Source organism: Raphanus sativus, chromosome 8 (assembly GCF_000801105.2).
Source record: "Raphanus sativus cultivar WK10039 chromosome 8, ASM80110v3, whole genome shotgun sequence".
Classification (NCBI taxonomy): domain Eukaryota; kingdom Viridiplantae; phylum Streptophyta; class Magnoliopsida; order Brassicales; family Brassicaceae; genus Raphanus; species Raphanus sativus.
Window position 1 is genome coordinate 5,611,350 of NC_079518.1, and position 67,633 is coordinate 5,678,982.

Consider the following 67,633-nt stretch of genomic DNA (forward strand, 5'->3'; position numbering starts at 1 on the left):
AAGAACCAGTTCGATGGCCTAGAAGGTACTGAGAGTTTTTGATGGTCCCACAAGTATCATGAAGTTGTTCAAAGAGTTTTTCACTCAAGCAGGGGGAGATGATACTTAATTCAGGGGGAGTTTAAGTTAGTACTTTGGTGGTATGTATGATGCATATTGTTCTTAGGCTTGAGTTGTAAAACTCAGTGAAAAAGGGGGAGAATGTAAGCTCAAGAACTTGGAGCTTGAGAAGCTGTTGCAGTGGTGGAGTTTTGCTTCGTGTACTTGTGTTACACACACAGGATGGTGTGTGACACACGATTCGAAGAATAAAAAGGAAACATCAAGATGTGATGATATGGGATATTTCCATATGCTTTGGATGACGAAATAAGCATTAAAAGAATATTATTAGATCACAAATTGGAAGATTTGGTGATGCTAAAATATAGGAAATATTATATTAGATAATAGGAAAAGGTTATTTAATATATATTGGGGTTTTGACCTAGTTTTAGGGTTAGAACTTTCACGTTGTAATTCTCAGAGAGAAACACAAAGGATTTTGGGGTTTCATAGCTGAGTGAATTGGTAGACTTGATCAACAGGTGTTGAGTCAAGGAAGTTGGGTGTGTTAGAAATCGATCCGTGTCGAGTCGTGTAATTCGGATCAAACAAGTCTGTAAGAGATTGTGTAAAAGATTTCTAATAAAAGAGATTTGTGTTCTGGAATTATTTTGTGCCTTGTGTTTTCGCTGTATCTCGAACTTACATGTTGTATCTAAATAAATAATACATTTTTGTTACCAATAATTTTTTTACATTTGATTAGGAATGGCATGTGGATATGTATCATTTGGTTTGATTAGGTTCGGTTTGGATCTTTACAAATTTGGTTCGTATTTTTATATGTTCGGTTTGGGCTTAGATTCAGATAATCCATTTAATATTTTAAAAACTTAAAGTTCATATATATTTTAAATTTCTCAAAACATAAAAATAAAATAATATGTTACATATAAATTTGAATAATGTATACCAAAATACTTAAACTTAACATAAAAATTGGTTTAACTTAAATATTTGGACAGAAAATGAATAGATATTTTCAGTATTTTGATATTTTGAGTAATGTTTAGTTATTTTAAATATATAATTTTTACTATTTTATATATTTCTAAGTATTTTGGACAATTTAAAATCATCTTAAGTATTTTGTATATTTCTTTTAGATATTAATTTTTTTAAAATAATATATTTAAGTATATAAATTTGGTTCGAATATACTTGGATACTCAATATATTTTGGTCCGGATCGGGCGGTTCTGGTTTTTTAGATACCAAAATTTTAAACATGTTCATATATCTAACCAATTTGATTAAAGTTCTATACTATTTTCTGGATTGGATTTGGTTCGGTTATTTGGATTCGGATTTTTTTTCCAACCATATATTTTTTATTGTAACCAAATTTCAAATGAACGTGACGATGGTTCATACTGATTTTGGGTATGCAACAATTTTTAAACCAAAACACTTTCTATTATTTACGTGATTTATTTAGTTAATCATTAAAAAAATTCAAAGACAATTAAAAACAATGGGCTGAACTGAAATTTTTTTATCATTGATCACAAATTTTCAATGTGAGGCTTGTACCACTTTTAGTAATTTATATTCGTTTTAAAAAATTCGAAATACAACATATAAGAAAAAATATAAATTTTTTTATTATATGCTTAATGTGATTGTTTAATTTATTTTAAAAAATAAAATTAAACGAAAAGTATAGAGGATAAAAAATTATTATCAAATCTTTATTATTCATAATCATTAATGGTGATATATATGTCAATCATATTAGGAAGTTCCGTAGCTTTTATTTAAGGAAAGAATAGAGAATATTCTTTTGTATATTAATAATTAATTTAATAGTTATTTAATAAAAACTCTAATATATGTGTAGATGGACCAACCTATTTCTCTAATAATTCTGAGAATAATTCTCATGATGACACGTGGCTACTAAACAATGTTGCAATGCTTCAGGATTAATATATAGGGGATTCATGTTTTTTCTTTTTGTAACTAAAGACTAATAACTTACAAAAAAAGAATATGCAGTTGCGGGAGTATTTATTAATGCGTTCGTTTATTTTAATAATTCTACTTAAAAGATAAAATGTTAATTTCTTTACCAAAAAGTTATAAAATGCAAAAAAATTTCCAATGTGGTTGCTTTTATAATTTTGAAAATAACAGTTATAAGAAAACAAAATATTATGCTTTATAAATAAAATAATGTAAAAATAAATCAGGAAAAAAGTGAAAGTGAGGAAAATAAAAATGTGAGAACAAGAACTAAGTAGTGGTAGTATCCTACTACATTACAGTGCCGGGTTCTCGCTGCTTTTCTGGTGCAGTGACTGACACTGTGAGTTAAGAGAGTTTATGTTTCAGCGTTGGTTGGTCCCTAATCTGAGTTTAGAGTTAAGGGCCTTAAAGGCAAACCAAAAAAATAAACGTGGAAAGAAATTTAGCGCTATGTCAATATCAAATGTTGGCCTTATCATACTATCGGGCTGGGCCTTGCTCTATTTGCTACGTTCGAAAGAATCCAATTAGAGTTGAACTAATTAGTAACCAATGTGATTTCGTTTCCAAGTGTATAAACAACAAAGTACATGCAAACCCCATGATCTTTTTCATTCATATGACGTGATAACCAAAAACAGCTATTGAATCCTCAAAAGCTCTCTCTTCATTACACCTTTAATGTAAAAAAAATAAAAATTTCATAATTATACAAATATAATTAAATATTAAAACAGGAGATGGGCTGTAATCCTCTATCTAATCTGGTTTTAAATAGCTTAGAAAAGGTAGGGACATCATGCACATCCTAAGTGTTTTGATGATGTTTCCTCATGTTTCTAGCATGTCTATGTTTCTCATAACTATCCTTGCTATTATCATCATCTCGACCGTAATGGCAAGACCCTCTTTCTTTACTTCCAAATCTTCATCATCTCAAGATTTAGATTCTTCCTATAAGGTGAAATTCAAGAGCCTTCGACCAAAGTTGTATGGAGATTACGGGTTTTGGAACCCTAGCCCGGTTTATGGAGGCGGTTTTCCGTATCCTGGGCCAGTTCCTCATGGCAGTGTAGATTCGAAACAGAGACATAAGAAGCCACAATGAACCCAGAAGTTATGTTTTATATGTTCTTCAACTTTGTTACTTGTGGGTAAAGCGTTTGGTATATTGGTGGATGGTGGTCTATGAAAAAGTTAGTGCTAAGGCATGTATACTTACGGCATATGAACAATGTATTCGCTTGTGTTTGGTCATAGACATATACAGAGTATTAGTCATACACACATTTTGTTTCACTCTCTTGGTAAACCATGTATCTATAAATGTAATACTTCCTCCGTTTCGAATTACTTATCGTTCTAAGCTTAATTTTTTGTCAAAAATTAAATATCGTTTTCGCTTTCCAATATGATTTATAAAGTTTTTGCACATAAATTTTAAAAATGATTAAATTTACTGTTTTACCCATATTTAATACTTTATATTGCTTGATTTTAAGAATTAATTAAATAAATATAAAGGTAAAAGTTAGAAAAAATATTAATATGTGTCTTGAAAATGTAAAACTAAATTTACAATTAAACAAAATTAAAATTTAAAACAACACTTAATATGAAATGGATGGAGCACCTATTATAAACTTAACATAAATAACAAAACATTTTAAATTAAATTAATTATAGTTCAAAAAAACTTCCTTTAACATCATCCGAGAAGCCATTTTCTTCAATTAAATATTCCTTATCTTTTCCAATGAGGTCAACATACTAATGTTAAAACTGACATAAACTCTTTAGATTCTAAAGGTAACAAGCCTATTTAGATTCTGTTCAGTAATTATTATTGACAGAAAATGGCAAATCCATTTGCAACACATTTAGTGTCGAGAAAGTAACTCAAAGTTCAAAGATTGGAAAGGAAATTCATGATCCTAATGTAAAAGTTTTGCATGCTTTCTCGATGGAGTTTTGAATTGTTTACTTGCCTCCACTATTTTTTGTTTGGGTGTATAAAGACACGTAAATTTTTTAATCTCCCTCTGAATGTATTGAAGTTAACAAGAATACATAGTCAATGTAATTAATCTCTTTCTTATACATTATTTACCAAGTGATTTATATATGTGTTGTTACTACAATCATTTTCGATAAAAGCAGATGGTATAACACTACAAAAAGATGACATGTTTTTAGAAATGATATGACATTATATTAACTATAACTTATAAAATTTTCTTATAAAATTTTATATTTTCTTTTAAATATGGCAATGACTACTAACTCATATATCAATATTAATGTCAATTTTCCATATAAATATTTACTTTTAGTAAAACTATTAAAATGTATTAGTAACTCATATGTCACTATTAAAATAATATATATATATATATATGTGTATATCTCACATTAATAAAATAAGCTAAATAAGATTACAAATATAATTTTTTACATCAACTAATATAAATATATATCATATTTGTTTAAATATAATTGTAAATGTGCATAAAAAATACAAAACTAAAGTAACACTAATCCAAAAAAATTATATTAAAGTTTAAAAATTTATTTAAATTTATTCCGTTTTCTTCATCATGTTAATTAACCAATTCATTTCTCAGTTTAACATATTTTAGATAAGATATATATTTAAAATAAAAATCATTAAATATAATATAATATAATTAAAAACTAATATTTAAAATATAATTTATATTTATTAAAATTTAAATAAAAGCTAATTGAAATAGTTATAACAAATCACAATAAATAGGATTACAAAATACGTTTATGATTTTTAAAACCTATTGAAATTAAAAATATAAAAATATTATAATAATATTGAAATATAAAAAAATTGAATTACAATTATTATATTTAAAATTATTATTTTTGCGCATGTCATATGAAAACCACCTAGTTCAACTAATAATCAAAGATAATTTGATGAAGAATGCTAAGAGACAAATATTATACACATAAATTGTTTTTTACTACTAATTTAAAATACTAAAACATACAATTAAATTTGTAAATAAATATGATTGATAAGAATATAATAGACAAATTATTACTTTTTTTTAATTTTGCGTGAAATGTCTATAGCGATTAGTAAGTTCCGAACGGAGAGAATATATTTTTTTTTTACGGAGAAAATATTTATTAAGAAGTCTCATTACTCAAAATAATGAGTAATAGTTGTGTTCAAGATACGTTCGTGTAAAAATATGGAGAGCAATAACAAACTAACACAACATGAAATATTCGAAGCCCAACATGTGACGCCCCAGTTCGACTCCATCCGACGGCAGGTATATTAATTTTTAGAGCAGAAGATTTATTTACTACATCTATACTATTAAAGTACAAGCACATTTGGATTTTTTACTAAACATGCCCTTTTTTTAACTCACATTGCTTATTTCATTAAGGGCAATCAAGTAATATTAATAACACATTTTTATTGGGTCATTTTTTTGGATCCAGCCCACTGCCCACATCATCTATTTTGGACCATTTGGGATGATTAAGAAATCAGATCCAATTCTTATTTTTTTCCCTAATTCAAATAATTTATTTTCAACCATTTTTAATATTTTGTGTAGTGAACAAAAATTAATAACTTAATTATTATGTTTTTTATTTTAATATAATTTAAGCATTCATAAAAAAATTTGAATTTTTTCATTGAAAAGTATAAATCTTTATTAAAAGTATATATTTTTTTATTAAAAATTAACCACATAATAAAATTAATATATCAGAGTTATACCAACTTAATTCATTAAAAATGAAGTTTAATTTTCTAATCTATACTATTAAAGTACAAGCACACATATCATAAATAACTACTATAGTTAACTTATAAAATTAATTTTAAAATTAAAATAATTATAAATATAATTATAACATATATTTTTAGATATATTTCAGATATCTTCGGGTACTCATTTGGTTCTCGGTTCGGGTCGGATTCGGGACCGGTTCTTCGGATATAGCAATTTAGAACTCATTCGGATATTTACCCCGGGTCTGATCGGAATCGGGACCCTGATTTCCGGGTCGGTTTCGGGTTGGTTCTTCGGGTCCGAATATTGTGTTCTGACCTATACTCTTTTAAAATGAAACACGATAAAGAAAAATAAAAAAACTTAATTCTTTTATAAAAAAAATAAATATATAAAAATATGACATTTACTAAATATTTGTCAATTTAAAAAAAAATAAAGGAAAATAAATCCGCGCTTTGAAAGCGCGGATCAAAATCTAGTGGGCATTTATTACATAATCATTTTGTGTGTGTTTACCTCATTCATACTAAATCGGAAACCAATGTTTGTAGGTTATGACCCAATGATTGTAGTCAGGTGGTAAAGGGACGGGCCCGGAACACTAACATATTTTAGGTTTGATCCATCTACTACATAAAACTAAGTCATAATTATTTTGGTCACCTAACACGGATATAAATCTTTATTTTAGGGTTTACTTGAATATCCGGAAAGAGAGTCTATTCATGGATTACATCTCCTTTTAAAAATTAGTCTAGACATCTCCGTGAACCTGAGATACTCCCAAATTAAACCAAAAAAATAATATTAGTAGGTTATTTATTCTTCCACAACTCCAATTCAATCATTTTTAACTAACAAAAATATCTGTATGTTGATGATATAGATAACCAAACTAATTTTTTAAAATTCTTCAACATACAATATTTTGTACCACAAACCAGATATTGCACAAAGTCTAGAATTTTAATCCTATTACCACGAACGACTTCAAACAAACGGATGGAAGAGACAGATTTGCTTGTCTTACTAAATTATTCAAATAATCTTATAAAGAATTCAAAATATCACTTGGACTGGTGATTTTTCGTGGTGTTTTAGAGTGATTTTTCTTGTCAAAAATATAATCATCTAAATTTCATATTTTGTATTAATTATGAATATTTAAATAAAAAGAACAAATAACAATCTGAACAAATTCACTCAGAATTATTGTCATTCAAATGTCATCAAAAAGATTAATCTTTCTAACAGATGTTTGATTGAATACACACATTAACAATAAGTTATGAGTTTCATAAGTTATTGTAGAATGATATACACAAATTATTGAATTCTGAAGCCATATAAATCAGATCACTATTGATCCGACGACCGAACAGCAGGAAGTAGATATAAGTCATTACACTGAAAATAAAACACTGCAAATCTTGTATGCTTTTTTAGTTTGAAAAAGAACATCGGATTTGGAATCCAAACTTTAGAAAAATATGTCAAGCCTATATCTGGTCTAACGTCCTTACTGTGTTCCATACATGTGACTAGTAACGTGTGAAAAATGCAATTTCCGTCTTTGTTGATTTTTTGGGAAGTTGCAATTTTCTATGTATATATATCAAGTTACCAACTACGGTGTGTTGACACCCAATGACCCAAGTATACAAAACAAAATGAATGTACCTATGACAAAATCTTAAATAGAAATAAAGTATTTAATCAATGATGAAAGGCCTCTCTCTCTGCCTCACAGCCTTGCACTTTGGAAAAGTCTTGCAAAGAAAGTGTCGTGTTACAGTTATAACATCAAATATGTCACAACATTTGTTCTATCTGTAAATGTGTCCACAGAAGCTAGGGATACGGTCCGACTTGGTATCAATCTTTCTAGTATGCCCCAAATTTTAGCATAAATGTAGCTAGGAGTACGCCTTGGCTCATATTCACATTCACGGCCACTCATGGTATTTGATTCTGATGTTTCGTTGTGGACACCTTACACAATTTCATTCATCAACGGATGCTTTTTTTTTTTGCTAACAATTAGGAACTTGTAAGGTGTAACTTAACTGTTTTACCAAAAAGAAAGATGTAACTTAACTTTTTCAAAAAAAAAACTTAACTATACATGCACCAAATGTTTAGCAAAGAAAAAAAAAAACTTAACTACAAATCTATATGTTGCTAAAATTATATTTGCGACATCTACAGTTTTAAATTATACTGGCTTCATTCCACTATAAATATAATTTTTATGTATTTTCAAAAGAATTCTAAAATAAAATATATTTTAGTTCTCTAATCAGGAACCTGAATAAAGAATTAGGAACCACCTAAAAATCTGATTTAAGGATATAAATCGATATTGTGAATTAGAATATAAAAATGTAACTACTATTAGGTAGAGGAAGTGGTATTTGAATGGTTGATTTCCTAAGAAAAATAGTTTTAATCCAAATAGAAGTTGACCAGTTTATGTTTTATACTAAGTCTCTAAGATGATGATTTTTGAGTTGTAGATGTAAATTATTTGTTTGTAGAATTTGGGACAGAGCCAACGGAATATATAAAATTTCTCGGAGATTAAGCTGGCAGAAACACACTTCCCGGAAACTGAGCCCTATAAAAAGAGAAGCTTGAAAGATGTAAAACATGGTTCAGAAATAATATAAAACATGGTTAATAATTTTGACATCATAAACAAAACTTAAAGCAGTAAGTAATCCTACACCCAAATCAACCATCTAAATATTATTTTACCAAAAAAACCATCTAAAAATTTATCATAATGATCAATTTAAAAAAAAAAAACATTTTCAATCTATTTCAATCATGATAACAATTAACAACCGTATATACTTTTTAGATGACATGAATGTCTACCTCACTTGCAGTATCTAACAATCATTCTAGATTCTGGCACAAAAGAATTAGGTTGTATATAGACATATTTTAAATTCTGAATTGAAGCTCTCTCTCATAATTAATCAAATCAACTAACACAATACTATGAAGTTGAAAAACTAACATGGGTTTCTAGTTCTAATGGTAAAGGGTTCACAACTGTGAGTTCCGCCATCTGGGTTCGAATCCCGGCTACTGGAGAATTAACATTTCGGCATCGTCAGAAACAAAAGACCGACACGTAGCAACACATGACTAGTCTGGACCACTTCTGTGGGGTCAGGATATTCTGTATAATTCAAAAAAAAACTTTGAAAAAGTAAACACATTAGCCCTTTCTCATAAAAAAAAAAAGTAAACACATTAGTTACCAAACAGTTAAACTAACTAAACGAGTGACATATGCTGATAACAACCATCAATTACGTTGGGTTAGGGAAAAAAACGTATAAAGCTAGTCAAATACCATCTGCCTTATTAAAAAATGGGCATAGCTGCTAATTCCCTATTAAACAACGGTCAAAAAATCTCAAAAATCAAAGTAAAAATAAAAATTCCCTGTCAACAAAATATAAATTATTCCGATTTCACACTGTATTTTTATAAGATTCAAACATTTAACCCCCAAAAGTCAAAGTAATGGCGTGTTGACTAATATTACAAAACACTGAAACAGCTTAAAACCGTTGACCACTTCAATGCCTTTGGCTCCTCTTCTTCTTCTTCTTCTCCACTCGCCACAATCTTTTGAAACTTTCTTCCTCCTCTCTCTCTCCTCTCTCTCTCTCCTCTATGGCTTTCAACATCTCACGTCTCGACGCTCAATCCGCCGCTGAGAAAGCAGTATCGGTGATCGGATCAGGCTACGATCTCTGCTCCGACGTCCGTCTCTCAGCTTGTAAACCCACACCCGACGGGTCAAGACTCGTCGAAATCGACCCGAACAGGAACAGAGACCTCGTTTTCCCGGGTGGGGTCGTCGTCAGTAACGTCTCGAGCTCGATCAAGTGCGATAAAGGCGAACGTACTCGTTTCCGCTCCGACATACTCTCTTTTAACCAGGTAGGAGGATACCTTCTCTTTCCTTCTCAAGTTTTTTTTATTGATTTCATCTTTAATATTAGGAGGTTTGGACATATAATATTAGTTTCATATAATATTAGTTTTGTCGTAGCAGCGAGCAGTAAACTTTTCAGTTGAGCTAAGGACCTTATTTTGATTTTGGCGATTGTGTAGATGTCGGAGAAGTTCAATCAGAACATGTCTCTTTCGGGCAAGATCCCGTCTGGGATGTTCAACACGATGTTTGAGTTGAAAGAAGGTTGGCAGAAAGATGCTAGCTCGGTGAAGACGCTTTCTTATGATGGTTGGTTTATTAGTTTGTACAGTATAGAGCTTGATAGGTCGCAGGTGACTCTACGTGATGAAGTGAAGCGTGAAGTTCCTTCTTCTTGGGACTCTGTTGCGCTTGCCGGGTATGTGTTCTTTTTTTACTTTAAGAGGTTTTTTTTTTGATAACCGTGGGGATCCAGCGACCGAAGTCATAAGGACTAAAACCACGAAGCCACGGCTTTCCATATATTTTTATGATTTAACGCTAGCCCGGGTGGAGTATGATTTTTTTTTGGGTGTTTTAACAGGTTTATTGAGAAGTATGGTACTCATATTGTTGTTGGTGTGACGATGGGAGGTAAAGATGTGGTTCATATGAAGCAGCTGCGTAATTCGAATCATGAGCCTGATGAGGTTCAGAAGCTGTTGAAGCAGTTGGGTGATAAGAGATTTGCTGTTGATCCAGTTGAAAGTGTCTCTCCTAATGCTGCTTACACCAGAACCCCAAAGGTAAAAAAAGAAACAATCTTGATCGAGTTGTAGGTCGTTAGCTTATAATATTATATACTATAGTTTCGGACCTAGGGGATTATGGGCTTCCGTCTTAAACCAAAAAAAAAATAATTCGAAAAATAAAAAGTCATGTAATGATATAATGGTTTTGTAGGAGGAGAATCCTATCCAGTGGGGGTTTCCTGGACAGTTTGGTTCCTCTGTTAGTCGTCCTGTTATAACACACTCCAAGAACGAGGTACCCTTCTTCTCACCATTACTTCTTTTATCAGCTTAAAGCTGGAAAGTTTTACAAAAAAAGACGTGTACTGTTGCATCTCGCAGGATTTAGTGAGCATTTGTATAAGAAGAGGAGGTGTTGATATGGGACAAAGTCATGATCGTTGGCTTTCAACGATATCACAATCACCCAACGCTATATCTATGTGCTTTGTTCCCATAACTTCACTCTTGAGTGGTCTTCCAGGAACAGGGTTTCTTAGTCATGCTGTGAACTTATACCTTAGATGTGAGCATTTTGGTGTTTTTTTGCTACTTTATCTTAGTTACTCAACGGCTCATTTTTAGGTAACGAGTTTGTATAAAAATGTTGTAGATAAGCCACCAATAGAAGAGTTGCAACAGTTTCTTGAGTTTCAACTTCCACGCCAATGGGCTCCGGTCTACGGAGACCTCCCTCTTGGACTACGCCGCAGAAAACAAAGCTCTCCGTCCTTACAGTTCTCTTTGATGGGTCCAAAACTTTATGTCAACACTTCAAAGGTACATATCAATAAACTTGTACTCATTTTTAAACTACTCAATCTTACAAAAAACTGTTTTATAGGTTGATTCAGGTGAGCGACCAGTAACAGGACTACGTTTGTTCCTAGAGGGGAAGAAAGGAGATCATCTAGCAATCCACTTGCAGCACCTCTCGACGTGTCCTCCGAGTCTCCACCTCTCACAAGACGACACCTACGAACCCGTCGATGAACCATCTGAAAAAGGATATTATGAAGCTGTGAAATGGGGAATCTTCTCACACGTTTGCACCTTCCCGGTTCAGTACAATGGAGCACGCTCTGAAGACGCGGCTTCTATTGTAACCAAAGCCTGGTTAGAAGTCAAAGGAATAGGGATGAGGAAAGTTCTGTTCCTGAGGCTTGGTTTCTCGCTGGTTGCTTCGGCCACTACACGTAAATCAACATGGGATAATCTCTCATCGATCTCAAGAAAATCTGGTGTTTTCTCCATGATTAGTACGAGACTAAGCGCAGGGTTAGGTCCAAACCAGCCAACGGCTAAGCCAGTGTCTAGGATCGATATAAACTCGGCTGTTTATCCTAAAGGGCCATCACCTCCTGTGAAACCGAAGCTGCTGAGTCTTGTGGATATGAAGGAGGTGGTGAGAGGTCCGGAAGTACCGCCTGGGTATTGGGTTGTGACTGGTGCTAAGCTTTGTGTTGAGGCAGGGAAGATCTCAATCAAAGCTAAGTATTCGCTGCTCACTGTTATATCTGAAGATTCACTGGTCTGAGATATTCATTGTCAGTTCCATGGACATGGAACACAAAGTTAGTGTGTCGTGTTGGATTTTTGCAGGTTTTTTCAGTTTGTGATTAGGCTTTGTGGTTATCTCATCAGGTGTTGTTTGGATTGTTGAAAAGATTTATTCAATCTGTTGATGTAAATGTATATCATTGTTTATGTATATTGTTGAATTCACTATTTTACATAATATATATTTGTTTTGTGATTCTCAATCAGGTGTTGTATGTGTTTATGTTCTATTGATGTTTTAGGCTACAGCTTATGGATTTAGGATTACTAGCAAACCCAACTGGTTCACATCCCTGAAATTGGAAGCTTATACTAAAGAGTCATGTGAGTTTGATTTTGGCTCCTTTAGTTCCTAAGCGTTTCAAATTCACCCCCTCTTAACTTTAGATATGTTGGTATCATGTATTTCTTCTTGTCTTCGGGATGTTCGATCTGTGAACTCGCCGGCTTTAGTCTCCGAAAGGATTGCGATCCTTGTTGGCTTGGCGTTGTAGGACTTGTTGGCTTGGCGTTGTAAGACTCGGTTCAAGTGTTTTAATAAAATAACAGATGACAAAAAAAAATACTAAAGAGTTATGTGTATTAAAAGTTGTGACATTTCTTAAGTTTTGGCATTAGGATGCCAAATTTGGATACAAAATAAATTGTAATAGCCTTATGAAAAATATAAATATATTTTTTTGAGAGAAAAAATATAAATGTTGTTGTGTTTGTATAATCTCTTAGCTTTTTGGTCTAGGGCCTGAGGTTGCTTTGAAGAATTTGCTTTAAACGCACGCAACTATGAAGGTCATACACTGTTTCTCTTCTTTTTTTCATCTTCAGATAATTACAAGTCACTGGCTCTGAGATGTTTTGTTATTTGAATTTGTAGTCGTTATCAATTGACTCATCGTTTAATGGTTGACCTTAAGAAGGTTACAGCTTTGATTACTTCATGTCTACACTCTCTCTCATTGATTTATCAATACAGTTTGTGAGCTTCATGCCTTCTTTGTTAGGCGTTTTAGCTCTGCTCTGTTTTGCCATGGCGGGTCATGGGCAAAAAGCGATGAAACATTACGTTTTAAAATGCTAGTTATACATAGATTGCATGGTCACTATAGAAATAAATTCATTATAAAATATTTATGGTCCTCCAATTTTCAGGAAGGCCATTGCATTTGCAAACCATAAAAACACTTTTATCGTTTGGTCCATTTGCTCTTTATTGATAGGCGCTTTAGCTCTGCTCTGCTTTTTCAACCGATGCACTTAAACAGAACCTGGATCTTTTACTGATACTTTTTGAGAAAAGGCATTCAAAATCTTTTACTGATACTTCTTTCCATTACTACAAACAATCTTTTCTGACCTGATCCTCATATTGAATTATGGTGTCGTAGATCCCTTTGCTCTGCTTGTCATATTTTGTTATCTGGTACTATCTTTTGAATTACACATGACAATTGTATTTAGCTAATAAGTCTTTTGCTTCTTTTTTGTGTGGTTTCAGTGGATCTGATGAAGCCAGGGACACTGTAATCCTGCGGAATGCAAAGATTGATATGTTCAACACAAGTCACCCCTACTTCAGCTACAGCTACTACTCTGCTTGGAACTTGAATTTCTCTCTTTTAACTTTGTTTCTTAACCGTGTGGACTTTTTTGGTTGTCCACGCTTGTAATTTCTTTGAAGCTAATCTGTTATGTTTGTTCGTACTACTGACCCTTTTGATTTGGGCTTTTAGTGTTCACGACATGAAATTAATTTTTAAAATAATATTATAGAGGGTTTTGACGTAACTGAGTTTTATAGGAAAACTACGTATCCAGTGGGAATATTAAACATTTCAACTTATTTTTCTGTTCAACTTATATCGTTCAAGTCTATACCATACTCCTTTTTTGACTTTACTAGGATTAAACCCGCCCTACGGGCGGGACAATAATTTACAAATAGTTTAAATATATTTAAAATATTTTCATTTCTATCTAAAAAATAAATAATTTTTTTCAAGTCAAATTTGTCTATTTATTTTACAAATTATACTTATATAAAGAGAATCTAATCATTTTACAGATCAAGTTACAAATTATAAAATATATATTTTCAAAGCTTATTCTAATTTAGCTGCTAACGATATGTCACATCGACTATTTTTGACAAATAAGACACATCTAACTAATAATTGTGGTGTGCTTATGACGGATGTGTTTGTTTATGATAGATTTGATTGTGTTACCGGCTCCTTGTGTTGCAGTTGTTTATGATAGATTTAGTTGTGTCTTACCGTTACTTACGTTGGGATAGCGATTTTAGGACTTGACTTGATTCCTTAATTATTGTTCATTACTTCTTACCATTATTCCAAAAAGTTGTAACTCGATATGTTTTCTTTGCTTTTTGTTCTTAGGGAAGAATTATTCATACTCATTTTTGTGATAAGTTGAAAGGACTGAAAACAATCATGCGCATGGTAATATTCTTATATATTTTTTCTAGCCAATCTCTTCGTCTTACTGGTTTGGAAAACATATATTTTAATCCAAAATGCAGTCTTTGTTCTATATTTCCATTGCACTTGCAAACGCTATAATTCTAGGATTAAATAATGGTATTTTTTTGCATTTTTATCTTTCTTTTGTTTATGATCATTGTATTGCATACTCTTATTAAAAATTATCTTCTATTAAGTATGAATTAGTGGTCTAAGACTATTGGAGATAAAATGATTTTTGGGAGTGATATTCTTTCACCAACATGTGATATGTGACTATTTCACCTTCGATAGCTCGTTTTGTCATATGAGTCAGCATGAGTCTTGTTTCATTGCAAAAACATTTATAATTATGTGTTTGAGAGCGAGATAAGCAGTTTTTCATCTAAAATATTTGAAAATAATAAAAATGTAAAACTATACTTTTTCAGATTAATTTAATTTAGTATTTTTATATTTTATATTGTATAGTTACTTAAAAATGTAAACCTGTACATTTTTTAGAGATGTTTAATGTAGTATTTCTTTTTTCTTATATTTTATATTTAATTATTATTTTTTTTGCTTTTGTATTGAATGTATTATAATAGATATTTAATGTAATATTTTTGTTTCTTCTATTGCATATTTACCTATTATTATTTTATAATGTAATGCCATATGGCTTTTACCGAATTGGGATTTGTATTAAGACGTGGACACTATTTGATGATTTCTTCTATTTATATTTTATGCATTTTGATTTTCAAATGTTAACTATATATCTATTCTTTTTCATGTTGTATTTTTGAATGTTTGTATGAATACATGAATGCTTTGTATTTATGGTTTGCATAATAAAGAGTTTTCATATTTTTACGTTAAAATTATTGTACATATAATTAATATTTATTTTTAATAGAAATAGAAAACAATAGCACAAGGAGTAATTTTTGAAAATAATAAAATGTAAAACTATAAATTTTCAGATAGATGTTTAATGTAATTTTCCATTTTCTTATATTGTATATTTACTTATTATTTATTTTTTTTTTATATTGTATGTTTATTTATTCTAATTTTTTGATTTTATATCAAATGGTAATATCACGATAGATGTTTATTGTAATATTTCTATTTTTTATATTGTATATTTACTTAGTATTTGTTTTACTATACATTTTTTCATATAGATGTTTAATGTAGTTTTCTATTTATTGTATTGTATATTTATTTATTATTTGTTTTTATTCTTATATTATAATAGATGTTTAAACATTTTTATTTCTTATTTTATATATTTAATTATTATTTATTTTACTATATATTTTCAGATAGATATTTAATTTATATTTACTTATTTTAGTTTCTTTTGCTTTTATATCAAATCATAATATTACGTTAGATGTTTAATGCAATTTTTTATTTCTTATATTATAGATGTTTTACTGTTTAGTTTTTTTTTACTTATTCTAATAATACAATAGATTCTAATATTACAATAGATGTTTAATATAATATTTTTATTTCTCATATTGTATATTTTATTGTTTATTTTACTTTATTTTTTATATAGATGTTTAATTTAGTTTTTTCATTTTAATTGCATATTTACTTATTTTTATTTTTTATATTGTATATTTACTTATTCTAATTTTTTTGCTTTTATATTAACTGATAATATTACGATAGATGTTTAATGTTATATTTTCTTTTCTTTTATTATAAATTTATTTATTTATTTTCTTAATGTCATGTGGCATCTCGGAGATTTTTTTTCCGATGATGTGGACACCCTATAGAACCTCAAAAGTTTTCTTTAGTAGTAGGGATTACTAATATATTTTGAGATAAATGTTTAATTTAGCTTTTCTATTCATTATATTGTATATTACTTATTTTTATTTTTCTTATATTGTATATTTACTTATTTTAATTTTTTCTTTTATATATCAAATGATAATATTATATTAGATGTTTAATGTAATATTTCTATTTCTTATATTTTATATTTATCTTTTTCTTATTATATATATTTACTTATTCTAATATTACGATAAATGTATATTGCACATTTACTTCTTATTATTATTATTTTATTTTGTATAATTAGTTATTCTAATATTACGATAAATGTATAATATAATATTTATACTTCTTATATTGTATATTTTTATTATTATTTATTTTAATGTATATTTTTAGTTAGATGTTTAATTTAGTTTTTAATTACTTAGTTTTATATTTATTTAATGTATAATTTTTCCTATATTGTATATTTACTTATTCTAATTTTTTTTTTGTTTTTATATCAAACGATAATATTATAATAGATCTTTAATGTAATATTTCTATTTCTTATATTGTATATTTACTTATTATTTAATTTTACTTGTATTGTATATTTATTTATTTTTTAATAATAATGTCATGTAATAATGTCATGTAATTTATTTCATTGTCGAAAGAGAAGTGTTTCTCGAAGTTGTATTCAAAATTTTTTTACCTACAATCTGATATGAGGAAATTAAGGAAAATGATATGATGATGGTGTATTATATGCATGGCAGTAATAAATATACGGTTGTACGTACTCAAGGACACTAACTAAGAACAAAAAAAAACGAAAACACTATAATGTATAACATAAGCGTTAAGCTAACCTATTTGTCAACTCAGATTGTAATCATAACACGTTGTATTCCTTGAGTTTCATTGTTAAAGGTGATCTTTATGCCACAAACAACACCAAAAACGTCTGCAGAAACATGTGTAAATGGAAGACACAACTAACCTCTAAATTTCAGCTTAAAAGGTAGAGCTTGAGAAAAGCATGAGTAGCTAAACATATCTTGCAAATCCACGTTTGTATTAGTAGTAGATTCTCTCTTCCTCAGTAGGAGTTTGAAAGTGTTGAGTCTTGATCCCCAATAGACCTTGGACCAAAGTTGACTGAAATATTAATGTTATACTCAGATGGCATACCTCGAATAGATGAATCAGAAATTTAAAACTGAATAAAAAAAGAATTTTGTTTTAGTAATGTTGCCTTCTCATCGTGAAACCATGTCCAAACCCATAAACTATTTCTTCATAAAAAATTGGAGTTTAGTACTCACCATAGGTTGAAGCGGTGGTTCTAGGTTTTGTTAAATTTTTGATTATAAGAAGGTTTTAAAATTTGCTAGACATCGATACATCACATATAGAATTTTGTTTTAGTAATGTTGCCTTCTCATCGTGAAACCATGTCCAAACCCATAAACTATTTCTTCATAAAAAATTGGAGTTTAGTACTCACCATAGGTTGAAGCGGTGGTTCTAGGTTTTGTTAAATTTTTGATTATAAGAAGGTTTTAAAATTTGCTAGAAATCGATACATCACATATATAGTCTCTGAATTTTCTTTTACTATATTTATTTTACTGTATATTTTTAAGATATTTTTAATGTAATTTTTCTATTTTTTCTATTTATTTACTTATTCTAATTTTCTTTTTTTTATATCAAATGGTAATACTATGATAGATGTTATTATATATGTTATATTATATATTTACTTTTTATCGTATATTTACTTTTTATATTTTTTGCCACGTGGCATCGTTGTAGAGAATTTTTTTCGCTGATGTGGACGCTTCCTGGAGCCTCGAAACTGTTCTTATATTAGATGTTTAATGTAATATTTCTATTTCTTATATTTTATATTTATCTTTTTCTTATTATATATATTTACTTATTCTAATATTACGATAAATGTATATTGCACATTTACTTCTTATTATTATTATTTTATTTTGTATAATTAGTTATTCTAATATTACGATAAATGTATAATATAATATTTATACTTCTTATATTGTATATTTTTATTATTTATTTTAATGTATATTTTTAGTTAGATGTTTAATTTAGTTTTTAATTACTTAGTTTTATATTTATTTAATGTATAATTTTTTCCTATATTGTATATTTACTTATTCTAATTTTTTTTTTTTTTTATATCAAACGATAATATTATAATAGATCTTTAATGTAATATTTCTATTTCTTATATTGTATATTTACTTATTATTTAATTTTACTTGTATTGTATATTTATTTATTTTTTAATAATAATGTCATGTAATAATGTCATGTAATTTATTTCATTGTCGAAAGAGAAGTGTTTCTCGAAGTTGTATTCAAAATTTTTTTACCTACAATCTGATATGAGGAAATTAAGGAAAATGATATGATGATGGTGTATTATATGCATGGCAGTAATAAATATACGGTTGTACGTACTCAAGGACACTAACTAAGAACAAAAAAAAAAACGAAAACACTATAATGTATAACATAAGCGTTAAGCTAACCTATTTGTCAACTCAGATTGTAATCATAACACGTTGTATTCCTTGAGTTTCATTGTTAAAGGTGATCTTTATGCCACAAACAACACCAAAAACGTCTGCAGAAACATGTGTAAATGGAAGACACAACTAACCTCTAAATTTCAGCTTAAAAGGTAGAGCTTGAGAAAAGCATGAGTAGCTAAACATATCTTGCAAATCCACGTTTGTATTAGTAGTAGATTCTCTCTTCCTCAGTAGGAGTTTGAAAGTGTTGAGTCTTGATCCCCAATAGACCTTGGACCAAAGTTGACTGAAATATTAATGTTATACTCAGATGGCATACCTCGAATAGATGAATCAGAAATTTAAAACTGAATAAAAAAAGAATTTTGTTTTAGTAATGTTGCCTTCTCATCGTGAAACCATGTCCAAACCCATAAACTATTTCTTCATAAAAAATTGGAGTTTAGTACTCACCATAGGTTGAAGCGGTGGTTCTAGGTTTTGTTAAATTTTTGATTATAAGAAGGTTTTAAAATTTGCTAGACATCGATACATCACATATAGAATTTTGTTTTAGTAATGTTGCCTTCTCATCGTGAAACCATGTCCAAACCCATAAACTATTTCTTCATAAAAAAATGGAGTTTAGTACTCACCATAGGTTGAAGCGGTGGTTCTAGGTTTTGTTAAATTTTTGATTATAAGAAGGTTTTAAAATTTGCTAGAAATCGATACATCACATATATAGTCTCTGAATTTTCTTTTACTATATTTATTTTACTGTATATTTTTAAGATATTTTTAATGTAATTTTTCTATTTTTTCTATTTATTTACTTATTCTAATTTTCTTTTTTTTTTATATCAAATGGTAATACTATGATAGATGTTATTATATATGTTATATTATATATTTACTTTTTATCGTATATTTACTTTTTATATTTTTTGCCACGTGGCATCATTGTAGAGAATTTTTTTCGCTGATGTGGACGCTTCCTGGAGCCTCGAAACTGTTCACGTATATAGTCTTTGAATTTTCTTTTACTATATTTATTTTACTGTATATTTTAAAGATATTTTTAATGTAATTTTTCTATTTTTTCCTATTTATTTACTTATTCTAATTTTCTTTCTTTTATATCAAATGGTAATACTATGATAGATGTTATTATATATGTTATATTATATATTTACTTTTTATCGTATATTTACTTTTTATATTTTTTGCCACGTGGCATCGTTGTAGAGAATTTTTTTCGCTGATGTGGACGCTCCCTGGAGCCTCAAAACTGTACTTTTAATAGTATAGATGTTCAGTTATCTCTTGAAAATTCGAAGCAAGCACTTGGTATTTTTTTATTGAGAATCAAATACAATAAAAACAAAATAGTAGAAGGAAAACATGGAAAACAAATCTGACAACAGTCAAACAGATTGCCTGGCAAATTGCTGACTTTCGTTAACAATTCAATAAAGCTTCAACGACACCGTTTTATGACTACGTACAATCCCCACCGACCTCGACTTGCTCAGCTTCATCATCGCCGTCGTCTTCACCGTTCGTTCCCTCTCCACAAGAGCCCTTATCGTCGTAACCTCCCTATTAATATTATCCTCAACGACGTCGTTTGGATCAGGTCCAACTCTCGCTCCCCCCATCGCACCAACTGATCTCGATCTCATCACACGGTTCCGACGACGAATCGGTGCCTGCTCAGGCACTGTATCATCCTCAGTGATCACGCTCGATACCTTGTTCATCTTCTTCTTGCTCCCTCCTCTCACATTGATCTCATCCTTTTCTTCACTAACGAAAACGTTTTCCGGTTTGTTTTCTGTTCTCCGCCGTAACCGACTCCAAACCGGAGACTCCTGAGACATCTTCCTTACCGTTTTCAAACACTCCACAACCTCCGACATATCCGGACGCTTCTCCGCCGTCGACCGCACGCATCTCGCCGCCATAACGACCAATCTCCGGATCACGGCGGAGCTCGGACGGTTCCCGATCCTCGAATCGCAAACCGCTCCGTACTCGCCGCGTTTGACGAGAGGCACCGCCCAGTCTACGACGCACGGCGGACTGTAGTTCAGATCAATGGCGTCTCTACCGCTGACAATCTCGAACAACAGTATCCCGAAGCTGAACACGTCGCTCTTGGCCGTTAGATCCGCCGGCGCCAAGTACGACGGATCTAAATATCCCATCGTTCCCGCCGGCGGCGTGGCTTTCAGATGCTCATCGTCCACGTGTCCTATCAACGCCAATCCGAAATCCGCCAGCCTCGCGTTTCCTTCTCCGTCGATTAGAATGTTGGACGATTTAATGTCGCGGTGGATAACGGGAGTCTCGGCCGAGTGAAGAGCGTGGACTGCAGTCGCTATCTGAAGAGCGTGTTTGATTCTCTGGTTCCAACTAAAAGGTGACGAGCTACGAGAATGCAAGTGATCATGAAGCGTACCGTTAGGCATGTACTCAACGACCAGAAGCTTAGTCTTCCTCCGCTGGTCAACGCAGTAACCGATTAAGTTGACCATGTAACGGTGACGCACACGCGAGAGAATCTCGATCTCATTGTCCACCTGGCTCGCGCTGGCGATCGCGGTTCGTTTCACGGCGGCGAGAAGCTTCCCGCCGTCGAGAACCGCTTTGTAAACTCTTCCGTGGCTGCCTTTCCCGAGGAAGTTACCGGCGGAGAAGCCGTTCGTAGCGGCGGCGAGTTCGTCGTATTTGAAAACACGGAGGAGCGCTGGACGACGTTTCTTTGATCGGCGAGGATTGTATTTGTAGTTGTGTGGATCGCAGATGGAAACTGCGGATTCACCGTTGCAAGAGAGGTAACCCATGAGGAGAGGTGGAGAGAGAATGAGAAGAGCGAGAGAGGAGCATGTCTGAGATTTTGAAGAAGGTGAAGAGGGAGTTGAGATCACTGTTGAATAATTGCCTTTGATGCAAGAAAGCAAGAGAAAGATAGTGTGAAAACAATCAAAAGTGTTTTTTTCAACTTTCTTTTAACTTTTTATTGTCTCTTTATTTCAAAGTTGCTCGATTATGTTTGATTTTTTAATTGCATTTAACGTGTGTGTATCTGTGCATGAGTGCGCGTAATCATTTCCATAATTTCATGATTTACCAAATTATTTGGGTATTGATATGATGATACACTTTTAGAAGTAAAGATTCTGCATGCACTATTTATTGATAGTGTGAATATACACCGGATATATTGGTAGATTAATTGATGGCAATAAACTCGATACTAAATTAATTTCAGTTTTGTCTGCAAAGGAATGAGGATGTACAATTATGTAAACACGGAAATATTTAACCTGGTTAATTTCTGGTACGGTGCAATAATCGAATTTATCTCCTACAAGAAAATGTACTTGGACTAGTCTGTAGAATCTAGAGCCCTTTGGCTTTGGGAATGAGACAAAGCGGCAATTATTATGAGGGATGTATGTGAGTTCAAAGATTTGTTTGTATTCCGAAAAAGAAGGTGACTATGGTAACTCTCATGTAACGTACGTAGATCATGATTTCCCAAATTTACGTCTCTTGTTCGTTCCCAAGTCCACTCACTGAAATCAAGGAGATAGATTGGTTACTATCTAATTGACCTTCTAGACTCTACGCTAGGAGATAGATTGGTTACTATCTAATTGGCTTTCTAGACTCTACGCTCGTCACATGTGATGTTTCGGTTTTGCAACTTCCGGCTCGTTATGGTCGGCAAGGTTTTAGTTAATACTCCCTCCGTTTCAATATAGTTGATGTTTTAGAAGGATAATTTTGTTTCAAATTAGATGAAGTTTTGAAATTTTAAGGTTAACTTTAACTTTATTGGAAACTGTTCAACCAATTAGATTTCACTGTCTTTTTTATTATTGGTTAATTGATTCTAAAATAATTTTTTAAAAATAATTTTTTTAGAAAAATCTAGTTTTCTTAATCTTTGTGCACTAAGGCAAAACATCAAGTATTATGAAACAGAGGGAATATGAATGAGACTGACACTGTTTGTTTTATTCGACTTTATAAACCTTATCTCTATTCAGTTTAAAGAATCACAAGATTAGCCTAAACAGCAAATTAACACATACCGTAAAACATTATGAGCTTTCAAGAAAAATGCTAATTCAAATTTTTATTAATTAATACTCCTCGTTTCAAAAATGCATATTTTAGAATAAAATTTGTTTTAAAAAGATATATTTTTTTTATATTTCTCATGCAACTTTTGTTAACAAATAATAAAAAACATTAATTTTATTGGTTTAAAAATATAGAGAACAATATATTTATTGCTAAATTTTATTAAAAGTGTGAATATGTATTATTATTCTTCAAACGGAGAGAGTATTTATCTCAAAATGTTTGTAAGCATTGTTGGGAAATGAATTATTACGATTGAAGCTATATATACCAAGAGACGTTGAATTATTCATCAATGATAAGTGTAACTTCAGATGACAAAACACTAAAACGACCTACAATACAAGGCGATGGGATGAAGGAGACTGATTCAACAATCCACTTGGATCTTTTATAAAGTAATAACAAAAAAAAAACATTTGCAGAAACATTTGTTGTTATGGTTTAAGAATCAACACAAGTGGTTTTAGAACTCTTAAAACAAATCTTCCTGTTTACTGCAATGGTGAGAAGGAGAGTCATCCATCTACAACACAACAGAAACAAACGATATATGAACCCATTAGCATGTAAAACAAAAGATAAGGAGTATATCTTGTGACCTAAGAGACGCGACTCGATTAATTATCACGTCTTAAAGGTTTTTCTTTCTATAAACTGTCCTAAGATCATGTTCAAGAAACCAAGAAAACAAAGTTTTATTTCAGCACCACCTTTGCTTAAGAACTGCATGCATCGCTGACCACTCCTCAGTAAATTCATCATACATCATCATTGCAATCTGAGTGAATACAATTGCATCAGTGTGATTCTTACACTGATTCCGAGTTCGAGAGGTTCAGAGAAAAATATCAATGTTTTTTCCAAGCATATGCAAACAAATAACACAATCACACAGAATCAACCAATTTTGCTAGGAGACAGAACTGCCTAAGGTTCCGTTATCTATAACTATGATGGCAAATCAAGTAAAAACACCTAACTCTGAAACACTAGAGGATAAACAGACTCACATCATTTTTTTTGTTGAAAGATCTTCATCTAGTCTCGTCTAGACCTACAAAGGAAAGAAAAAAAAATGATTTGTTCTCAATGTATGCAAGAAATTTGGATAACTGGGTAACGATATGTAAAAGAGAACTATGTTATCCTCGACTTCAAAAGTGGAGTATTCTACAGAAACATTAGATGCCAAGAAAATCTGTATGAAAATTGACCTCCTATCATTAAATAACAAAATCTTAGAGGAATAGACCTAAGAAACTAAGGTTCCACGAACATGTGTTGAAGAAAGAAACGCCTTTAAAGCTAGCAACAAATCAACAATGAACACATCAAAAAGAAGTCAGATGTTCCAGAACCAGAATCCATGAACATATAAAGAGCCACTCCACACTACACATAGTTCTAAACAATTAACTGCAATGTAAAACATAACTCTAAAGTTAGCTCAGAACAACAACATATAACATTGCATCAATAATTCCATACTATTATGCAAAAAAAAAGAATGATCAAAGCTTAGTTCGTGCATTTCAATTATCAGTCAACTAAGTATGTAAACTAATATCATCAAAAAAAGTAACAGTAGAGAGTGAGTGAGGAGTGAGGTACCTTCGACGATCCAACCACGGCGAGAAGCAGAGAGCATCGAATTGAGCAGAGCGGAAGCAGTGGCCGTGTGGTAAGGGAGCATCGTCTCCACGCAGCAGCTCAATTCAACCGGAGATCTTTCCAATTTTACAAATAAATAAAAAAATACAATCAGAATGCATCAAAAAAATCGATAGAATCAGTGTTTCTCTGGACTACCTGAAAATGCGGTTCGAGAGAGGGCTCTGTTTAGGCATCCGAAACGCAGGCCGAGAAGATGCCGATGGCATAGGCTTGGGTCCGGTTGAGAATCTTGACGCGGCGGCGGATGCTCGGCTCGCGGCGGAGCGGAAGACTGATCTGGCGGCTGACATTGGACGTTTGAGATCTTTCGATAAGCCTCTCTCTCTCTCTCTCTCTTTTTCTCTTTTTTTTTTCTTCTTCGAGAGAGTTTAGGGCTTATGCGTAGGGTTTTGTGAAGAGGGGAGGATCTGGTGCAGCTGCGCTTACAGTGAGCTTGATGAATGTTACTAGCTCGATTAGAGACACGTGTCAGTTAAGTATGTTATTTATGAGTTATTGAATTGTGATGTTTTTAATATACTTGATTTTGCAGAATATTTAATTTTGTTATGATATTTATTTTATAAATTTTAGTTTGTTTTTAATATGCGTAGTTACTTTAATTGTTTATATATTTATTTCAATTTTAATTTTATTTTTATCATCAAAAATCACTTATACAGTCTATAAAAATGAAAACTGAAAATTATTGTTTAAAATCAGTTTAAAACTGCATTAATTAAAATATAAATTTACATTTCAATTAAAGCTATCTAATGTTTTAGAAAACTTTTTTGTAAATAATATATTTGGTTTTCTTTAGTGAAGACAACACTAAGTAAAAATTGTATGCACCACCTTCTAAACTGAAATATTGATCTAGGCGGAATAACAAACATTACAAATACTAAAATTTTAGCTGGCTCTATGACTTGCTATAAATGTTGTCTCGATAAATTGTTTAGTTAAATAACTTATTTGAAGTCTTCTTTCAATATCCAATTTACTTTATGATATTCATTTTGATCTTCATGTATATAAAAATAAATGAATTTCTATACCAAAACTAATGAAAGTGTGTTTTTACAGAGAATAACATAAAATTATGAATAAAATAGACAATTTATGGTTCCAACTTAAAAATTTAACTGTTTATTAATATATAAAGATATGAACATCCATATATTACTATGTTGAAATTTTTTAATTATAGAAAAATTGACTTAGAAATAAAAAAATGATTAAAATAAAAGTAAATAGTAATTATGATGTATAAGTAACGTGAAAATATAAATTAGAACTTTTAATATTATATCCTTAAAAATATTTTATAATTAACGTGACCATATTTCTAAATAAGAAAAAATGTTTTAATATATTAAAACATATTTCTTTCTAATTTGATGTATTTATTTTATTAATGAAATATTATAAATTATAATGTCATAAAAAATAATTTAACAAACGCGATTTAGGAATATAATTTATATTTTTTGTGAATTTGAGATTTTAAAGGAGTACATTTTTAATTATAACATTTTATAAAATATAAAAGAAACTGTTATATATTTATAAATTAAATATTTTTAGTTTTTGATATTACATTCTTTTGATATATCTATATAATATTTATTTTTATTTAATTATAGTATATATATATATAAATATATGATATATATTAATAGATTTATATTACATATATTTTCTTTTATATTAAATTCCTTTTTGAGTTATATAAAAGAAAATTCGTTTTTATTTAAATTAAATGTTTAAAAGTGTTATATATTAATTGAATATATTTCCGTTTTGATAAACCGGTGATTTGGAAAGAAAATATTAAAAAGTTAATTAAAATATTAATAATGGTATTTTAATAATAAATTTTATTCATTAAAGTTATCACTGTAATTAATTATTTTAAAAAACAAGGTGAATGAGATACGTAAAAAATTGACTTCTAAAATAATATATAGAGATAGAGGTTATATATTTTTTGTTCATAAAACAACAAAAATATATAATCCATTATATTTTTATCAAAAAAAACAATTAATATAAAACTATGTTGTTGTAACAATAAATATTTAGTTAGAATGAAAAAATATATTAACAAATAAAATTCACAAAAACGCCTCTTATGATATCATCGGATATTGTATAACCTAACACACATGTGCATTTGGGACATTTCGATATGCTAATAAATTAACTATTACAAAATAAAAATTTGTTTTGGATTATTCAAAATGGTTAACACTTTGGTATTATTACAAAACTCCATGACTAAAAGCATGTTCATAAGTCCATTACCAACCTCTTAATGGGTATAAGAGGATTTTCAAGTCATTACTATTTTAACTCTATAATACTCCCACTATTTTGTAATTGATTAAAAAATTTAAGTGACATTAAATTTTATCTAGAAAAATGAGAACATCACTTATTTTGAAATGAAATTAAAATTCTTAAAAACCACTTAAAATGATATGGAGGGAATAGTATTTAGAGATAAAATTACTCTAAATTATTTATATTTTTTTATAAAAAGTTATTTTAATTCTTTCGAGACTATTATTTTTCAAAAATGCATTGTAAGTTGATAAGATGAATAACTCATTTGATTTTTTTTGGAGAAACTCATAAGATATTTTTAACACATATTTTCATATGAGTGGTTTAATATTCCTTTATACGTTAAATTTGATAAAACATCTAAATAGATAAAAGTATTAATATTTAAATGAAATAACTCAATAAGTTATTAAAAATTTCCGACCAAACATTAGTCGGGTCTCTAGTTATAAAAAGGTGTAGAATCTATAATTAATCAGGAAAAAGGGAAATTAACTGTCCTTTATGTTGGCCGTGATTAACGGAACTGGAAGTCTTCTTTTTCTCGTCAAGAGATGGGATTCTCATTGCTGGCCTATGAAGTATCCTTGTCTTTTACTTGTCACGGCGTTTATGTTGTCTTTTCCACCCATATATCAATGTTGGCCTAAATCGTATTATAAAATATAAACAATACATTTTCACTCCTATACATATGCTACGAAGGCCATAAACACGAATAGTGGCAACCAAACGTATAGGTCGACAACCTAGCTAAAAATTAATGTTGTGATACTCTGGTGTTTCTGTGTGTTTGATTGTTTGTTAGCTATCTGTGAAGTTATGTTTCTTATTTGTATACAGTCTCCAATTAAAGCGGAGCTATGTAGTAAAAAGGCCGTTATAGTTGGGATTACACCCCTTATGGCCATTAACTGAGTACAAGCTTTGTAACTATTCATGTATCCATCTCAACTAATATTCAGAGGCACAGTCGATTTTTGTGGCACTTACAATATGTCGATCTAAAGACCGTATACTATATGTTTTTTGGTTATGATATGTGTTTTCTAGACTCAAAACCAAAATGTTGGTTGTGCAGCAGTGCAGGTAATTATTAGTGTCTCTTTGGCACCTCTGCAAGGAGGAATGGGCATCTTCATGTCCCCCATTATAAATCATTAAAAGCAGTCACGTTTGGTCCCTTCAAAATATGGATCCATTGTCTGATAGTCCTTAATCATATATTTGTTACAAAGTAACCAAAAGTGATTAAATTAAGTAAGAAAATAAGATAAAGAAGCACCATAATAGTATATATATATATAATCTTTCTTTCCTCCGAATATTATATGCAAAAGCAAACACATTTCAACTGAAAACACACACACAAACCCATTTCTCCTTTTTCACTTTTAATTTGTTGTAGTGATAACACTGATTTAGTTTGACTAATCAACCATACGTAACATAACTTAGCTGAAATAAAAGAAAAATACTTTCAAGAGTGTAGTATTCATCAAGGCTTGAACTGGTCTCCTTGCTCCTCATCGAACTCCTCAGGCTGTTCATTCATCATGTTCTTCTCCCACTTAGAGTTGTAAGGATCCTTGAAGCTCTTCTCCTCCTCGTTGTTGTAGTTGTTGTACGACTGGTCGTAGTTATTCTCGGTCGCCTGAGAAGAATAATAACCGGCAGGGCTTTTCTGATGAGGCTTCCGGTAGAAATGGCCGTGGTTTCTATCGTTGTAAAGGTCGTAATAGTAGTTACCTTTCTCCATGAATCTTGTGTCACTCATGCCTTGTCTCTCCATATTGTGGCTGTAACCTTTGTACGGCGTTTCACGTTCTAACTCGGTTCCGTAAGCGTTTGAGTTGTAGAAGCTTCTCTTGTCTTCATTGTTCTCAGAGAAAGACTCTTCCTTGACGTTTTCATCGTACTTTTGGTTGAACTCTTCCTTGTTGTCGTAGCTCTCCGTCTTCTTGGGGTACTTCTCGTCGTAGTTGTTGTAAGACTCTTCGGTCTCGCTCAGTCTTGGAGTTGAGAAAGTCTCACCGTTGAACTTTTCATCGTACTTGTTGTTGTTGAACTCTTCTTTGTTGTTGTTGTAGGTGGTCTCGTGACCATATAAGCCATAGCCGTTTTCGGACTCGGGGACAAAGGTAGGGTCTTGTTCTTGGTCTTTCTTGTTTGGGAAGGACTCTTCTACTGTGGTTTTTTGGCTGGTCTTGAGAGGGAGGACATTGTTAGGGCTTTGGTCTTTGGAGGATTCTCGGTGGAATTTTCCAAAGAAGTTGCTATCTCTTGCATTGATTTGAGTGGAAAGAAGAACAAGTGTTGTGAAGAAGAAGAAGAAGAAGAAGAAGAAGAAGAGGGAGCTGGTTCTAGTGGAGAAAGCCATGATGTGTTGTGTAGTGTGATAGGGAGAAGAGAAAGACAATGTGATATTGTGGATGTACTGAGAAGTAGTGTGTTCTTATATAGGATTAAGCTCTTTAAGTTTTTTATTTTTCTTTAGAAATTGTTGACATTTCTTTGTGTTTTTAGTTTAAAGTCGTTACTCGTTAGGTGCAAATGGGGACTGAATAGGTGATAATGGTTGATTGTGGGTCCACTAGGATGAGATGATTTCAAAGAGGTTGATCAGCTTTTTTGCCTATACGACTACTTTATAATAAAAAAGGTAATTAACCACTTTTTATTTTATTTTTAACTTCGACTAATTTCGTTGAGATGAAAACATGGATCGTAATTTGAGTAGTTCTATACTTCTGTTGATGCTTTATTTAAATCAATGGACCTCTTGAATTTTTTCCCCCCATCTATTTCGTCTTGTCATCGTTTCTTAGTAGCTGAGGAGTTGTAACCAAATTCAAGCCCCTTATACTAGTTTCGATTGTTAGTATTGATTAGTTAAAAGCTGCATTTTGTGTTCTTTATAAACATTTTTCTTTCTAATTCAGCCTCCTAAAATAATCGACATTTACAGTTTCCTATTAATCATTAGATAGCCTCGAGATGCTTTCTTATGTAAAATCACTTTATGTTGTTTTCTATAGTTCTCAACTTTCCCGATCTTCAAGCAAACCCAAAATGTACATTATTTCAGATGGCCAGATAAAACCACACTTACATAAAGCTGATTTAAAATGCACCAGTAATTTTATCATCACGTAGTCATAATCATTCTTGCTTTGTACTATAAGAAAACCAGAAAGTTTGGTTTTCTCCGGTTAGCATTTACATGATTCATTTGATTTGTATTTCATTTTTTTCCTATTAAAGTCGTACAAAATAAATGTGGTCTTAGTGATAAATTAATAAAAATAAATATGTACTTTTTGGCGAAAGATAAAATAAGATAAAATACAATTATTATTACTAGGAATTTTTTTGTTGTTGTAATTGCTGTACCACCGGAGCGAGATAATGTTGTTTCAACTTAGTTGTATATGAATGTTGTCCATAAAGTGTCATGAGATGAAAAGAAAACATATATTTCCGTTAGCCAACTGCAAATATCTCCAACGACGTTCCATAATTCAATTTAAAATAGAATTATAATTAAAAATACAATTATACTTCATTTTTATTTTCACTCTATAATGAAATAAACAGTAGATTTACTCCATAAATGTAATAATAATTTTTTTTGCTCATGATTATATATTTTACTCTGAAATAGAATAAAGTTGAAACAAAACTCAAATTTTTATAGAATTATTTTGTTTTTAAAAGAATTTTTTTTTTTTGGAAATGTTCTTAGACGATTTACATCCGCCTGATAGCAAGACGATATTCTGTATGTAGTTTTATATTTTTGGTTAGAAAAGAAAATAGTTTGCAGTTTTTAATTTAGATGCTTAGGGCTTTAATTTTACAATTTAATCATATATATTGTTTTCCATTCAATCCCTTTGTAGTCATGAGACAACCTAATAATGTACCATATTCAAAGGTCCAAGTACGTTCTTTTTCCTACTGCCATAAATATTTTTACCGAGTAACAAATGAAACATCAAAATGATGAATTTAGGGGTTTCTAAATTTTGGGATGTTCATCGAAATACTGAGTTATTATTGTGTAACTTTGCAAATAGTTTATTTTTTATATATCAAAACTCTTTACAATTATATCAATCAAAACAAAAGCTTGAATATTTTGTGGTGATTTAACTTTATGAAAAAGAAGAAAGAAACAATAGGAAAAGATAAAAGCAGAGAAGGAGAAAGTGAGAGGCCGAGTAACATAATGTGAGGATTGAGGGAGTGTGAAGGGACTGGGGCATCTCATTGATCGCTATGGAGACACCAATACACACATCATGGGACAGCATTTCCAATCCCACTTACTTTTCACTTTAAAATGGAGTTTAGAATAAAAATGTTTCCGTAAATCCGTGATACTCTATTTTTTATTTTATTATAAAGTAAAAATAGGTTTACTTTATATATAGTGTAAGTTTTTTTTGTTTATCAATCTATTTTCTATTTTAAAGTAGAGTACAATTGGAGCATATCATAGTTATATTATAGAGTTACTATATTTTAAAATAGTATATTTGAGTAAGAAATAGTTTTAACCACTGGAGATGATCTTAATGGTAGGATGCTTCTTAACAATAAAATATTAGTAGTATCTTTTGTATTTGTCATTATTGTATTTAAGCTTTAATTTTAATAACATAATCAATCATCAAAAACGTGATATGTCTCTTTGCAGTATCTAATCAGAGGTTTTTAAAATATTCTGTTTAAGATATAAGTTCTCAAATATTTGTTTCTTTCTTCTACTTTCTGATTTTTAGTATTATTTTGTGGAAATATTTTGGATAAGAAACTTATGGAAGTGGTCTAAGTAACTAAACATCGTCCGTAGTCTCTCTATTGACTATTGTGTGTGACTGAACTTCTTGGGTATACAATAATTTCTATATTGCCATCATACATCTATATATATAAAGAAAGGTTGGATCCCTCCTGCTGACACGTCAGATGCCACGTCATAAATTAGAAAGCTGAGAATGCGACACGTGTCAAACTCTGCGTTTCATTTATTTTCACCCTGTTGGGCTTTTTTGTTTTTTGTGTGCGCGTTATTTTCACCCTGTTGGGCTTTTTTGTTTTTTGTGTGCGCGTTATTATTATCAAACCCTATCAACATAGAGGTATTCGAAACGCTGCGTTCCTTATTTTCTCTTTTATCGCCCTTTCTTTTCTGCTATTGGCGATTTTTGGGTTCTCATTGAAACTGAGTCTTCTTCCTCATGATCCAGCAATCAATCGGATTTAGAGTTTCCAGGGATCTATTCATCTTCATCCTACTGGCCTAGCAATCGGTCGGTTACAGATTCGTTTCTATTAAATTGGATCTCTTATCTGGCTTGAATAAGAGCTCCAGTGTTTGTTAATACCTTCATCAAACTCTATCATGCAGTTCTAATTATTCTGTAAACTTAATTCTGAATTGCAATGATTTTTATCACAGAACAAAGCAGTAGAGATGATTTGGAGTCATTTGGATTTGTTCTCATGTACTTCTTAAAAGGAAGGTGTGTACCTCTCTTACCTTCCATGTTGAGATGTTGCTATTGGTTGTTAATAGTGCGGCCTTTTGCTTACTTTCCCAATTACCATGTTACACACAGAGTATACTTCGATATTGATGTCGAGGGCCAGAGCTTAGGTAAAAGGGACTCATATATAAATTGTTTCTTCAAGTCAAACAGTCTTTAGTTTTTTGGGTTCTCTTCTTTACCATTTGCTCCCTTTTAACTTTTTTTTTTGTTTTGTTTTCTCTGTTGCTAATACTTGCAGGCAGGATCGTTATTGGATTTTACGGCACTGTTGTACCCAAAACCGTAGGTGTGTCTTTGTTTATCTTGATTTCAAATTCGGTTAAATTGTTTAAAAATAATTTCTTATGGTAAGCCTGTGTTGGTGATACATGTGGTCTAATACTTGATTTAATATTCTTTTCTTTTTATTTAGTCTCTATGTCGAGGTTTTAGTCTCTTATTTTATAATCTTAGCTTCATTTTTATTTTAGTGTGTATAAATGTTTGGAGACATAAAAAAGAGTTTTGGTACGTGTTCTCTCAGTTGGAATAAGAAGGTCTTGCTCCCATTTTAGTAGCTGTATAGCCTCTTTATCTGATTATCCCAGTTTGTGTGAAGCTGGATTAGTATATGAGAAAATAGTTTTGATGAATTGCTAGGACTATAAACAATTTCGATGATTGCAGTATATGATGCATTAGCTTAGCAACTATAATCCTAATATTTTCTGTATCTCAGGGAAAACAAAAACTTGACTGGAACCGCTAGATACGCCAGTTCATTTAGTTTCTAACATTCTAATTATTCTATAAACTTTATTCTGAAGTGCAACGGTTCCTTTTATCACAGAACAAAGCCGTAGGGATGATTTGGAGTCACTTGAATTTGTTCTCATGTACTTCTTAAAAGGAAGGTGTGTACCTCTCTTACCTTCCATGTTGAGATGTTGCTATTGGTTATTAATAGTTCGGTCTTTTGCTTACCTTCCCAATTGAATGCAGTCTTCCTTGACAAAGACTGAAAGCTGGTAATAAGAAGCAGAAGTATGAGAATACTTAGTGAAAAGAAAGTACGGACATCTATTGAGGTATAAATTATCACCCAAGCCTGTGTTGGTGATAAATGTGGTCTAATACTGATTTAATATTCTTTTCTTATTTTAGTCTCTATGTCGAGGATATCCATATGAATTTGCTTCTTACTTCCATTATTGCCGTTCCTGAAAACGGATGCGACGGGAACTTGGCCCTGAGGATACTCAGATGGATATCCTCGACATAGAGACCACATGGGGATTCAGGGTAAGAGACTTTCGGATGCCTCCGTTTTTTTTACAGGCATGTAAAGGAAGACATCACTTTCCATGTCAAGTTGACTACATATAATTTCACAGCAAGCCGTCAAAGCTTCACTATCACGCATTCTTAACGTGGACGTCTGCCACTCCCCGATTTCGTTGAAAATGTAAGTCTAATGTTATTATGTTGTTGCATTACTTGACTACGTTTTGTTTGTTCATACCATCCGTCTCTATCAGGGGGAGGTGATAACGATGGTGGCGACATGGGAGGTGACAAACCAATTCCTGCTAAGGTCGAATCTGGAGGGAGAAGTGGTGGAGCATCTTTGATTGCTGCTAGAGAACCAATTAGTAGTGTGCCGAGCAAGATGGACGACCCAACTTCGCAAGTCGTCAAGAAGCCGCAAATGGATTGGGTTGAAAATGAAAGGATAAACGTTTGAAGTACTATGTATTTAAATAATGCTTATGCTTTTCCGTTATAGGTAGTCGTCTACGTTTGAGTCAAACAACCTATCTATTTTTTCTATTATAAAGAAATATTTTATTTTTGACCAAAAAAACAAAACTTTTATCGTTATTCTTAGGGTAATATAATGCTAATTTCGCTTCGTACATAGTTTAAGTACAAAACATTATTGCAATTGTGAATTCTGAAGACAAAATCTTGCGAGTAAATTAGTAAAACTTTTTGTGGCTGGTAGTGTGTCCCACTGAAGAAAATTATCATATATACTATAAACCCAAAAAAAAACTTAAGCCATGGTCATTGCTTTTAATTACACTCAGTAATGTTTTTGGATCATAGTGTTGGACCAACAATATATTGTAAATTCCCTTAAACCAAATAAATTATTTTAAATTATTTTATACTTATTTAACTACTTAAATATTTATAATATTTATATGTTAAAATAAATATATAATTAAAGTTAAAATTCAAACAAAAAAATTAAGATAATTTCGGTTGGATTTCCCGTAAAATTAAAAATCCATAATTGTATATGCATATGTAACATATACATACACATATATATATATATATATATATAGAACTTCAAAGCAATAACCACCAATAATGTTGTTCTTATGCTCCGGGTTTAAAACTAACCGAAAATAGCGTGTGACTGTTGGAATTATGTGAAAGAAAATATTTTTCATTTCTTTTTTTTCTCTTACAATCATGACTATTTATTATGCGTTATGAAATAGACTACTTCATCTTCTGCTCTTTCCGTTCTTTTTGGTCTTTCTTTTTTTAGTCCTGAAAATTGAAGTTTGTCAATAATAGTTATAATGAAAAATCTTACGGTAAGAAGTACTCTACACAATATAACAACAAAGAAAAACCATACACCGTTGATGTCTAACCATCATCATATAAACATTACCTTATAACACAAGTAAATTGACATATTCTATGAAACGTTGGTTAAATTAATAGCATCTAATTGTTTGACGTTACAACTTAAATTTATATTTCTACGTAGCAATTTCTTACTAAAAACACAACCATCAAGATCATGAATACTAAATCTTATCATATAATCTCTCAACACCTAATCATTCTTAAACAACCACAAACATTATTATACATTTCTTTTACAAATCCAACGTAAAACACATGCAATGAGAAAGAATACTCTTTCATTAATTTATAAAATAATATTTTAAAATAGCATGAAAATAATTCCTAACACATAATTTTGTTACTAAACATAGTTCAACAAAAGCTAGAATAAGTTACAAAACATAACCAGTACAACACTAAAGTTTCATTAATATTTCATTCTAGATATAATTATGATCCGACACAAATATATTCGAAAACATCTTTTCCTGTTAAACTTTTTTATTTATGATATTATTAAACTATATATAATGTTTTAAAATTGAGATTTAACAGTAAAACACTAAAGTTTCACTAATATTTCATTCCAAATATAAGTATGATCCGACACAAATATATTCGAAAACATCTTTTCCTGTTAATTTTATTTATTTATGATATTATTAAACTATATAGTGTTTTATAATTGAGATTTAATTATTTTAACTATTATATTTTAAATTATTAGCTTGGAGGTAAACTAATTTGTTATCATGAAGGAAATAACTTGTGTAAAAGTGTTTTAAAAACTTAGATCTTCTTGAAATAAATTTAGTATTCTTTATTTAAACTTTATGTTTTTATTATGTAAAACTGAAATATAAATAATAATACTTTATATATTATTACATTTTCTGAATTATTTTTGCTAATTTTGCATTTTAATTCAAACAAAAAAATATTTATTAAAAATAACAATATGATCGCAGAATTAGTTTCATTATTTGTTTGTATATATTATCATCTTTTATAATGATTTTAAATGCTTCATAAATTAGTATTAAATAGTTTTTATTTTAATTTCCCGCCCGTAGGGCGGGCCGACCCTAGTAGATATACTAATAAGAAATGCAACTTAATTGAAGAGACTGTAAAAATTCAAATTTCTTTACCTGGACAGGATAGCTAGGCTTTTCTGTAGTAGACATTTAGACAATACATCATTATCTGAGACTGTAATCTAACATTGAAATTAGATTCTAGGATTTTTTAGAAACGAACAAATAAATTGTCAACAGAAAATGAGATTAAACAACTTCCAGCAACATTGACTAATTTGGGGAGATGACTATGAGTCTATGACAGAGTAGGCACTTCTCGTTTTTGAGACATATCAACCATCCAAAAAAGTTACAGAATATATGAATGGGAAGAATAAAGTGCCCGTGACCTTTAACCAAAAAAGGAGGAGGTAATGTGAGAAGAAAACAAGAGAAGATATGCAATAAAATAGTAATCAATTCGGTGCAAAAAAGATGAACAAATATATTAAAAAAAGAGGTAAGACTAATGCAATTAATCAATCAAAGACCAAACTTATTAGGATGGAGATTATGTGGCGTGACTAACGGAATGGGATAGACAAAAGAGAATCGTGTGGTGGGAGTAGGACTCGACAATATATTTTGTAAATTTTGATTTAATTTACTATTCATTTTGATTTGAACAAAAAAAATTATATCCAAATTCTATAAACAAAATATATTTGTAATGCTATGAAGTAAAACAAATAATAATATATAACATCATAAGAAACAAAACAAATCACAAATATTAATATTTTTAGTGACGAATATCTGATCCAATACTATATGCATATATACACTTATCTTTAAGGAATTATGTATATGAATTATACGATTATTAAATTTTATGTAAGTTTTACAAACTTTTTATTTATTAAATGAGTTTTTAAAATTATATCACTTTTGTAATAAAATATTATTGTTTTATATTATGTTGGATTTTTGTTTTTTTTTAAAAAAAATATTTGTATGGATTTAAACAGGTATCTGATTAAAAATAAAAATATTTCTGGATATCTAGTCACTGAATATCCAGATAAGTATAGATCGAATCGTTCTAGTGATTAATTATTTGTAAGAAACAAAACAAATCATTTAAATATCTTTAGAAATCTGGATATTAAATTTGTGTCCACTTATAGGTAGGACCATGCATGCAAGTAATTAAGGGTGGACATTTCTAAGAGCACTTTCAATGGTGATACTCCGTTGAAGTCCTTACAAATAGTGTTATATAAATTTTTAACTATTATTTTTTTCAGACTAAAAAATTGAAAATATCAACCAATCGCGGACCGCCACATATAGTGGGGTCCGCAAATAGTGCAAGAGATTCAGTAAGAATGAGTACTTATTTAAGGATTTTAAATATTAAATTTTTAACTTTTAGTGGATCCACTGATTATTTAATTATTTTTCTCCAAAGACTACTTCTTAAGGATCTCTATTGAGGGTGTTGTAATACATTAAGTCGCTAGCTAGCAACTATAATATATGCAACCGTTCTAACAAAAAGAGAAATATATATAGTACATTAAATGAGGAATGATCAAAGAAGAATCACAACAAAAATCAAAAGACATTAACAAAATTACATAGTTTCATAAAAACATTAAATGTCATTGGAAGGGGAAACGAAAACAAAAACATTGAAGAGCATTTAGCAAATGGAGGCGCTGCATTACCACTTTATAATAATTTACGTAAACACTCATAGAGCCTGTTCGGTCGTTAAGAACTCCATGACCACTGCGTCTAAATTCATCATCCATAAATCCTTCAAAGAAGGCTTCTCGAGTACTGTTTCTTCTTGGATCGAAATATAGAATATAACGATTCAACAAAACTTTTTGGTGCAAAAACAAGCTCACCAGCATCAGTAATACCTTTGAATTGCATATATGATTCCTCCATTTGCTCTTAAAACGTACATGAGACAAGCACTGACGCGTCCATTCGTGTACATGTGTATCTTTCAAAATATATAATTCACCATCACCACATGGAAAGTCACGAGTAACCAAGGCTAGCCTTCCCTCATAAGTTACGAGAGCAGTCTGGATATTTTATAAGACTGAAGCTTTCAGATTTGACATCGAATCTCATTATTATACGATGACCATCAGTATCAAGCGCTTCATAATATATACAGAATCCCATTGACGCATAGGGCAGCTTCCTCCCAATGTAAGGATAAGAGGCTTTACAGAATTACTTCCATAATATAAGGACAGTACTTTGTGTTTACCCTCAAATGGATCGTAACCTAAAAAAGACTTACGACGATCAAGCGAGGTGGGAATGTGCTCTTTGGGATGTGGTTAAGGTTGAAACCCGACGCAAGCTTGGGTTCCAGATCCGGGATCCATATAATAAAATCAGGCCCTGGACGCTATCATAATAAGTGTTTTGCCGGAGAATAAGACCCATCAGGGTTCTGGTTTTGAGGAAAAAGAAAAAATTAATTGCTTTTTGTGAAATTCAAAGGTTAGCAGAAGACGTGGTGGCCGTGCAGAGGACCGACGTGAATGAGTTGATAAAACTGGGAAGCGTGATAAAAGAAGACCAGAGCTTTGACACACATTGGTATCTCACGATTGGTTTTGCAGGAAGTCTTTAGAGTATCTCCAAGGTTAGATCAAGAGGAATATGGTTTGGTTGTGATCTATCATCATCTCTGGATCTCTCTCGTCTTCTTCTCTTCTTGTTCTTCCATGGCTGATTCCTCAACAATACTTTCTTCTTAGAAACCCTCATTCTTTCTATTAAAAAGACAGATAATTATTTATAAAAAACTTAGATTACTGTTACAATTTTATTGATTCTATGTTTTTTACTTATTTTATAATTAGTTTTTTTATTTAATATTTTTCATTAAAATATTTCTTATATTTATAGGATTCTATCATTCATTTTAGTTTAAGTTTTTTCAACAACTAATTTCTTTTTAGTAGAAAATTTTCTTTTTATTAAATTATATAGTTTGTCTTATATGCAAAAACACATATTCATCACAATAACACATACTCTTGTATGATAACAACATCATAATTTACAGAAAATTATGACAGCATCATACGATGTAGTAAGTATATTGAAAATATTGAATTCTATCAAGAAATTAAACGCATGTCACAATAATAAAATATATATTGTCATGACTCATATTTCATGATCATCTTTGTAAAAAATTTTAAGCGTTTATGTGATAATAATTTTCTTTTTCTAAAATTCTAATAAAATAGATTTGTGAAATAAATTTTTATTTATTAAATTCTAACATAAAGTGAATTTATTTTCTTTTCTTTGTAAATTCTGATAAAGAAAAATTATAAAATTTTATTTAATAGTGATTTTTTTTTCCTTTTGAGAATTTGATGATAAACATTATACTAAAACCTATTTAATTAACAAATGCAATTTTTAAAATAGTAGTGATATTAAAAAACGAATTGTAAAAATACCAATTTAAAAAAGTTATTTAATCTTAACTGAAAATAATTATTTGATAATAATTTGTTTTCTAAAGTCCAAATATATATATTATGTTATATAATTTTTCTTTTCTAAATTTGACGAACCAAATTTTATATAATAATTTTTTTTGACATGTGTCATAATCTTAAAATTTTGATTGACATATGTCACGATCATTTTAATTAGTAATAAGATATATCGACAAATACATTACAAATAATTATTATAGAAAACTATCTTTTTTTAACACCAGAGAAAACTATCTATATAATTATTTTACATATCATTTTCACCTTTACAAATACTTTTTTTCTTCTTCTGTAAATCTTACAAATAATATTTTTCTTTTTGATAATGTTTGATTAAATTTACAGATATTGATCATATCAAAGTAAAAAAAATTATCATACATATTTTCCTTACAAACATCCATGAAGCACGGTTTGATGTGCCATTCGTATCCATAAATACTATAACTAAAGGAAGCAATAGCTGAAGCTAGCCCTCCCTAGTAAGGTATCATCTGACTATGATACGATAAAGAGCGATCCTCGGGAATTTTTGTGTGTATTGAAATTTTCAGATCATTTGATATCAAAGCTTATTATTATATCATATGATCACACCAAGAAGACGAGCTATATTATCGAGAATCCCATTGAAGCATCGTCCATATCCTCCGGTTGGGCGATGCATAGGGAAACGTTCTTTCGTTATTCTATATTCTCCATGATTTTTGAGCTCCCAATGTAATAAGAATCAGAGGCTACATCCTTAAATCATTTTTGCGTTTATATTTGAGAAGTGGTCTTAGAGGCTAAAACATATTTTTTTTTTCAAACTAGCACATAAGGGTATAAATGATCAAATTATGTTTCATTAAAAATTTAAATAAAATTATAAATCAATAAATTCAAATCAATAAATATATTAAATCAATAAATATTTAAATAGAAAATTCAGATTTAAAACAAAAAATTCAAAATTTCCTTTTTGAAACTTTTTCGGGAAACATTTTAAAAAGAGCTTAGTAAGGTTTTATTCAATTTGAGCTATATGCATGTATGCATTTGGGAAATCATTACTAAATAAATATATTATTTTCTATAAATTGGGAAGATATCGATAAATATGTGTAATATCGTCATAGTTTTAGAATTTTATTTTAAAAGTGTATTTAAAAATACCTTCTTAAATGTGTATTTAAAAATACATTCTTAGATGTGTATTTAGAAAATACCTCATGAATACATATATATATATATGTATATAATACCTTACTGATTTTAATTATGCGTATATGTAGTAAGATATTCTTAAATAAATATATATTTTCTATTGTTTTAGAAATAACTTTATGAATTTAATACCTAAGTTCTATAAAGATATTACACATATTTAAAAATATATTTGTGAATTCTAGAAAGATGTTACATATTTAGTAATGTTTTCTTAAATATAAGCCAAAGTTATATATAACTATAGAGATCGGAAAGGTTCAATAGGCATAAAAACCTTATTCACGAGGTTGTGCATCTGGATACGCATAAACAATTAAATCCATTTAAAACATAGATAGATGACCAATACTACCGAACCCAGAATGGAAGCTCTAGCTGAACCATTTTACTATCAGGCCAAATTGATTTAATTAAGAAATATGTCATACACAATTAGAAAAACCTTTCTAAATATACATACAAATTACATTCAACAAGTTTAGTTACACGTTTATAAAAAAAAATCATGAATTCAATATTTTTTTTTTTGCAAATTCAGAAAGATGCTATACATATTTATTAATGTCATTATAAGCTTCTTTAAAAAAACAACTTCTGGGGATTATTAAGGAACGAAAACTTAAAAAAACTATTTAAGATATATATATATATATATATATAATATTTAAATATATTTACTATTTAGGATATTTTGTTAACACAAAATATATTTCCCTATTCGTAATGCAAGTATTAATGTTCCTAAAATAGAAAAACAATCTAATAGTAGTTCATCTTAATTTGTAAGAAATGTATTGATATTTAATAATTTTCCTTTGTTTTTTTGCGGATCACGTTTTAATTTGAGTAAATCTAAAAATAGCCCACAAACGAACACTACAAAACAACATGAATCCTCCCATGATCAAATCACTTTTAAATTTGTCAACACATTTTTAAAAGAACAAAAAAATAAAAAAAACAAAAAAATAAAAAATAAAAAGTCACCATGGCTAGCGCAAGAAGTTTGGTTGCCAAGGCAAATAACACTAATGTAGGCTCATTAATCTTAATGGCCTTGGTGTTAGGTTCTTGCATAGCGAATGGTGAATATCTCGGTGGCCGCCGTAACCTTGCCGCTGTTGCCGGCAGCGCTACGGTCTTTGATATTACTAAGAATGGAGCAGTGGGAACTGGTGCCACCGATTCTTCCAAGGTGAGATTTCTTTAATTTTAGGGAATTAGCGTGAGTTTCGCTTCTTAATGTAAGTTACTGTTATTATTAGTAAAATACACATGACAAGAAACATTTATCCAATAATAGATGGTTTCTTTCTTCTAAAAAATTTGTGCGACAGGCGTTTCTAAACACATGGATCCAAGTGTGTGCCAGTCCCACACCAGCAACGCTACTAGTTCCTAAAGGAGAGTTCTTGGCTGGTCCAGTAATTTTTGCTGGTCCATGCAAGAGCAAAGTGACCGTCGAAGTTCAAGGTACAATCACCGCTCCACCAAGCGGATACCCGACTCCTGAATGGTTCTTATTCGAACATGTCGATAATGTCGTCCTCACCGGACCCGGCACATTCCACGGCAAAGGTGAAGCCGTTTGGAAAGCAGATGGCTGTGGTCAAAAGGCCAATTGTAATCTTCCTCCAACGGTAAGATTTAAGTTAATAATAATATCAATAACTAATATTTTTGTACTGATCATACTTACACCTTCATGCAGTCTCTAAAATTCAGAAACATCTTAAATCTTGACATTTCCGGCATTAGCTCGGTCAACGCAAAGGCCTTCCACATGTTCTTGGTAAAAACTAAAAATGTCAATGTCCAAAACATCAAGCTTACTGCCCCGGCTGAAAGTCCCAACACCGATGGTATCCATTTGAGCAATGCGGTCAACGTTCACATCGCTGACAGTTTAATAGCGACAGGAGACGATTGTATCTCAGTCGGTCGTGGTTCCACCAATGTAACCGTCGAACGCGTGACTTGTGGCCCCGGACACGGCCTAAGTGTCGGTAGTCTTGGTAAGTACCCGAACGAGGAGAATGTTGCCGGCATTCACTTTAAGAACTGCACCTTAAAAAATACCGACAATGGTCTTAGAATCAAGAGTTGGGGTGGTTCGTCTCCAAGCACAGCTGTGGACATCACCTATGAAGATATTATGATGACAAACGTCAAGAACCCTATCATCATTGACCAGAACTACGGCACAAGAGGCGGAGTAAGTATATATACCCCAGAAAATCTCAAACCAAAACTTCACTTGATTTACGAAAATATAACCTTTGTGTGTGTTTGTAGGATTCAAAAGTTGCGATAAGCAATGTGCTGTTCAAGAACGTAAGAGGAACAACAATTTCAAAAGATGAAGTTCAGATCATGTGCAGCAAATCAGTACCGTGCAAAGGAGTCAGCGTCGTTGATGTGGAGTTGAACTTGGTAGGTGACAAAGGAGGTTTGGGCGGAGCTCTTTGTACTAACGCCAATGTTATCTTCGGTGGAAAACTTAGCTTCCCTATGTGTCCCAAATAAGCTTTTTGGTATAAGTAATTTGATTTTGAAAAACAAATCAAAAGTTTCCACAAACATTTTTGGTTTTTGTTTGTGAGTTAGTTTGTGAGTTTATCAACTATAATTGGAATATATATGACTTTTTGATAATTTTTTCTATGGCTACAATTTTTCTATTTTTTTTTGGTAATAATATAATAATCAGACTGTTCAATTGATTGCTTGAAAAATTTCTGGTCATAACTTTGGTCTATGAGTTTAATGTATACAACCATTTCACATTTAAAACATCAGCTATCTGAATACAGTCATCTACATCCCACAACCCACGTTGCAACATCCAATCCCTACTAAACTTACCAGAGAATATGGAAGAGATAAGAAGACTCACTAAGTTTACGGGTGAATATTTTACACTTCCTACCCCACATTTGATTTTTCACAGCACGAAAGAGACCTCCTGAAGGCGCATTGCACCGGAAGAACTGCCCTATGATATACTCCTTTTGATTCTCAAGCCCCTTCATCAAGACGTGATCTGGAGTAATGACTTTCGGAGTTTCGTCTTCCATGAGAGACGTAGTAGTTAACCAACGCGTGTTGGCCTAGTGGTAAAGGAATTCCGGCTGGAGTGTCCGGCTGGAGTGTCCGCCTGATATGGGAATATGGTTAGATAGATTAATGATATTTTACATTAAGAGTTTTGATAGTTTTCTATTTAATAATTGATTTATTTTTTATATTAGTTTAAGGGTTTTCTATATTCTACAAAGTTGTATCCCTATATAAGGGTTTTTTATTATTAATAATAGACAAGCTTCCAAGAATTAACTTAATCTCTAAGAGAGATTAGATTAAGAGGAAGTAAGCTTTTTGGTTCATATCAATTTGGTATCAGAGCCGAACGATTCGATGGGAGACAAGAATTACTGGAAATTGTTATCTGTGAGTTATAACAGCATGAAAGCACAACTTGGTGAGATAATGGAGATTACAAAGAGCATTCAAGCAACGTTGAAAGAGCTAGAGAGGAAGAAAAAAGAAGAAGCCATGTTAGAGATGGAAACTTTCGCTGCTGTGCATGAGGAAGCACCCGTGCAAACCAACGCAACAGTAGAGAAAGTTCATGAGAAGAATATGGAGGAACCTCGAAATGATTATGTGACGATCACTCTGAAATCAGACATGCCGTTGAAGGTAATTTCAGAACAAGAAAACCCTAACCATAAGGAAAATAACGACATGGTTGGGAGAGGCATACATGAAGTTACGAAGTTCTACAAAGAAAAGGAGATTAGTATAACTTGTGAGAAGATGCATGAAAGCTGTCATATGCATATGAAGAGTTGGAGCTTGAGGACAAGCTCCGATTGGAAGGAGGGGAGAATGATATGGGAATATGGTTAGATAGATTAATGATATTTTACATTAAGAGTTTTGGTAGTTTTCTATTTAATAATTGATTTATTTTTTATATTAGTTTAAGGATTTTCTATATTCTACAAAGTTGTATCCCTATATAAGGGTTTCTTATTATTAATAATAGACAAGCTTCCAAGAATTAACTTAATCTCTAAGAGAGATTAGGTTAAGAGGAAGTAAGCTTTTTGGTTCATATCACCGCCCCGGGTTCGATCCGCGTTGGCCACGAGAGAATTTACATGGGCTTCTCTCGCCCTCCAGACCACTTCGCGTAATCAGGGGCCCTTAAGTGGACGCTTAAAAATCTTGTAATGGCATGAGTATAAACCCGGTGGGCTAGTCGATCACGCTTAGTGGTCGGATACTAGATTATCAAAAAAATGAGAGACGGAGTTGTGGTTCTGTAAAAATAGCGGATGGAAGGGCCCGTCTTTGCAGCCAAGGGAACATCGAAGGCCCATCAGCCTTAACCTCGGTGGCTTTCTTTTTCTTAGAGGTGTCAACTGAGCGGACCGCCCACTAGATCAGTCCAATTTGGTTTGGGTGGCTATGAACATGTCTAATTAATAAATAGCTTAATTGGACAAAAGACCAATTGATTTATGTTTTAAATGGACAAAAATCAAATGGATAATGGATGTCCATAGGCTTCGTAAAATATAGTTTTACAATTTTTTGAAAAATACGATTTGATGAAATCTCAATACCTTACAATTCGATGAAAAAGCGTAATTTTAAAGTTTTGGCGGAAAACATAATTTTAGCGAAAAATATAATTTTACGATTTTGGTGGGAAAACATAATTATACGGTTTTGACGGGAAAACATAATTTACGGTTTTGACATTAAAACCATAATTTTTGTTTTGGCGAGAAACACACAATTTTTCGGTTTTGGCGAGAAAACACAATTTTCGGTTTTGGCGAGAAAACACAATTTTCGGTTTTGGCGGGAAAACATGATATCTCGGTTTTGGCAGAAAACATGATTTCTCGGTTTTGGCGGGTAAACGTGATTTTTCAGTTTTGGCGGATAAACATGATTTTTTATTTTTATGGGAAAATGTGACTTTTTTTGTTTTGGCGGAAAAATGTGATTTTTCAGTGTTGGCGTAAACGTGATATCTCGGTTTTGTCAGAAAACATGATTTCTTGGTTTAGTTTCGGTTTTGGCGGGTAAACGTGATTTCTAAGTTTTGGTGGAAAACATAACTTCTTGGTTTAGTTTCAGTTTTGGCCGAAAATATAGTTTTATAGTTTTAGAGAGAAAACAATAGTTTTGTAATTTTGGAGAAAAAAATGTATTTTCAAAATTTTAGAGAAATAAAATAATTAATAAATACTAATGAATGCCTATGGATATACCCATTTAGATATGATCTCTATTGATCTTGGACATTTTTCTGGACCATTGTCCAATATAAACCACCCAATATTTAACAGCTCTAGCTTTCCCGAAACTGATTTGGTGTTAACCTCGTCTACATGAGCCACCACTGACAGAGGGAATCCGCTTGTGACCACATCAGGGACAAGCTTCAGGGGTTTTGACCAAGCTCCACAGGTCTGGAGAGTTAGAGGAACTGATTGGAGTTTATGGGTCTGTGTACTCAAAGGATCCTGGTTTGATTCCAGATGAGAGAGACGACGAATTCGGGTGGTGAGACAAGATTGGTAATCAGTTGGATACAACAAGCTTCCTCCAACGGTAAGATTTAAGTTAATAATAATAGGGAAGTTTACTAGAATAACTCAAATTAGTTATCTAATTACTAGAATGACTCATATTTTTTGAAAATTATTAGAATATTTTTATGGTCAAAATTGCCCTTGAACATAGTTATAACAAAAAAAATCATATTACCAAAATATCCTTATTATTTATCGACGGCAGATTTGTTTTAAAAAAAATAAATCTGTCGAGTAATAAATCTGTTTATAAAATCTGTGTAGAAAAAAAAATCTACCGTTAAAGTGGTGACATACTTTCTTAAAAACGTCAGATTTGTTCACACGGCAGAGTTAATTGTCCGATTTGATTAGAAAACAGTTTTTTTTAAAATATGTCTGTCGAATGAGGTAACAGATTTGTTATAAATGGTAGATTTATATGGTCAACTTATTTTCTTAAGGGCCGATTTATTTTTTTATGTTAGATTTTTTTTTTATGGCAGATTTCTATATCCGATTTAAAATTATTGGCAGACTTTTTGTTTATGTGGTGACAGACTTTTTGATTTATGTTGTGGCAGATTTATTGATAAAAATCTGGATTTATGTAAACCAAACTTAATCAATTTCGACCTGGTTTACATTAGTTCCGAATCTGATTTATTTTTAGGTTAATTAAGATCAGAATTAAGTAACTTTTTGGTAACTGTCATCATTTCTTCCATCCCTCTTTTCTTGAACGTATGTTCATGGCTGGTGGAGATAAACATTTGTTCCCACATTTATTGTTTCTTGAACAATCTGTTGTCATCGAAAAAAAAGAAAGAACAATCTATCGTCAAAGCCACAAATAAATACAGTGAGGTTTTGCAGAAATGAGTTTCTTACCATATGCCATTAAAAAAATCTTGCTCTTCTGGCAATCCTTATATGTAAGAATAGGTTCTTGAATTTGACATGTTCTTGAGTTTGTATCAGATACTGCTCTCTTCCATTCATATTACATATGTATAAAGTTCAGAAGTACTATTAGTTATCACTATTGATGAATTGATTCACAATATCATGATCAAAGAGCAACTACTAGTATTACTTCGCTGCTGACAAGGAATATGGACAGCAACCAGTTTACTACTTTTTTAAAAATAATTCTGAGAAAAAGAAACATAACAGTGGAGGTGTTTCAAGCAAGAAACTGAACTATCCATGAAAAATCTTTATAACCTACAAAAATTTGTCTGAAATCACAAAACATAGTTTTTTCAGAAGTAAAATGTTCAGTCAATGACCAAATCTTCAAGCCTGCATGTTCCTCTTCTTGAGATGAGACATTGCGACTCTAAGGCCTTTCCTGATCGTGCTGCGCCTAGCAAGTGCTATCTTCTTTAAATCAGGTTTGTAGTAGTTGTCCACTGCTTAAATAGATAAGACAACAAATTGATTGATACTGAGAGACAAAGAGTAAAGCATAACAAATATATTTCATATAAGATCATAAGTGAGTGTTCAGTTAATGCTAGTGGGAAGATCATAAGATAGCTTGAGTGTTCAGATTACATTGAGAAAGGCATCAAGTCGAGAAGAAGAGAAAACTGAATCTCAATACATATCAACCAAACTCTGGATTCTTTAATGGTCTAATCCCTTATATAAAGGGAAACAGAGTTATCTTTCTCATAAGACATATCAACCAAACTCAACAACAACACTGAGAGTAGACAACTCACAAAATGTCTACCAAAAGAATGTTGAAATTGAGATATAGAATTTTTAAAATTAAACATCTCAATTAAACAATATATGTTAAAAAGTGTAATAACTACTTGGGAATTTGATAGATTTATCAATTACAGTTGAAATTGGGATTTAGGGTTTACTTGAAAGAGACGATGGCGACTTGAGGAGGAAATATCCAAACCAACAGCGGATGTGACAGAGGAGATGTTCACGGAGTGGGATTGGGACGACGGCAACTCTTGATTGGAGATTGCTCCACCTGAGTTTTCTGTCGATGCCTGCGGTGAGCGAGAGACCCAACAAAGCTTTCTGTTTTTTTCTGTCGATGTCTTCTTTTGATATCAACTTACAGATGGGCAATTGAGTAAATTTACTTATATCTAATTTTAGTCTAGTAATTAAATTTTAATATGAGTCATTCTAGTAATTTTTAGATGAATTAGAGTCATTTCAAGTAATTTCTCATAATAATATCAATAACAAATTTAGTTGAAGATATGGCGTTAACTAATTTATACCCAAAATTCACTTCTGCTGTAGGAGATAACATATTTAGTTGTACATATCCATGGCATCGATATCCTTTTGTTTTGAAACCCATAACGCCATATCTTCAATTTATTGTAGTGTGGAAAAGCATTTTCTGCCTCTTTTATTGCTTCGAAATCTTCACTTCCTTATAGTAATCCTTTACATGGTGGAACCGAAGAGATTATAACACATCCATTGATTATCAAGATAACCTCCCGAAATATTTGAGCGAATGGTTGAAACCAATCACACATAATTACCACCATACAAAGCATTATTATCATTCCACACCAACCCGTACATGATGAAAGATTTCCATACCGTTCACTCAAGAAGATGAAATCTGGTGGTGGCCATGGTTGTTTCAGTGCTCGCCACAGACCATTAAACCGTAAGGCTAACAGACAAACATCGAAGGGTTGAATATAAGATGACCAAATCTCTACCACCGGAAAGACACTATCAAACCCAGAATTTGATGGACAAATGCCGCCACTGAATCAAAGATCAATGGCCAGAAAATACCACTCAAGTAAAGGTAAAACCATCACGTCGAAACCGACGATCGTCGATAACCGAAGCAGGAAGTATTGGAGAATCTGTCACCGTCAGAGTTAGTGACACCCCATGATTTCCACAGGAAATCAGAAAGTATAGATGAAATCATGAAACATCTGATTCATCCAAAACAATATCGAAACAGAGATCACACACTAATCTAACAGAAAATAGATAGGAATAAACGAAAAAGAAAAGATCCGGCGGCGTTTGGGTGAAGAAGATGTACGGAATGGTTTGTGTAAAGGGTTGTCTTTTTACCGCACTCAGAACGTTTTTTTAATAAAAAAACAGAAGCAAGTTTGTTTTTTTTTCAAATTTTAGAAAAAAAAAAAATTGCTAAAAACACACCTAAGTTTGTTCAAAGTACTTTTCCTTAATATAATACTAGAATGAGACCCGCCTTAAAACTCGGATTATTTTCTTTTCCCTTTGATTTCGATAATTTATAAAATTTTAGATGTTTTGTTATTTTGGAGTAAACTTATTATTTATTAGCAATATAGGATTTGACTCAGATCATTACCATTTATATACGACCCATTAGGCTAACTACTGGGTTTACTGATACATTTTTTTAATTATTACGCGGATAAACTATTTTAGAAGTGACAAATCTTTGTAAAGAGTGATTTTCACAAATGCGATGAAACATATGATCATTTACTTGCATATTCTTTTTATGCAGTAAAAACATGATTAATGGATCGTCTCCGTAAAAAAATATAGTATATTTTACTTATTGTTTATATTTAGAGAATAAAAATTAAATAAATACTACTTTATATTCTTGAGAAAAAAGTTCCAATTTCTTCTTTCTTTTCCCAAGCATTTGAATCATTTGTAAGTCACAAGACTAATAACATCTACAGACAGAAAATTTCCAAAAAATGTGTTAAGTTGTTCGCAATTTGGTTTATAAAATGAACTTCAGGTTTTAACTATGTTACTATATATTAAGAGATTGTGTTTACCAACTAAAATAAGTAAAACAGTGTCCAAAGTCAACGCTGGTATCATATCTACATTGGAGTTTATTTTATAAACCCATCACCACCTTGTCCAAACCCATAAGTTTACAGCCCTCAGCAATACATATCTATATTGTTTAGTTTAGGTTATGATTATTATAATTTTGAACCACATAAAATTTCGTTAGTTAAGAAGTAGATTTACAGAATATTTTGTGTATTATTGTAACAGAATAATCTGATATATATTTGGGTAAATATATTAATGAAAAAATGAATCCAAAATTTAATGGCAACCTTTTAACTGTAGATAAAAATAGGATTCTATTTTAATAGATTAGATTTACATATATATTTACTATTTAGGATATTTTGTTAACAAAATATATTTCCCTATTCGTAATGCAAGTATTGATGTTTTTAAAATAGAAAAACAATTTAATAGTAGTTCCACTTAATTTGTAAGAAATGTGATGGCATTTAAGAAATTTTCTTTGTTTTTTTTGCGGATCACGCTTTAATTTGAGTAAAATCTAAAAATAGCCCACAAACGAACACTATAAAACAACATGAATCCTCCCATGATCAAATCACTTTTAAATTTGTCAACACATTTTTAAAAGAACAAAAAGCAAAAATAAAAAGATATTATCACCATGGCTAGCGCAGGAATTTTTGTTGCCAAGGCATATAGTACTAATGTAGGCTCATTAATCTTGATGGCCTTGGTGTTAGGTTCTTGCGTAGCGAATGGTGAATATCTAGGTGGCCGCCGTGGCCTTGCCGCTGTTGCCGGCAACCCTACGGTCTTCGATATTACTAAGAATGGAGCAGTGGGAACTGGTGCCACCGATTCTTCCAAGGTGAGATTTCTTTAATTGTAGGGAATTAGCTTGAGTTTCGCTTCGTAATTTAAGTTACTGTTATTATTAGTAAAATACACACGAGAAGAAACATTTATCCAATAATAAATGGTTTCTTTCTTCTAAAAAAATTGTACCACAGGCGTTTCTAAACACATGGATCCAAGTGTGTGCCAGTCCTGTACCGGCAACGCTACTAGTTCCTAAAGGAGAGTTCCTGGCTGGTCCAGTAATTTTTGCTGGTCCATGCAAGAGCAAAGTGACCGTCGAAGTTCAAGGCACAATCACCGCTCCACCAAGCGGATACCCGACTCCTGAATGGTTCTTATTCGAACATGTCGATAATGTCGTCCTCACCGGACCCGGCACATTCCACGGCAAAGGTGAAGCCGTTTGGAAAGCAGATGGCTGTGGTCAAAAGGCCGTATGCAATCTTCCTCCAACGGTAAGATTTAAGTTAATAACTAGAGTATTAACCGCCCTTTTTTTTGTAAAGGGCAGGTATAGTTCTATTTATTTATTTTTGTGAAAATTTTAAATTTTATATTTAGATTTTATGTAATCATATTTTGAATTTAATATTAATTTAATTTGATATAATAATTTTTAAAATAAATAGAATATATTATTGGATCAAATATTTATCAATTGAACATGTTCCTATTTAATAGAATAAATAATATCGTTAACTAATATTTTTGTACTGATCATACTTACACCTCCATGCAGTCTCTAAAATTCAGAAACATCTTAAATCTTGACATTTCCGGCATTAGCTCGGTCAACGCAAAGGCCTTCCACATGTTCTTGGTAAAAACTAAAAATGTCAACGTCCAAAACATCAAGCTTATTGCCCCTGCTGAAAGTCCCAACACCGATGGTATCCATTTGAGCAATGCGGTCAACGTTTACATCTCTGACAGTTTAGTAGCGACAGGAGACGATTGTATCTCAGTCGGTCGTGGTTCCACCAATGTAACCGTCGAACGCGTGACTTGTGGCCCAGGACACGGCCTAAGTGTCGGTAGTCTTGGTAAGTACCCGAACGAGGAGAATGTTGCCGATATTCACTTTAGGAACTGCACCATGAAAGATACCGACAATGGTCTTAGAATCAAGAGTTGGGGTGGTTCGTCTCCAAGCACAGCTGTGGACATCACCTATGAAGATATTATTATGACAAACGTCAAGAACCCAATCATCATTGACCAAAACTACGGCACAAGAGGCGGAGTAAGAATATATACCCCAGAAAATCTCAAACCAAAACTTCACTTGATCATTCAGCAGCTTACGAAAATATAACTTTTTGTGTGTGTAGGATTCAAGAGTTGCGATAAGCAATGTGCTGTTCAAGAACGTAAGAGGAACAACAATTTCAAAAGATGAAGTTCAGATCATGTGCAGCAAAGCAGTACCGTGCAAAGGAGTCAGCGTCGTTGATGTGGAGTTGAACTTCGTAGGTGACAAAGGAGGACATCCCTCGTCGTCAGGAGGTTTGGTCGGAGCTCTTTGTACCAACGCCAATGTTATCTTCGGTGGAAAACTTAGCTTCCCTATGTGTCCCAAATAAGCTTTTTGGTATAAGTAATTTGATGTTGAAAAACAAATCAAAAATTTCCACAAACATTTTTTTGTTTATGTTTGTGAGTTAGTTTGTGTGTTTATCAACAATAATTGCAATATATGATTTTTTATAACTTTTTCTATGACTATAACTTTTCTATTTTTTGTGGTGATATTATAATAAACAGATCCGTCAATTAATTGCTTGAATTTTTTTTCCGGTCATAACTTTGGTCTGTGAGTTTAGTGTATACAACCATTTCACATTAAAACTATACTCTATTTAAAACCTCGGACCAAAGGAACAAAATAAAATTAAAACATCAGCTATCTCTAGCCTGAAAGCTTTGCTTTGTTTCTTAAATTTAGCTTAACTTAATTAGTAACAAGCACATAAATGGTCAAGCTAACTGAGAGTATCGATGTCTCCAGTGTCCACCATCTCAAGAACTTCCCCAATGATATTAATACAAGCCAGAGAACAAAAACTTTCCACCCTCTTAAATTCATTTGAAAACTTATAGGAATCCTTCATTCCCGTTTACAAAGTACACCTAGAAAGCGTTGATGTGTCCAGTCGTGTCCATGTGCATCTTTCAGAATATAGCTTTGAACTCCATCACCATATAATTACCCATGCTAAATCGATCGAAAGTTCAAGTTGAACTGTTCAACATCACCGCCTAAAGTAACGTTTTGACAAATTTAGAAACAACACATAATAACCCATGCTATCGAAACTTCAACACCACGCCTAAAGTGAAGTTTTGAGGAACTTCGAGTCACCAGAAAATAACCAGCTGTTTTTCCTTTAGTGTGTCAACTTTTCAATCGATATATATATATATATATATATATTTACCAAAGATTCATTCACATGAATCAATATGAGTTTGGTGTACAGAATCAATATGAGTCTGTATGTTTGATGACAAAAAAAAAATAAAAAAAAATATTTACCAAAGATTCAGGAAACTCATGCTTTGTGTTTGGCATTGTTGGAATGAAACGTGTTCTTGGCTATATTATAAGAGAATAATATTATAAGAAACTCATGCTTTGTCTTTCTCAATTGTTGGAGAAGGTAATTAACTCATTTAGTGGTGATTCCCATTATTATAGAATCATTGAAGCAATTATGGAGTATCCCCTTTATCCTTGAATCAGTAATCATATGCAAAATCTTAGTAAAGAAATAGCTCAAGAGCAAATTTAAGTAATGCATAGACATGATCACTCGGTGAATCGTAAAGAAACACTTAAGAAAATCAAAAGTACATAAAACATAAGAGAATCACTGGAGAGCGTTGAGCACCGAAGGTGGTGGTGCTCTATAAAGAAAAGAGACTCTCGATGTGATTTGGGAAAACTTCAATGGTGAACTTGCTGTTGGTATCAAGTCCACAACGGCGTCTAAGGTCACCCATATTTCTTTCAAAAATGACTTTTCTAGTGCCTTTTCTCCTCGGATCCAAATATAGAATATAAAACGTTTCATGGAAACCAAATGGAGCAAAAACAAGCTCACCAGCATCTGTAGTACCCCTGAAATCTATAGAATACTTCTGAACGCTCTCGTATGGTAAATGAAGAACATAGCGTTCACCTGTCCATTTGTGTCCCTGTGCATCTTCCAAAATATAGAGGTAAACAGTACCATACAGACGGTCATAATCAACTAAAGCTAGCCTTCCCTCATAGGGTATCATATGAAACGAGGAAAACGAGGACCAATAGAGACCCTCCGGATAGTTTATAACATTGAAGTACTCAGATTTGACATCAAACTTCATTATGGTCTCATGACTATCACCATGATGACTAGCTCTGTAATACAGAATCCCGTCGAAGCATCGCCCATATCCACATGGACGATGCCTAGGGCAACGTCCTTTGGGTATTATTCTCCATGATTCTTGCGCTCCCAATGTAAGAACCCGTGGCTGATCAGTACATTTTATTGTCGACATGAACAATACTTTGTGTTTACCTTCCAAAGGATCGTAGCCCAAATAAGACCCCCAACCTTTTTGATTCGAGCTGCATTTATCTGGATATGGTAAGGCTAAAAACTGTTTCAAGGTTGGGTTCCAAATCTTGAATACATGTGATAAAATCAATCCATGAATGCTCTCGGATCGCGAGCCTTTCCCATCTAAGTCTGTAATTTGGTAACTGTAGAATGGAGAACAAGTCGACCTGTCAGGAATATGGTGTTGAGGAAACGAGAAAACATATCTTGCCGAACCAGATGCGAAGGTGACCAGAAGAGTCGGTGATCGTGAAGTGGACCGAGACTCGAAGGAGTTGATAAAACTCGGAAGTGTGATAAAAGAAGACCACAGCTTCGAGACACATCGATATCTCATGATTGATTTCCAAGGAAGCCTTGAGAGTATCTCCAAGGTTAGATCAAGAGGAATATGGTTTGGTTGTGATCTATTATCATCTATGGATCTCTCTCGTCTTCTTCTCTTCTTGTTCTTCCATGGCTGATTGCTCAACATTGCTTTCTTCTTCAAAACCCTCATATTACTTCTTCCAGTTATGTTCCCCCTTTTTACTAGTATTGTTTAATTATATTTAGGGTTCCATATATAATACAACATAAAATTTCCATTTTTTTTGTAGAGTTTAGTAAAAAAAAAACGAGGAAAATATGGAAAAGGGCATAAACTTTCCAGTTTCCGATAGGGAAATTAATTGTTGTGTGAAGAATGAAGTGAGGAGATGGTAGCGAGGAATAAGAGGAAAGACAAAGAGGAAGAGAAGGCAATCAAGAAAGCTAGGTTATGTCGTGCCGACGTTCTGCTTCTACTGCATGGAAAAGTTCTATAGTCAAATATTTGAAGTTGTTATATGCAAGCTCAAGACCTGGATCTTGTCAGATGAAATTTTGTCAGCTTCCAGGACAGGAACCCACAGAGACAGCTGCTGCAGTGGCACAGAAACCGACCAAAGCCCCTGTTCTGCGTGTGGATGCACTTGGAAGAGAGATCGATAGATGAACACGGCTGACGTGTGATTAGTGTGACTAAACCAAGTGATCTTATTAGTATATTGAAGGTTAATATAAAAGAAAAACAAGAAAGATGATTTTGATCAGTTCCTTAAACCGGACTAGTAAACTCACCACCCCATTCTTAGACCTAAACGTATGAGTTTTCAGTTTGTTGAGCAAGGTAAATAAATGGACAAGAAATGCTGAGAATTTGAAGCTAAATTGTCGCTTTGGTGAAGCAAGAGCAAGAGAGCTCAAGGTAAATGAAGCAAGCGCATATCTGACAAAGGCAAAGGATGATGTAAATCCAAATTTAATAGAGTTATTATCTGAGGGTGTCCCAAGAAAAGAGAAGCCCAAGGAAGATGATCATCATGTTGAGTGGTGGGATGCAAGTATATATCCTTATGGTGAATGGCACCATTACTGAGAGCCATCTGAGGATAGAAAAAATTACTCATTACGTTGGGCATCTCCACCTCCACAACCTCTTAAACTGAAAAAGAAGGAACACAAGAAACTTCGAACTCAGAGGCGTGTGGAAAAGAAAAGGAGAAACAAGAGATGATCAGGCACGGGTTGCTTGAACCACATAAAAAAAAGGTGAAAATGAGCAACCTTAAGAAAAAGACTCTTGCGTCCGAAGCAAGCCAAGGACATTATCTCAAGGACATTACATCAGTGATGGTGATTCCTAACCATATTTTAATTGATGCATTGGCTTCAGAATCAAAATGAGTGTGTGATGGAACAGTTCTGTTGATGCCCAGGTCTCATCCATGTTGAGCAACCGAACTTTGAAGGAAGATATGTTAGATTTTCACTCATAAAATAAGATGAGGTTACTTGAACTTTGTTAATTACAGAGAGGTTATGGTTGATGATTGTCTTATGTTTGTTTCTCTTTAAACACATGTTTCTTCCTTAACCACATAACTTTGAATCCAGTGTGGATCATCCTCAAAATATTTTAAGTTGCTTTAACTCAGATTGGAGAGTTAGTTTAATATCATCAACAAACAAGTCATGCCATTGTCTCTAAGAGCTTTAGTCGGTAGCATCTATTACATGCAACAGTTCTAAAGGCACATCAACTGAGGAATAAACAAATAAAAACAACAACAAAAGTTAAAAAGACACAACCGAACGTAATTACCCATGTTAAATCTATCTAAAGTTCAACATCACCACCTAACGTAACGTCTTGAGAAATTAACCCATGCTCTTGAAACTTCGACACCACCTCCTAAAGTGAATTTTTGAGGAACATCGAATCACCACAAAATAACCAGGCTGTTGTTTCCTTTTGTGCTTCAACTTTTCAATCAATATACTATATTTAATTACTGTGGATTCAGGAAACTCAAGCTGTGTGTTTAGAAGATAATAATTAATTCAGATCTCAATTGCTGGAGAAGATAATTAAGAATCATTAATCTATAGGTGATTCCCATTGTTATAGAATCATTGAAGCAATTAGTATCCCCTTTAATCGTTGAATAAGTATTCTAATGCAAAATCCTAGTAAGAAATAGCATAAGAGAAAATCTAAGTAACGCATAGACATGAACTCAGTGAATCAAAAGGAACAAAGTAACATTGACGAACATCAAGGTACATAAGAAAATCACTGGAGAGCGTTAAGCACCGAAGGTGGTACTCTATAAAGAAAACAGACTCTCGATGTGATTTGGGTAAACTTCCATGCTGAAGTAGTCGTTGCTATCAAATCCACAACGGCGTCTAAACTCATCCGAATTTCTTCCAAAAAGTACTTTTCTAGTACTGTTTCTCCTCGGATCGAAATATATAATATAAAAGGCTTCATTGATAACATACGGAGCAAAAACAAACTCACCAACATCTGTCGTACCCACGAAACGTATCAAGTCCCTCCGTATGCTCTCATATGGTAAATGAAGAACATAGCGTTCACGTCTCCATATGTGTCCATTCGCATCTTTCAAAATATCGAGTTCAACATAATCATACGGATGATCATAAGTAACTAAAGCTAGCCTTCCTTCATAGGATATCATATGAAACGGGGAACAAAAGCGACCCTCCGGATAGTTTATAATATTGAAGTATTCAGATTTGACATCAAAGCTCATTATGATACAATGACTATCATCAAGAAGGCAAGCTATATAATACAGAATACCATTGAAGCATCGCCCATCTCCACATGGGCGATGCATAGGGCAACGTCCTTTGGTTATTATTCTCCATGATTCTTGAGCTCCCAATGTAAGAACCCGTGGCTGATCAGTACATTCTATTGTCGACATGAACAATACTTTGTGTTTACCTTCCAAAGGATCGTAGCCCAAATAAGATGACAAATCTGAATTATAAGACCCGTTTCGACTCAAGCTGCATTTATCAGGATGTGGTAACGCTAAAAACTGTCTCAAGGTTGGGTTCCAAATCTTCAATAACGATGTTAAAATCAATCCATGGATGCTGTCTGATCGGGAATGATCTAGGTTTGTTATTTGATAACTATAGAATGGAGAACAAATCGACCCGTCAGGAATATGGTGTTGAGGAAACGAGAAAACATATTTTCGTGAACCTGATGAGATGGTGACCAGAAGAGTCGGCGATCGTGAAGTGGACCGAGCGGTGAACGAGTTTATAAAACTCGGAAGTTTGATAGAAGAAGACCACAGCTTTGAGACACATTGATATCTCACGATTGATTTGGCAGGAAGTCTTGAGAGTATATCCAAGGTTAGATCAAGAGGAATATGGTTTGGTTGTAATCTATTATCATCTCTGGATCTCTCTCGTCTTCTTCTCTTCTTCAAAATCCTCATATTCTTTCTCTTCCCCTTTGTTACTCGTATTGTTTATATTTAGGGTTCCATATATAAGACAACACCGTCGGCCGCACGACGTTATATAATAAACCGAGCCTGGTGTTGTTGAATTTCCCTTGTTGAGAGAAATTTTTGATTTTCCTTTTTTTATTCAGATAAAATCTATAATAAATAAAGTTTATTACTATAATTGCCATTATTCATATTTTACTTTTATTTTCTTCAATTGCTACATTCCTTTTATAACTAAATTATTAGTATAAAAAAAAGAAATTTATATAAAAGACAATATCTTTAAAATATTTTTGTTTTATTTTCATTTTATTAATGAAATTGGAAAAAAGGAATTTTGTACAAAATGGCAATATTTTAACAATTAAAACACAATATTTAAATATATTTTACACGTGTGATTTAATAAAAGAAAAGAGTATTCTGTTTATATAAGTTCCACTTTTATAACCTTTTTCTTTATATTTTTTTTTTAAATCTTAGGATATCAAAAATAAAATATCTTCTTTCTTAATAAAAAGGAAACTATATAATTGTACCTTTTGATAGTTTTTTTTTTTTTGAAACACAACTTTCATTTAAACTCAAACATTCACGCTACAATAGGTGATAGAACTAATACAAACTCCACAAACATAAAGCATTACATAATAAGAGGAAGCTAGAACTCTAAGATAGATAGACAGCAGATTCAGAGTAGAACTCAAATGCGTCGAAACAAGGTTCACGGCACAGCCGGAAACTTGAGAATTAGTCACTCCGAGAAGTGACGTTAGCATCCAATCCGCACCTCGGAGTATCGTCGAAACGAAATCCATTGCATCTTCAAGCCCCAAACGGACCGGTACACAAGATAGCAAAACGGTTATAGATATGGATGGACGCTTCCATTTAACGTTTGGAAGGGAAACACTCCTTAACAAGGAGATAGTGGATAGGACGGTTTCCTTCTCCGTAGAAAAGGATATGAGTGGCGATGAAAATGATGATCCCGATGAACCCACCGGTAAACGAGTAACTAGTGAACTCTTCGCATAAGAGAGATAATGTGCTATGTGTAGAACCGCTTCAGTAAAGATCCCAACGAACCCACTGGTAATCTTCAGGCAATTAGTCAAAAGAACTAACCACCCCCACAAATATATGGGCTGTGAAGCCATCGGGCTGGACAAATAGTAATTAAGATCGATTGGGCTCTCCAGACCCATTTTCAATATATGAGGGCCCAACCTGAGAGAGATAGAGACGTGACCTTGTCGGTGAGATGCGAGTATGGCGGAGGAAACGCAGCGACATGTGAATGGCCGGGATAGTGTGATGAGACGCGGCAGAGGAAAATAGATTAAACTCTTTCTATTCCGGTGTGGAGCGGGAAGCTTTGGCGGGAGGATGGAGAGGGCAGGCGGCGGAGAAGGCAACGGATCTGGCAGGTGACAGCGACTGTAACCGGCGACCAACTCGACGGGTTGAGGAATCCCCCAGAAAAAGACAGATTTAGTCGGACTATATCTGTAAAGATACAACAAAAAGCTTCGACTCACGAACACAAGCTTGCTCCAAGGAGAAACAATGGCGTGAGCAGAGAAAATGGCAAAGACAGAGAACCAGATCTGCGAACCCGCGGAACCGGTGTAGACGAAGGAGAGAAGATGTAGACGATCAGAGCTAAAGAAGAGATCCCGACGCCGGCGGCCAGAAGGCTCACCAGCGTCAAGAAGCAGTGGTTTCAGATTTGCCTCGATTCTCGTGTCCGAGAGCTTCTAGGGCGAACGCCTTTACCTTTTGATAGTTATACAACTTTTTATTTCTACAAAAAAAATATATGCACAATTTTATGCAATTTAGTCTTTTTACATTATAGATTTTTAACCTTAATATTATACGAATACCTCTAAAATTATATAAATAAACAATTGATTCTCATAAATCTAAACTATTAAACAATATATATATATATATATATATATTTAAGATTGTGACATGTGTTAATCTGTCTCATAATTAAAGCATATCACAAAGATATAACAAAAATGATATTTAAAAAAATTATAAATATTATTAAGTAATTTTCCATTTTTAAAATCATAAATAAAAGACAATTGCAAAAGATTATATGATAGTAATTTTAGTACTAATATTGTTACATGTGTTGAAATATATAATGATTAATATATATATATATATACACACTTAGATAATAAAACAAATTCTGAAAAAAATATTTCGCAGCAAATATATTATTTAAAAAATTACTTAATAGTGATTTTGTTTAGAAATTTCCTTTATAATAGTAAGATTGTGACATGTGTTAATCTATCTTATAATAAAAATATGACAAAAACAATTTTTTTAAAAATATTATAAATATTATTAATAGTAATTTTCCATTTTAAAAATCCTAAATAAAAGTAATTGTAAATAAATATCTGACAATAATTTTCTTCTAATATTGTTACATGCATTAAAATATATAATGATTAAAAAATATATATACATTGATGATAAAAAGGAACTCTGAAAAAAAATTAATAGAAATAATTTTTTATAATTTTTTTATAATTTTTTTATAATATTTGAAAAATAATTTATTTAATAAGAATTTTCCTTTTCAGAAATCTCAATGAAAATATAATTATATATTTAAAATTTTGATATCTATTAATCTATCTCATAATTAAAAATATATATTTTTAAAATTTTAAACAAAATATATTTCTATTTTAAAATTTTAAACAGAATATAATTGTAAACAAAAATAAGTCAACAATATAAACTGAAAAATCCAAGAACTAAAGTGGAAAAGACTTATTTTTTTTTATATGTTCATGAAAATAAAATATCAAATTATCCGTGCAACGGGCCCATCTCTATAATATTATTTGAGAAGTCAGATTCCTATGTGTCGTGCTCACGTTGATTTCATGATCGTTGATTACACGAATACCCTTAATGAATTAATTTTAGTTATACCAATTTCCATACTATTATTTTTTTTAATTTCCCCTTTACTAATAAAGTTTAAATTATCTTTTTTATTTATTTACTTATTTATAAAACCATATATAATAAAAGTAAATATCCATAAATATATTGATTTTGTATCTACAAAAAACGAATTTTTTTTACTTTATATCTTCCCGAAAAAATAGATTAAAAAATGAATATATATGTGTATATATATTTTTCAAAATATATAGGTTATATATAATTTAGAAAACGAAAATAGTTTAGATACTTTTTAGAAAATAATTTTTATAATGATTATATTTGATCAAATGATTTAAAGAAATTAATTTCAAACAATGTAAAGTGATCATCTAATATCATATCTTTCAAATCACATGGTAAATTGAGAAAAACTATAAATTAAATATTTACCTAATTTTCATTGATAAAATTATAAGATGTATTCACAATTCTAAGCAAGTGATGATTTACCAGTTATTAGGATTTAGTTGTTTTATAAATATTCATATATATACTTAAATTTCAAATATTATAAGATATGTTCATGAATGCAACTACAACATTTATGTGTGTTTCTATGTTTTTAAATAAACTTACCAAATTTTATTGATTTATCAAATATATTTAGATATATAAAATGATAAACTGGACTAAATTAAGCCAAAATAGTAAATATAATTTAATCTTATTAAAGTAAAAACAGTTGTTCAATTTGAAATAATAGATGTGAAAACATACCCAGCAATGAAACACTTGAACTGTCCAAAATATTATATTTGTAAGATACCTAATTAAGATGAAACATATGTATAATACGACTCTTTGAATTTATGGATGTAACTACCTTATGAATTCGTAATCAATCAATGAAGATTTGAAATATTTTGAATTAATATGCTTATTCAACTCTCAATCTCTTAGCATATTAATTTACTTTATATAATTCTATCCAAATAACATATATTAAGATTTTAAAATATTAGAAGTATTTATTAATGCAATTCCAGCTTTTATTTTATTAATGCAATAACATATATTAAAACTTGTGTAAATATATTTACAAATGTAATAGAATGAAAAAACTAAATGAAATAAAAAATAAAAATTTAATGTTACTTAATTAAAAATTGTCATTTACTTTGAATCTAAATATTGAGACCATACATGAATAATCCAAATTACTATACATGGAATCACATATCTAATGATAAGAACATAAGAATAGTTAATATTAATTTCATGATATAAATTAAAATAACTTAAAAGTTATGAACAAATGTATAGATATTTATATCCATATAATAATACCTAATACAATTTCCTTTATTTATCATAAATATAAGTTATAAAATTACTTGAAAGTTATAAATAACATATGTAAATGTTTAAAAATTATTATGATTTAATTATTTTATAAGAATTTATTGCCGTGCATGAGCACAGAAAAATCACCTAGTATCTAGTATAAATATAAGTATCAGTCAATCATTCGTCGTTCACATATAATCTTGAGAAATTAGGCTGTATATACCTACAAAAATCAATATTAGCTAACTACCGTAACATTATTGTTAACACTATTAACAAATCTATAATACAATAATGTCCCTGCCCAAACTCTTCCATCTTTCTTTCTCTCACTTTCCTGTGACCAAACAATATTCTTCTTCTTTGTTTCTCTCTTTCTTTTTCCATTCCAAATATTTCTCTCTACTCAAAATTAACATTTATTCCGAAAGAAGAAAATTCCATGAAACATTGATAATTATGTACTCATTCCTCAAAATCATCTCGACGTCAACACTGTCACTCACCGGTACTGTTACTCCTACGGTGGCGATTAGATGGACTCTAACCATCTCTAGCGAAAAGAAATCCACCTTCAGTTTCTCACCTCATGAATCCGATTCAAAAATTAGAGAGTCATGATGTGGATCTGGTGACAAGAAAGTCAAGATCCACAACCAACCTACAATGTCAAATTCAGAAGGTACACATAACTAAAATAGTTGTGTTTGAAATGATTTATAAGATGCTAATAAATATTATACACCTGATATATATTTTGTTAAATGGTAAAATATAGATTAGCGTGTTAACTTAATTGTTATCTATTAACATGATATATTCTTAGTGGTTAACAATTATTGTATATATAGATCAAACAATTGTATTAAGTTTTATCTTACCGTAAATGATTATTTTTAACATACTAATAATTTACTGTGTTTCTTTTCTTCTTATATATTGTGTATCTCTCTCTCTCTTCTGAAATAGTTGCAGATTGTTGAAGATCACGATGAAGATGATGGAGGTGCTAGTCGTATAGTGAGTAGGTAGATATTTTCTTAGCTGTTATAAAACATGTTTAAAATATTTGAAATGATTTCTAAGATGTTAATAAATAGATGGTATTAACGGATACATAATTTGTTAAATGGTACAAAATTGATTATCAGTTCTAACAAGTCATATAACATTTCACGTCAAAACTTAGCAGATACATTTTATATAATATGTTTATATTACCGATATATGTTTTGTTAACTGTTATAAAACATGTTATGTATTTAAATTTGTTGCAAAGATGTGAAAAATACCTATTGTACACCGATAATATATTTTGTTAAATGGTAAATATAAATTAGCGTGTTAACTTAATTGTTATCTATTGACATGAAATATTCTTAGTGGTTAACAATTATTGTATATATAGATCAACAATTGTATTAGTTTATCTTAGCGTTAATGTGTATCGTTAACATACTAATAATTTACTATGTTTATTTTTTCTTATATTTTGTGTTGAAATCAAATATGTAACATACTAAGTTTAAATGAAAAAGATGTAAGTTCGGGAAAAGAAAGAGAAAAAGATGAAAACTTAGGGCATAGGTAAAACAGGAAAAAGAGACACAAATATGCTATAGTGGGTATAGGTTTTTGATGGTTTTGGGTAGTTAGCTAATTTTACTTCAATTTGGGTATATCTAGCAAATTGTCTCTATAATCTTTTTATTCATAAAAACTAAATCTTATATTGTAGAAAACAATTCACATGGCTACTTCAGAAAATTGATTTTTCTTTACATGTATGCAAAAATCAAATAAACATCATGATATTTTGGAAAATTCGTTGATGATGAGATTAATTTGTAAAATTCATATTTTCCAATTTCTCTGCTAATTCTACAATTATAAAAAATCAAAATTGAATAAAAAAACTGTATTCATGCAACAGCAATGACTTGATTAAGAAATTCGAGAAAAGTTAGTAAAAGATGAATTAAAAAATTAACACATTTAAAATCAACTTTTACGCTGGTGATTTTATATTATAGAAATAAATATCATGACCAAATTTAAAATATTGCACCAAAAATTATAACACTACAACTAAACAACTTATAAAAAGATTAAACAAGATAATATAAAATAATCAAGTGGTTTTGGCCTAGTGGTAAAGGAGTTCCGGCTGGAGCTTTCGCCATGGGTTCGATATCTTGGCCACCCATGGACGCCTTAAGTGGCAAAAAAACCCGGATTTCTGTGGCCTCGTAGTGATTAGTTTTTGGGCCTAAAAAGCTTTGGGATCACACTACGGTTTATAAAAAAATATATATAAAAAACAACAAAAATACACTAAACTCATAGATATCACTCAAATTATAATTTTAGTTTTTTAAAAAATATTCATGCGGGGCGTCGATGAGTCATCTAGTAAGTTAATAATTGACAGAAAAAAAAAACTGTTGGTGTGTCGATTAAATAGAAAAGGAAAAACAATAAAATTTCCAAATGTTTTGTAGAGTTTAAAAAAATGGAAAAACGGAGTGTTTCAGAAAAAAAAAAATGTTAAGAAACGGCATAAACTTGTTGCCATGTTAGAACATCAAGAATTAATATGCGATTTGGTTTTCCCAAAAGCTAATTTAAGTCTTTATAACACTCTTGACTTGTGGCAATTTTGTGTTGTGTTAACAAGGCATTGGTGTTCGAGTATTGAATCCTCAACATACGCTAAAAAATGACACGGATGAGTCTGTCTTATATATATGCTGATTAAAAATTTGATGTGATAAGGGTCTGATCACTTTTGATGACATGCTAGAACATCAAGAAACGTAGAGTCCACACATGTACCATAGACATCTCACTATATACTCTTGTTCCAATGAATGTTTTTTGCTTAAATGTGATTATTTATCATCTAATCGATCTTAATTGAGTTTTCAGGAATAACAACATGAACACGTTGAAAGACAGGCAGTGAACATTCACGTCTTCAGTTTGACACGTGGAACTACGTCAACATGAGATCCGCTCCTCTTCATAAAATCAAACTCATGCAGATTCTTAAAGCTGCAACAACAATAACATATACTCCCTCCGTTCCTGAAAGTAAGATTTTTAGAGTTTTCACGTTTATTAAGACTATAATAAATTTTGCAATTTAGTTTACTATTTTATTTTTTTATACAAGTTCCAATAACTATCTATCAATAAAATTTAATCAATTCAAATATTCATAATTAATGATCCTCAAAAGTATATAAAAGTACCTTAAAAATATAGAAAATCTATCTTTGTGAAGCAAAAATAAAATCTAGAAAATCTTACTTTCGGAACGGAGGGAATATAAATAGGCAGGAGAAGATATGTACAAAAGAAAAAAGAAAAAAAAAAGATATGTACAAAGGTCCAAGAAAATCAAACATGGAACCTGGAAAGCGAAAACACAAAACAACAATTATAACAGGCACATTACATGATGGTGTTTCTATTAATATGCCACCTCATTGCCTTCACATCGGCTCGGAAGTCTATGCCTACTGGAACTCGCTATAACTTGATGTTAAAATACTGAGCCGCCTTATCATAAGCGGGTGATAGCTGGACGTTTGATCCCTTCTTGTACTTCATATAGTCTCGAGACGACTTCACAGCCAACACTATGCTTTCTGTACCTCCAGACGTCATGTTTCCGCATATCTCTTCTCCTGAAACGTTTCTTTTGCATGGTTTATCAATGTAAAAATGTCCCCTTGACAAAAAAAAAAAAAAATGTAAAATGTCCTTCAGACTCGCTTCCACCTATGTATCTGTTAGAAAAAAGGTAGTACAAAGTTAAAACGAATGTCCATCACAGCCACAAAGGAAAAGCATCAGAGTACCAGAGACAGTTACACAGTGCAGAGCATTTTCCTTGTCAAGTAGGATCATTCCTCTTCTCAGTCTCCATTTTCCTCTAGAACTTGGGTACCTAGACCTTTACTGGGAGTTCTTTAGCCCAATTATTTTTAATTTAGAGCTTGCCACAAGATTGTAACTGATCAACAACCTGTGAGTTAGAAGAAAAACAAAACACAATTAGTTAGTGTCAATGCAAATTTGAATGAGCGAAAAGGACAAAAGAAAAATGCATAAAAATTGAAGTCTCTGACCATAAACATACGCTGTGTACACCATGCTTTCAGTATTGATCTAAGTAATTTACTACTATTCTGTTACAGTCTAAAATCCCAAGTAATTCTCTATATTTTAAATCTTAAACCTCCAGCAAAACTCATGTCTCAGTAATGCTAAATATCCATTGGTCTAATACATTCTGCTGTTTCTCTGCCAACATTATCTATATACCTTACTGTCTATATAAATATATCTTATCACTAGCTCAGACATGTACAGCAAAAGCATTAAATAGACTTAGAATTGTTTTTTTTTTAAATTGGCGATTACACTAAAACAATCTGCAGATTCAGACACAACCCCACTTTGTTTCTCTGCATCTATGTAGCTTTGTACTCCAGGAATCATTCTGTTTCATTTATCCACAAGAATCATTACTCTCACCCATAAAAAAACAAAAGAGAGAACAAGATCGAAGGAGATAAAAGGGATTTGGAAGATTTCT

At 31.5% G+C, this 67,633-nt stretch overlaps 9 protein-coding genes, 1 long non-coding RNA gene and 1 pseudogene across 13 annotated transcripts; 4 read left to right on the plus strand and 7 right to left on the minus strand.

The window, feature by feature from the left end:
- Positions 1 to 2,756: 2,756 nt before the first annotated feature.
- On the plus strand, positions 2,757 to 3,434 carry LOC108821976 (uncharacterized). The gene has a single exon (XM_018594978.2). It carries the CDS (start codon positions 2,873 to 2,875, stop codon positions 3,179 to 3,181), a length of 309 nt encoding a protein of 102 aa, XP_018450480.2. The 5' UTR covers positions 2,757 to 2,872; the 3' UTR covers positions 3,182 to 3,434.
- Positions 3,435 to 9,467: 6,033 nt separating this feature from the next.
- Positions 9,468 to 12,358, plus strand: LOC108818776 (MACPF domain-containing protein NSL1). Its single transcript, XM_056993186.1, has 7 exons — positions 9,468 to 9,830; positions 10,005 to 10,243; positions 10,409 to 10,610; positions 10,768 to 10,851; positions 10,938 to 11,121; positions 11,209 to 11,375; positions 11,440 to 12,358. Exons 1-7 carry the CDS (start codon positions 9,561 to 9,563, stop codon positions 12,130 to 12,132), a joined length of 1,839 nt encoding a protein of 612 aa, XP_056849166.1. The 5' UTR covers positions 9,468 to 9,560; the 3' UTR covers positions 12,133 to 12,358.
- Positions 12,359 to 20,287: 7,929 nt separating this feature from the next.
- Positions 20,288 to 21,975, minus strand: LOC108818773 (serine/threonine-protein kinase-like protein At1g28390). Its single transcript, XM_018591709.2, has one exon. It carries the CDS (start codon positions 21,801 to 21,803, stop codon positions 20,424 to 20,426), a length of 1,380 nt encoding a protein of 459 aa, XP_018447211.1. The 5' UTR covers positions 21,804 to 21,975; the 3' UTR covers positions 20,288 to 20,423.
- A 1,405-nt stretch (positions 21,976 to 23,380) lies between these two features.
- Positions 23,381 to 25,160, minus strand: LOC108820714 (protein NUCLEAR FUSION DEFECTIVE 6, mitochondrial). Of its 4 annotated transcripts, XR_008938009.1 has the most exons (5): positions 24,925 to 25,160; positions 24,727 to 24,842; positions 24,126 to 24,169; positions 23,826 to 23,893; positions 23,381 to 23,638 (listed from the first exon to the last, which is right to left on the minus strand). XR_008938009.1 is itself a non-coding variant. In XM_018593717.2 (4 exons), the coding sequence occupies exons 1-3, from the start codon at positions 25,077 to 25,079 to the stop codon at positions 23,874 to 23,876; spliced, it is 291 nt and encodes a 96-aa protein (XP_018449219.1). In that variant the 5' UTR covers positions 25,080 to 25,160; the 3' UTR covers positions 23,381 to 23,638; positions 23,826 to 23,873. The 4 variants fall into 4 exon arrangements, 3 of the variants coding, with proteins under 3 accessions (XP_018449219.1, XP_018449220.1, XP_018449221.1); XM_018593717.2 differs by lacking the exon at positions 24,126 to 24,169; XM_018593718.2 differs by lacking the exon at positions 23,826 to 23,893.
- A 3,234-nt stretch (positions 25,161 to 28,394) lies between these two features.
- On the minus strand, positions 28,395 to 29,558 carry LOC108821972 (protein E6-like). Its single transcript, XM_056991561.1, has one exon. The coding sequence runs from the start codon at positions 29,498 to 29,500 to the stop codon at positions 28,619 to 28,621; it is 882 nt and encodes a 293-aa protein (XP_056847541.1). The 5' UTR covers positions 29,501 to 29,558; the 3' UTR covers positions 28,395 to 28,618.
- An 8,434-nt stretch (positions 29,559 to 37,992) lies between these two features.
- LOC108819787 (putative F-box protein At1g47730) lies at positions 37,993 to 39,130 on the minus strand (annotated as a pseudogene).
- A 2,894-nt stretch (positions 39,131 to 42,024) lies between these two features.
- LOC108837454 (exopolygalacturonase clone GBGE184-like) lies at positions 42,025 to 43,753 on the plus strand. Its single transcript, XM_056991967.1, has 4 exons — positions 42,025 to 42,286; positions 42,429 to 42,731; positions 42,803 to 43,306; positions 43,387 to 43,753. Exons 1-4 carry the CDS (start codon positions 42,080 to 42,082, stop codon positions 43,615 to 43,617), a joined length of 1,245 nt encoding a protein of 414 aa, XP_056847947.1. The 5' UTR covers positions 42,025 to 42,079; the 3' UTR covers positions 43,618 to 43,753.
- Positions 43,754 to 47,799: 4,046 nt separating this feature from the next.
- LOC130498468 (uncharacterized) lies at positions 47,800 to 48,755 on the minus strand. Its single transcript, XR_008937361.1, has 2 exons — positions 48,566 to 48,755; positions 47,800 to 48,100 (listed from the first exon to the last, which is right to left on the minus strand). It is a non-coding gene; the product is annotated as an uncharacterized LOC130498468 (long non-coding RNA).
- Positions 48,756 to 51,094: 2,339 nt separating this feature from the next.
- Positions 51,095 to 53,051, plus strand: LOC108838179 (exopolygalacturonase clone GBGE184-like). Its single transcript, XM_018611143.2, has 4 exons — positions 51,095 to 51,348; positions 51,491 to 51,793; positions 52,078 to 52,581; positions 52,670 to 53,051. Exons 1-4 carry the CDS (start codon positions 51,142 to 51,144, stop codon positions 52,919 to 52,921), a joined length of 1,266 nt encoding a protein of 421 aa, XP_018466645.1. The 5' UTR covers positions 51,095 to 51,141; the 3' UTR covers positions 52,922 to 53,051.
- Positions 53,052 to 54,102: 1,051 nt separating this feature from the next.
- On the minus strand, positions 54,103 to 55,459 carry LOC130498607 (putative F-box protein At1g50870). The gene has a single exon (XM_056992108.1). It carries the CDS (start codon positions 55,443 to 55,445, stop codon positions 54,246 to 54,248), a length of 1,200 nt encoding a protein of 399 aa, XP_056848088.1. The 5' UTR covers positions 55,446 to 55,459; the 3' UTR covers positions 54,103 to 54,245.
- Positions 55,460 to 57,240: 1,781 nt separating this feature from the next.
- LOC108831530 (putative F-box protein At1g47790) lies at positions 57,241 to 58,800 on the minus strand. The gene has a single exon (XM_018605062.2). The coding sequence runs from the start codon at positions 58,735 to 58,737 to the stop codon at positions 57,577 to 57,579; it is 1,161 nt and encodes a 386-aa protein (XP_018460564.1). The 5' UTR covers positions 58,738 to 58,800; the 3' UTR covers positions 57,241 to 57,576.
- Between the last annotated feature and the right edge of the window lie 8,833 nt (positions 58,801 to 67,633).

Excerpts from the sequence above, each read along its gene's own strand:
- LOC108821976 (XM_018594978.2), top strand. The coding sequence starts at position 2,873 with ATGCACATCCTAAGTGTTTTGATGATGTTTCCTCATGTTTCTAGCATG.
- LOC108818776 (XM_056993186.1), top strand. The coding sequence starts at position 9,561 with ATGGCTTTCAACATCTCACGTCTCGACGCTCAATCCGCCGCTGAGAAA. Across the intron at positions 10,852-10,937 it reads TAACACACTCCAAGAACGAG|GATTTAGTGAGCATTTGTAT; the intron begins GTACCCTTCTTC and ends TGCATCTCGCAG. Across the intron at positions 11,376-11,439 it reads TTTATGTCAACACTTCAAAG|GTTGATTCAGGTGAGCGACC; the intron begins GTACATATCAAT and ends ACTGTTTTATAG.
- LOC108818773 (XM_018591709.2), bottom strand. The coding sequence starts at position 21,803 with ATGGGTTACCTCTCTTGCAACGGTGAATCCGCAGTTTCCATCTGCGAT.
- LOC108820714 (XM_018593717.2), bottom strand. The coding sequence starts at position 25,079 with ATGTCAGCCGCCAGATCAGTCTTCCGCTCCGCCGCGAGCCGAGCATCC. Across the intron at positions 24,843-24,924 it reads CTCTCGAACCGCATTTTCAG|ATCTCCGGTTGAATTGAGCT; the intron begins GTAGTCCAGAGA and ends AAAATTGGAAAG. Across the intron at positions 23,894-24,726 it reads CCGTGGTTGGATCGTCGAAG|ATTGCAATGATGATGTATGA; the intron begins GTACCTCACTCC and ends GTATTCACTCAG.
- LOC108821972 (XM_056991561.1), bottom strand. The coding sequence starts at position 29,500 with ATGGCTTTCTCCACTAGAACCAGCTCCCTCTTCTTCTTCTTCTTCTTC.
- LOC108837454 (XM_056991967.1), top strand. The coding sequence starts at position 42,080 with ATGGCTAGCGCAAGAAGTTTGGTTGCCAAGGCAAATAACACTAATGTA. Across the intron at positions 42,287-42,428 it reads GTGCCACCGATTCTTCCAAG|GCGTTTCTAAACACATGGAT; the intron begins GTGAGATTTCTT and ends TTTGTGCGACAG. Across the intron at positions 43,307-43,386 it reads ACTACGGCACAAGAGGCGGA|GATTCAAAAGTTGCGATAAG; the intron begins GTAAGTATATAT and ends GTGTGTTTGTAG.
- LOC108838179 (XM_018611143.2), top strand. The coding sequence starts at position 51,142 with ATGGCTAGCGCAGGAATTTTTGTTGCCAAGGCATATAGTACTAATGTA. Across the intron at positions 51,794-52,077 it reads TATGCAATCTTCCTCCAACG|TCTCTAAAATTCAGAAACAT; the intron begins GTAAGATTTAAG and ends ACCTCCATGCAG. Across the intron at positions 52,582-52,669 it reads ACTACGGCACAAGAGGCGGA|GATTCAAGAGTTGCGATAAG; the intron begins GTAAGAATATAT and ends TTGTGTGTGTAG.
- LOC130498607 (XM_056992108.1), bottom strand. The coding sequence starts at position 55,445 with ATGAGGGTTTTGAAGAAGAAAGCAATGTTGAGCAATCAGCCATGGAAG.
- LOC108831530 (XM_018605062.2), bottom strand. The coding sequence starts at position 58,737 with ATGAGGATTTTGAAGAAGAGAAGAAGACGAGAGAGATCCAGAGATGAT.